This window comes from Oncorhynchus keta, chromosome 9, assembly GCF_023373465.1.
Source record: "Oncorhynchus keta strain PuntledgeMale-10-30-2019 chromosome 9, Oket_V2, whole genome shotgun sequence".
In the NCBI taxonomy this organism is placed as follows: domain Eukaryota; kingdom Metazoa; phylum Chordata; class Actinopteri; order Salmoniformes; family Salmonidae; genus Oncorhynchus; species Oncorhynchus keta.
Genome location: NC_068429.1, coordinates 19,110,690 through 19,182,778, shown reverse-complemented (window position 1 = coordinate 19,182,778; position 72,089 = coordinate 19,110,690). Strand labels below are relative to the sequence as shown.

The following is a 72,089-nucleotide window of genomic DNA, read 5'->3' as shown; positions in this document are numbered from 1 at the left end:
CATATCACAAAACCGAACAGAATACAATCATTCAGTTTCAGATTCCATACCATGTCAAAATCTACTTCTTGCATGATGAATTCATCATTGTTTCAGAGAGAAAGAGTGATGCAAGCAATTCAGACACATTTTTCATCACGTCATAAGTGGCTCTGGGAGAGAGTGGCATTTAAAATAGCCTAGATACACTTCACTTACCTTTCTCCCTTCTCCTGGCTGAGACTATACAAGTGTAGCGGATGGCTAAGTCCCTCTCTACCGCATTATCCTACTTTCAAAAGAGTGATAAGCACAATAATGAGTAATGAACCTCTCTCCTTGTGTCTCAGCAAACCTTACGTGTATCTAAAAAGTAAAGTAACTGTCCAGTGTTTCCAGATTTCCATGAAATGTGACCTATGATTAATTACAGTATGTGACTCGTTTCAGGAAACTAGGCACATGTCACAGGTCACTACTTCACAGGAGAGCCATTTAAGCATAAACTTCTTTGTTTATCAAAATGCATTTTTTTGCAGAAATGCCTTCTGGAACATGTGAACTTTCATGTGCCTTAATAACAAACTTGTATACCATCTGTAATATGAATACAATTGTTAAATTACAAGCCTAGTTGGTTTAGCCACAGAACAAGACAGCAACCTTCCCTCTAGCCATGATTGGCTGAGATAATGAGTGGGCTGGACATGCCGAGAAATTAGTTCGTATTGGTCTGCCATGTAGCATGCTTCTGTCTATTTGAGCTGGTCAGTATGTGTAGGTAATCCTGTCTAACTCATCTTTTATATATATATATATTGTGTCGTAGAACTGCATAAGTGTTGCTCTCCACTTTCTGTAGTTTTGAAATCAGTGGAATTAAAGTAAACTAAGGAGATGGAACAAGAAACACTAGCACAAGCTACACTCGCAATAACTGCTAACCACGTGTATGAGACCAATCAATTTTGATTTGATTTTATCTTCAAATTAGGGAAACCATGGCATCCGTGACAGAGAGAAGCGTCCATCCATGATGTATAATATAGTCTAGCTAGCTACATTTTCAGATACACATTTCTAATTTTGACAGAAAGTCAATTCCATTTCAAGTTAGTGCACTGTTAGCTAGCTATCTAATGTTAGCTGGCTGGCTCGCTACCAAAAGTTAAGTGTATGATCTTATTATTTGTATTTCAGAGCCATTTGCTTTGCTAGTTATAGCTTAATGTTAGCTAGATAACATTGAACCTGGTTGATAAGCTACCTGCAGATTCATGCAGGGTAGTAATGTCATGAGTTGGGATTATGGTTACATTTTTTGCTAGCTACATGTCATAAATCTTCTTAGGGATAGGGGGCAGTTTTCAGATGACTGAGGTGCCCAAAGTAAACAGGCCCTGAAGCTAGGATATGCATATGCATGGTGGTATTGGATAGAAAACACTCTAAAGTTTCTAAAAACTATTAAAGTAATGTCAATGAGTATAACAGAACTGATTTGGTAGGTAAAACCCTGAGGACAATTATTAGGACCCAGATTGCAGATTGCATATGGCTTCCACTAGATGTCAACAGTCTTTAGAAATTGTTCAATGTTTTATTTTTTGAAAAATTAAGAAGTAGTTGTATTCTTTCTAAGTGTCACTCAGGTGGACTCCAGTGTTTTGGTGTGAGTGAATGAGAGCGCGCTCCGTGTTGTTTTTCTCTGGTATTGGAAACAGTTTATTCCGTCTTAAATTTGATTGATTATTTACATTTTAGGGTACCTGAGGTTAGATTAGAAATGTTGTTTGAAATGTTTGGACCAAGTGGAACCGGTGTATTTCTGAATCAAACACGCCAAATAAACAGACATTTTTGGGATATAAAGAAGAACTTTATAGAACAAAATTACCATTCATTGTGTAACTGAGACCTTTGGGATTACAAAAAGATGAAGATCTTCAAAGGTAAGCTATTTATTTGATCGCTATTTTTGACTTTCTTGATGCATCTGTTTGGTTGGAAAATGCTTTTTATGCTTTTGTATGAGGGGCGCTGTCCTCAGATAATCGCATGGTATGCTTTCGCCGTAAAGCCTTTTTGAAATCTGACACAGCGGCTGGATTAACAAGAAGTTCATCTTTAAGCCGTATAAAACACTTGCATTTTTTATGAATGTTTATTATGACTATTTCTGTATTTTGAATTTGACAATCTGCAATTTCACCGATATTGTCGAGATGGATCGCTAGCGGAACGCCTGTGCCAGAAATATTAACAAAAGACTCCACTATGCATGTATTCATTTCAATAGGGCAAGTAAAATGGACAGTGAGCTGTTCTCTCATTTGTGTATGGAAGTAGCTAGCAAGCTATCCAACGTTAGCCAGTTAGCTTGCTGCTTGACTGCTGTTGTTGGGTCAGCTAGCTAACGTTACATGTATGATCTGTGTAGTAATATTATTTGTTTCTCAGAGCCATTTGCTTTGCTAGTTATAGCCTAATGTTAGCTAGCAAACATTGAACCTGGTTGGTTAGCTACAGTTGAAGTCAGAAGTTTACATACACTTAGGGTGGGGTCATTAAAACTCGTATTTCAACCACTCCACAAATTTCTTGTTAACAAACTATAATTTTGGTAAGTCGGTTAGTACATCTACTTTGTACATGACACACGTAATTTTCCTAATAATTGTTTACAGACATAATTTCAATAAAAATTCCCTATATATAATTTCAGTAAGTCCAAGTTTTGCATGCATTAAGTTGACTGTGCCTATAAATAGCTTGAAAAATTCCAGAAAATGATGTCATGGTTTAAGAAGCTTCTGATAGGCTAATTGACATCATTTGAGTCAATTGGAGGTGTACGTGTGGATGTATTTCAAGGCCTACCTTCAAACTCAATGCCTCTTTGCTTGACACGATGGGAAACATTTTAAAAATCAGCCAAGACCTCAGAAAAAAAATTGTAGACCTCCATAAATCTGGTTAATCCTTGGGAGCAATTTCCAAACGCCTGAAGGTACCACGTTCATCTGTACAAACAATAGTACACAAGTGTAAATACCATGGGACCACGCAGCCGTCATACCGCTCAGGAAGGAGACGCGTTCTGTCTCCTAGAGATTAACGTACTTTGGTGCGAAAAGTGCCAATCAATCCCAGAACAACAGCAAAGGACCTTGTGAAGATGCTGGAGGAAACAGGTACAAAAGTATCTATATCCACAGTAAAAGGAGTCCTATATTGACTTAACCTCAAGGCCGCTCAGCAAGTAAGAAGTCACTGCTACAAAACCGCCATAGAAAAAGCAGCCAGACTACGGTTTGCAACTGTACATGGGGACAAAGATCATATTTTTTTGAGAAATGTCCTCTGGTCTGATGAAACAAAAATAGAACTGTTTGGCCATAATGACCATCATTATGTTTGGAGGGAAAAGGGGGATGCTTGCAAGCCGAAGAACACCGGGGGTGCACGTGGCGGTGCTTTGCTGCAGGAGAGACTGGTGCACTTCACAAAATAGATGACATCATGAGGAATGGAAAATGATGTGGATATATTGAAGCAACATCTCAAGACATCAGTCAGGAAGTTGAAGCTTGGTTGCAAATGGGTCTTCCAAATAGACAATGACCCCAAGCATACTTCCAAAGTTCTGGCAAAATGGCTCAAGGACAACAAAGTCAAGGTATTGGAGTGGCCATCACAAAGCCCTGACCTCAACCCTATAGACAATGTGTGGACAGAACTGAAAAAGCATGTGTGAGCAAGAAGGCCTACAAACCTGACTCAGTTACACCAGCTCTGTCAGGAGGAATGGGCCAAACATCTCCCAACTTATTATGGGAAGCTTGTGGAAGGCTACCTAACATTTGACCCAAGTTAAACAATTTAAAGGCAATTGCTACCAAATACTAATTGAGTGTATGTAAACTGTGTGTGTGGGAATGTGATAAAATAAATAAAAGCTGAAATAAATATTTCTCTCTACTATTATTCTGGCATTTACCATTCTTTTAAAAAAGTGGTGATCCAAACTAACATAAGACAGATAATTTTTACTAGGATTAAATGTCAGGGATTGTGAAAAACTATTTGGCCCAGCTGTATGTAAACTTCCAACTTCAACTGTACCTGCAGATTCATGCAGGGTTGTAACGTATTGAGTTGGGATGATGGCTCATTGTTTACCTAGCTACCATTTTAATAGAATGTCACTGCGACAACTGTTGATAGCTCTGGCTATCTATTCCGATTTCAGAGTACTCTCATCTGCGTGTGCCAGAGCGTAGAATAGGTGACGAATTTACAGTTGCAGCACAGTTGCAATCACCAACGCTGTGGATAACATAAAACAGCCTAACTAGCTCTGCTATGGAGAGTAAAATGGTCAGTTAGCTGTTCTCTCATTTGTGTCTGGAAGTAGCGAGCAAGCTAACCAGCCAGTTAGCTTGGGTGCTTGACTGCTGTTGTTAGGACAGAATGCTAGGATCAACCTTTAGAGACGGGTGGGGCTAAAGCTTAAGAAGGTGTGAACGATGCTGAATGGGTGGAGACAAAGAAGAGCTGTCCAGTAGGTACCAAAACATTCAAAGGCCATTATCTCAAAAGTGAGGTTAGAAGTTTATCAACTTTCAAAGCAGAATTACTTTCCCATTGTTCCTCAAATGCAGTGTAAATTGGTTTAACTTAATCTCAAACAAATGTTCAACCCATCAACGAAATCCATCCTGCGAAAATACCTTGCTACCATTCTGTAGCTCTGTGACTCTACTTTAATCTATTGTAAAAAACACTATTTTAAATGTTGTTACACAGGAGAGAATGATCGGTCACTTGTGAGTGAAATAGTTTTCCTTCCAAAAAACGGTAATTAAACATGTTAAAAAGCTTCTTTTCTGCATTGGAATAGTGTGGGTGTATACTGGTCATAAAAAATATTCATGAGAGTAGACCGCTGATTGGCCAGCTCATTCTCCTCAGGAGTATGAGACCATATTCTACGAGGAAAAAGCAAGCATTTTTTAGCACAGTCTGTTTAAGATACAAGTTTGAGGTGTGTTTTCTCTCATTTAAGTGGTTTTTTTTCTCTAATTTATGCTTTGGCCACCAATAGGAGTCAACAACATTATTTGGGCATGACTTAACAAACCATTAACTTTTAAAAGGGAGATTTTCAGTGGACAGTTACTTTGAACAATACAAGAATATCCATATAATCAGTCTGTGGGCTATAGAATATGTTTCTGCTGGCTACACTGACTGATGTATTGCTTTTTTTTACACAACTCATGATTAGTATAGAAGAACTGTATCAACTTCTTGCCAGAATTGATCTTCGTACAGCTACTGCAGCCACTTGTACTTCTTGCCAGAATTGATCTTCGTACAGCTACTGCAGCCACTTGTACTTCTTGCCAGAATTGATCTTCGTACAGCTACTGCAGCCACTTGTACTTCTTGCCAGAATTGATCTTAGTACAGCTACTGCAGCCACTTGTACTTCTTGCCAGAATTGGTCTCCCCATTGGTTGTTGACATGTTCTGCCAAAAGGACCGACCGTCTTTATAGGAATAGGGTGACAACTTTCAGTCTTGCCAAGAGAGAGAAACACAAAATACCTCAACACAAATCCCTACAGTCTCCTGCTGGAAGATCTATTTCCTCCTTGTTTGTCACCTAGGACTTGGCAGTTGCCACTCTAAACCAAACTGAAAAATATGAAAAATAGCACAAGAAGCCCATGAGTATACAATATAAAACTTACAGCTGAAACAGTACAACTTTATCTGTTTACATCTGCTAACTAAGTATGAAATCAATGTTGGTGGTCAGGTCATTCAGAACACACAATATTGTTCAAATACAATTCTCCCATTTGGAGTTTTATTACAGAATCATATTTCATTTTAAATCCACACATTTTGAGATTTGAAACAATCCAGTAGTGTCCATCCTAGTCATATTGAAGAACTGACCAACCATTTTCTGCCATCTCCCACACCTGTAACACAACATATATTGATGTCATCAACATGCGCCACTCTCTGAGGGCGGTCTCCGTCTTAGCAGAAATACATCATCATGCTCCAAGACGTATGAAGGCATTTCACACATACAGTAATAATATTTTCAAATACAAAAACAATTAATGAAAAAAGAGGGTGGAGATAACCTCCGGTTAAGCATTAAGGATACACACAATAGCTTCAATATGAGGACCAAGAGAGCAACACCATAAAATCCCAAAGAACAAAAAGGCAAAATAATAGTAAAGAGACATGAAAGTTTAAGGCTGCATGAATTACTTGAGGACCAACATCATTAGGTATGTAAATTCCTTTCTTTGAGTAGCCTTCTTGACTTGAGATGAGACAAATCTTTATCAAGGTGAGAACTAATAAGCTGCATTGCAAAAACAGTGACAGCGGAGAGAAAGAAAGAGGATAAATTAATGAGCATTGGTCCTCCAGGTCAACCCTCATCTTTAGCTGTATTGTCCTCCAGATCCTCATCGCTGTCTACATCACTGTAGACTGTCTTCTTGACCTTCATCTTTCTGCTCCGCTCTTCTTTCTTCATCCTCTGTTTCACCTGCTTTGTCACCGTTTTCACTGAAAAGAGAGGATTGAGAAAGGAACAACATATCGCATATCCTTTTTATAATGACAACCATATAATAGTTTGTTCTGTCATTGATCTTTGAGAAAATAAATCCTTTCAAGCTATTCAAAAAATCTAAATAATTATAATGCTTGATAAGACTCACAATGATTTGGGTGTGTAAAAGTGAAAATGATCTTCTCATTGTTAACTGAACTGCATCATCTTGATCTTACTATTGGGGTTTTAAAAGAACGTGTCATTCAAACAGTTTATTTTGAGATCACAAAGGCCGGGTCTCTCACCTTCTGATGAACCAAAGTGATTGTCTCGACCTCCATCGTCACAGATGGCAGTGCTGTCCTTTTTCTCCTCATCGTCAATGACGATCCTCTGTCGTGCACTCTCAAAAACAGACTTGAGAACGATTGAGTCCTCAAATATCTAAAGCAAACACACACATATAACATAACATGAACCAAATTAGCCACCGAATTAGCCTCTCACAATCAAGAGCTGGGGGCATCATGGCATGTGGACTTCATGTAGAAACGGTAGGCAGTGGTGTGAAGTCCAGCAGGCCTAGATCACATCCATGAGGCAAACCTGAGATCCCTCCAAGTTGAAGGTCTGGGCATTGTGACACAGCAGTATGATGTCCTTCTCCAGATCTCCCACACTCCGGTACTTGTGATTGCGCACACGCTCCTACAAAAAAACACACATGGACAGAAAACATGTACTCTCACATAAATACAATGCACATTATACTGAACAAAAATATAAATGCAACATGCAACAATTTCAAAGATGTTACTGTTCATATAAGGAAATCAGTCAATTGAAATAAATGCATTAGGCCATAATCTACGGATTTCATATGACTGGGAATACAGATATGCATATGTTAGTTACAGATACCTTTTATTTTTAAAGGTAGGGGCGTGGATAAGAAAACCAGTCAGTATCTGGTGTGACCACCATTTGCATCATGCAGCGCAACACATCTCCTTCACATGGAGTTGATCTGGCTGTTGATTGTGGCTTGTGGAATGGTGTCCCTCTCTTCTTCAGTGGTTGTGCGATGCTGCTGGATATTGTCGTACACGTCGATCCAGAGCGTCCCAAACATGCTCAGTGAGTGACATGTCTGGTGAGTATGCAGGCCATTTTCAGCTTCCAGGAATTGTGTACAGATACTTGCAACATGGGGGCCGTACATTATCATGCTGAAACATGAGATGATTGGTGGCGGATGAATGGCACGACAACGGGCCTCAGAATCTCGTCATGGTATCTCTTGCATTCAATTTGTCATTGATAACATGCAATTGTGTTCATTATCTGGAGCTTATTCCTGCACATACCATAACCCCACCGCCACCATGGGGCACTCTGTTTACAACGTTGACATCAGCAAACCACTCGCCCACACAACTCTATACACTGGTCTGCAGTAGTGAGGCCGGTTGGACGTACTACAAAATTCTCTAAAACGAGGTTGGAGGCAGCTTATGGTAGAGAAATTAACATGCAATTCTCTGGCAACAGCTCTGGTGGACATTCCTGCAGTTAGCATGCCAATTGCACGCTCTCTCAAAACTTGAGACATCTGTGGCATTGTGTACATTTTATAGTGGCCTTTTATTTTCCCAAGCACAAGGTGCACCTTTGTAGTGATCGTGCTGTTTAATCAGCTTCTTGATATGCCACTCCTGTCTGATTATCTTGGAAAATGAGAACTGTTCACTAATAAGGAAATAAACACATTTGTGCACCAAATTTGAGAGAAATAATCTTTTTGTGAGTATGGAACATTTTTGGGATATTTTATATCAGCTCATGAAACATGGGACCAACACTTTACATGTTGCATTTATATTTTTGTTCAGTATAGTACCTGAAGTCAACATCAACAGAAAGGTTTGCTCGGATGATGCTGGGAAATGCTGTATATTAATTTGTTAATGACAACCACAGGGTTGTGGAAGGACAGACAGACAGATGAAAGGTTAGCGCTTTCATCTATGACTGCGTTAACAGGCCTTGGTCCAGTTGGTATGTGGGAAGATTTGGGGGAAGAGCAGATCAGTTGGTGGGTTAGTGGTGAGCCACCAGTAGGCTGAAAGGCTGAGAGTTGGTGCTGAGCTGAATTGGTATGTGGGAAGATTTGGGTGGGTTGGTGCTGTGCCTATAGATGCAGTGTAGATGGTCTGCAGAGCCTACCCTGATCCTCCTGAAGTCCACAGGCTTGCGGATCAACTCGTAGTACTCTGGCACCTCCTTCCTAGAAGGCAGCTGGACAAAGCCTTTGCTGATCTGACGGCCCAACCTGGAATTAGTATGCACAGGCACTGTTACCAACCAACAATAGTATTTGTTTTATTTCAAATGCTTTGAGCGTTTGATTGAGACTCCCTGGAGTGGCAGATTGGCCAGATGTAGTTCCATTGTTCCAGGCAAGTCTAATCAAGTGCAACTAAAGAATTTGAAAGAAAACATGCTATTTTAGAAGTCAGGGCTGGTCCTCTCTGTCTCATCATTTCTGCAACACAATGCTCACACTGAAATAGAGGCACAAAATATAAGTAATTAATGTCTAACCATTCCCTACATGGTCTGACATCAAACACCATTGCCCTTCATATCTACACATCGCTAATAAGTAGTTAATTAATATTGTGTGGATATAATTGCATTACCCATTAATACATAATTACCACAGCTCCTCCAATTCTCCCTGGTAATCTCACCCGTCTTTGTAGTTGATAACCATGTCCACCAGTGTGTTAAGCTGCTTGGTGAGCTCGGGAGGGTTGGGGGGCAGTTTCTTTGCCGGAGGTCGACCTCGGCGTTTCTTGACCTTTTCACCTCCAGCCTCCTGGCCGGAGTCTCGGGACTCAGAGTCTTTGTCGCCATGGTGATCACCTTTCCGTTTCTTTAGGCTGATGTCCTCCTCCATGTCCTCCAAGGCCCCGTTCTCCTCCACACGGGGGGAGGTCAAGGAGGAGGAAGAAAAGAAGAGGAGGGGATTTGTTTGTTTATTTGGATCTCAATTAGCTGTTACTTAAGGAACATCTACACTTCCTGGGAACCACAGAAAACAAAGGATGGATATAGGAATGCACAAGCTGCCGGAAGTGGGAAAGGGGATACCTAGAAAGTTGGACAACTGAATGCATTTAACTGAAATGTTATTCCACATTTAACCCAAGCCGACTGAATCAAACCGGTGCAGTGTGTAGCCTTGATTGATGTCATCAGTGCCCAGGGGGTTGCTGTTGTTGGGGGTTAATTGCCTTACTCGAGGACAGAACAGCAGATTTCTCCACATTGCCGGCACAGGGATTTGAACCATCAACCTTCCGGTTCCTGGCCCAACGCTCTTAAGCGCTAGGCTACCTGCCACCCACCTCTAGGCTACCTGCTGCCCGGAATATACAGTACATTAACAAATATTTGAGTGGAGAGAGAATTTGCACACATTAATCAGGGTTGTGTACAAGTTATCTTCTTATTCAAGAGGAGAAGATTGGCCCAATAAAATGTAAATGCAATAGGACCACATTTGGATTTGGAAATAAGTTTGGGGATGGGATAAGAAACAACTGTGCTCTTGACAGTGATTTGATCCCTGTAACTCCTGTCAGCTACTCTCCTGACAGTTTAGTGGTTCTTAAATAGCTGTTCAATTGATCTCCTCTCTGAAGAAAGTCTAGCAGTTTGATGACTTAACGATTTAGACAATCAAAGTTTGACCTTGAAAAACAATTCAACAGCCTCTTCCAAAAACTATTTCAAAGAATGAACTAAATGTGCATAGATTATTGATTTCACTATTAAATTATTCATTAACCAAGAGTTGATGTCTGCACCCTACAGAAATGACATTAGCATAATTGAAAAATCCCCATACAACTCAATCTGTTTACACTAGAGATATGTTGTTTTGCATGTGGTCTTCCTCTTCCGCATTTGCTGTGTTTATTATACCAGGAGACATCCCAAAAATCGGTCTTCTCACGGAAATGTCTGCAGCCTCTGAACGGTTTGGCCTACAAAACTAATATGACCCCTCTGGAAAGATAGGACCCTTACAAGTCATTACCGAAATATGCTCATTTCTGTCTGTAGCGTCTGAACAGTTTGGTCTATACACTAATATGACCCCACCATGGAAAGGTGGGACTCAAACGAACACATACATGTTTTGCTCTAGGACACCCACAAGCCTCACAAGACTTGGTTTAAGGCAGTCTGGCACCAGTTTAAAAAAATGAATGTACGCATATATAGAAGTACTTTAGTGCCTAAAAAAAGGTTAAATACAGGTCAGTGAGAAGATGTTAACTGTGGAATGTGTAAACCCATGTTCGCAGTTAGCCAATGTTATGTAAATGCTGTTATGTAAATGCTGTTATGTAAATGCTGCCTTGGTCCCAAGTCAAAGCAGGTCCACTGAGGCCATGGCCCAGGAACCAGGAACCAGGAACCAGGAACCAGGCCGTGGAGTTGGAAACACTAAAGTCTGAGGCAAAACAATGGGGTAAATCCTCAGTGGAGATTCACCATGGTGGTGTCTATCTTATTTTAATCTCTCATAGCTGCAAATGTCTGCAGTAAGCAACAGCTGTATTTTACACAAAGGCAATTAAAGTAGAGGTATGCATGCAGCATTACTTGTCCAGGCTGGCAGGGGGAGAGAGAGAGAGAGAGGGAGATAGAGAGAGAGAGAGAGAGAGAGAGAGAGAGAGAGAGAGAGAGAGAGAGAGAGAGAGAGAGAGAGAGAGAGGAGAGAGAGAGGGGAGGGGAGAGAGGGAGAGGGAGAGAGGAGAGGGAGGGAGAGAGGGAGGGAGGGAGGGAGGGAGGGAGGGAGGGAGGGAGGGAGGGAGGGAGGGAGGGAGGGAGGGAGGGAGGGAGGGAGGGAGGGGGGAGGGAGGGAGGGAGGGAGGGAGGGAGGGAGGGAGGGAGGGAGGGAGGGAGGGAGAGAGAGAGAGAGGGGGGGAGAGAGAGAGGGGGGGAGAGAGAGAGAGAGAGAGAGAGAGAGAGAGAGAGAGAGAGAGAGAGAGAGAGAGAGAGAGAGAGAGAGAGAGAGAGAGAGAGAGAGGGAGATGGGGAGAGAGAGAGAGAGAGAGAGAGAGAGAGAGAGAGAGAGAGAGAGAGAGAGAGAGAGAGAGAGAAGAAAGAAAGGGGGCGAGAAAGAGAGAGAGGGTGTGAATATGTGTTCACATTCAGCAGAGACTGAGGAATGCACTCCAATCTGAACGGAATATTGATGTATGAACCATACAGAAATGCAGCCAAAATAGTGCACACCCACGTCATATTATATTGTATTAGAATGTGAAAATCTACAAGGAAACAAAGATGAAAGTGCATGCAACTGTATATTTAAATAAATATGTAATTTGTGCTTATGAATGCATATACGATCAGTCAATCTCTCCCTCTCACCATAAACACAGACAAACACACCCTGGGGGACCATATCAAAAGTGGCCTAATAACCATCATCAATGACGAAGGATCTGTATGACATTACCAACGGTGGAATATGCATGTGCACTTCCACACACGTACACTAATAAACACTTGCACACACACACACACACACACACACACACACACACACACACACACACACACACACACACACACACACACACACACACACACACACACACTCAGTGAAAACGAGAAAATCATGAACAAAAGAGAATGATCAAGCTCAAAAAGAACAGTAAAAAGGACAACAAAAGACATCATGCGGACAATCGGTCAGGTTATCATTTAAGGTTATCATTATAAAGCCTTCTCTACAGGGCTACAGTGGAATGCAATGGGATACAGAGTAATCCTAAAAGACGGATTAAACAGCTAAACACCCTGTGTGTGTGTGTGTGTGTGTGTGTGTGTGTGTGTGTGTGTGTGTGTGTGTGTGTGTGTGTGTGTGTGTGTGTGTGTGTGTGTGTGTGTGTGTGTGTGTGTGTGTGTGTGTGTGTGTGTGTGTGTGTGTGTGTGTGTGTGTGTGTGTGTGTGTGTGTGTTGCTCTATGCTTGTACCATCATCACCAAACAAGCCTGCCTCTTCCTTCCCCTCCTCGACTGGCAGACGATACCCCCTCATCTGTTACAGCTCACACCTACACACTCACTTCCTCTCCCGCTCACACAGACACTGCAGACACTTACACAGACAGACAGACACTCACACACATGCTCTCTCTCTCTCCTGTCTCCCTCTCTCCCTCTGTGCCGGTCTGTGCAATGCAGCCTGGCTGAATCCTATCCTCAGAATAAATAGAGGAAGCAAGGGCGAATGAAGGAAGACAATGAAAGAAGGAAGGACAAATATTTACCTGGCTGCAGTCTGCAGTCTGACTCTGTGGATCAGAATGGGTTGTAGCTGGATGGGCTGCGGCTGCAGCTGGAGGGGAGAGAATTAGCAAACCAGCATAGCGGCGAGCTGCTAGCCTCTTCATCAGCTGATCACTCGAAAAGCAGAAACCCAGAAGGGGGGCAAGCATGCAGGAGTAAAAGAAAAGCGCTCGGTTTTCATACACAAATCAACGGGTAGCTGAGCGGGGGAAAATAACATGTGATAATAGTAGTAGTCATCTGTCTCTGACTCTGTGTGGCAGGCAGGCTGCAGTAGGCAGCTCTCCCTCTCCTCTCCCCTCTGCTGCAGTCTCATTCCTCTCAGTAAGGCCCCAAGCTCGTCTGCCTCTGCATGTTTTAATATCGACTGTTGCCAGACGCTTTTTTCCCCCCGATCCTGTTAAAGTTATCGGGTCCATTTTTTTTTCATGAACGATTTTTGCATTACGTTTCAGCATGTGGGGATTAGACTCTGTGTGGAGGCTGAGTGTGTGGTCGGGGGAGGGGTGGTCTATAATGTGCATGTTACACACACATGGCTCAGTCTGAACACAAATTATTCAAGCTCAGTGCTGCCACGATGATGTCATCATGCTGGTGGTAATTCAAGGTTTTAGGTCATGTCGTGTGTGTGTGTGTGTAGACACAATTAATTCCAGACATTCTGAAGCTCTGATTCAGGGACTCCACTAGGAAACCTGATGCCAACAAGAGATGGGCAGTATTCATGTTACATGTATTTGAATATGTATTTCAACTACTTCTGAGTATTTTGTCATTTGTATTGCACTGGGCTGAACTACACTCCAATGTATTTTCTAACAAGATACATTTGAGAGCTGTAATTTGTATTTTCAAAAATACAAATTACTTTTCTAAAATATATATATATATATTATTTTAGAATATATATATATTTTGTGTGTTTCACAATTTTGTGGCGCCTTTTCACCCTTTATTGGTATCAAAAGTCTATGGTGTGACAGTATGGTGTGATAAGAGTGTAACGGATGTGAAACGACTAGCTTAGTGACGTCACTTGCTCTGAGACCTTGAAGTAGTGGTTCCCCTTGCTCTGCAAGGGCCCCGGCTTTTGTGGAGCAATGGGTAACGATGCTTCGTGGGTGACTGTTGTTGATGTGTGCAGAGGGTCCCTGGTTCGCGCCCGGGTATGGGCGAGGGGACGGTCTAAAGTTATACTGTTACAAGAGCATCTGCTCAATAAAATAATATAAATGTAAACTCAGCAAAAAAAGAAACCCTTGTTCAGGACCCTGTCTTTCAAAGATAATTTGTAAAAATCCAAAAAACTCACAGTTTTTTCACAGATCTTCATTGTAAAGGGTTTAAACACTGTTTCACATGCTTGTTCAATAAACCATAAACAATTAATGAACATGCACCTGTGGAACGGTCATTAAGACATGAACAGCTTACAGACGGCAGGCAATTAAGGTCACAGTTATGAAAACTTAGGACACTAAAGAGGCCTTTCAACTGAAACTGAAAAAACCCAATAGAAAGATGCCCAGGGTCTCTGCTCATCTGTGTGGATGTGCCTTAGGCATGCTGCAAGGAGGCATGAAGACTGCAGATGTGGCCAGGGCAATAAATTGCAATGTCCGTACTGTGAGACGCCTAAGACCGCGCTACAGGGAGACAGGACAGACAGCTGATCGTCCTCGCAGTGGCAGACCACTTGAAAAAACACCTGCACAGGATCGGTACATCCGAACATTACACCTGTGGGACAGGTACAGGATGGCAACAACAACTTCCCGTGGTTACACCAGAAACGCACAATCGCTCCATCTGTTATGCTCGTTGATGGAAGTATCGGACCAAGATGCAGCGTGGTAGGCGTACATCTGAATTTTATTCAATGATAACTGAAAAAACAACAAATACAAACTAAACGTAACGTTTAGTAGGGCTAAACCGCACAGTACCAAAACAAGATCCCACAAACAACAGGTGGGAAAAGGCTGCCTAAATATGATACTCAGTCAGAGTCAATGATAGACAGTTGCCTCTGGTTGGGAACCATACCAGGCCAACATAGACTGGACTGGGAACCCCCGCTGTAGGCTCCGGACTGGGAACCGTTGCTGGAGGCTCCAGACCTTGGATCGTCTCTAGAGGCTCCGGGCCATGGATCATCACTGGAGGCTCTGGGCCATGGATCATCACTGGAGGCTCCGGGCCATGGATCATCACTGGAGGCTCCGGGCCATGGATCATCACTAGAGGCTCCGGGCCATGGATCATCACTGGAGGCTCCGGGCCATGGATCATCACTGGAGGCTTGGTGCGTGGAGCTGGCACAGGGCGTACCGGGCTGGGGAGAAGCACTGGAGGGCCGGGTGCGTGGAGCCGGCACAGGATATATTGAACCGTGGAGGCGCACTGGAGATCTGAATCGTAGAGCTGGCACAACGCGTCCTGGACAAATGACCACCTTCGCACAGCAAGTGTGGGGAGCTGGCACAGGACGCACTGGGCTGTGAAGGCGCACTTGGGACACAGTGCGTAGAGTCGGCACAGGATATACTGGACTGTGGAGGCGCACTGGAGGCCTGGAGCGTAGAGCTGGCACAACGCGTCCTGGGCAAATGACCATCTTCGCACGGCAAGTGCGGGGAGCTGGCACAGGGCTGTGAAGGCATATTGGGGACACAGTACGTAGAGCCGGCGCAGGATATACTGGACCCAGGAGGCGTACTGGAGACCAGTAAGCGCTGAGCTGGCACAACCCGTCCTGGACAGATACCCACTTTAGCACGACAAATGCGGGGAGCTGGCACAGAACACACCTGGCTGTGGAGGCGCACTGGAGACACAGTGCGTAGAACCGCAAAACATGGCACCTGAACGGTGACCAACTCCACACGGTGAGTACAGGGAGTTGGTTCTGGTTCCCACCTTGGCTCCGCCAACCACCCCGTGTGCCTCCCCCAAAAATGTTTTGAGGCTGCCTCTCGGGCTTCGGTCGTGGCAGCGAACCCTGGTGTCGTCGTTGTTGTTGCTTCTTTGCCTCCGCCTTCTTCCATGACAGGCTTCTGTCTCCTGTCATGATTTCGTCCCACGTCCAGGATGTCCTCCACTCCTGGCTTTCCTCCCAGGCCCAGGATCCCTGCTCCTCCTCGGCACGCTGCTTGGTCCGTGGGTGGTGGGATCTTCTGTTATGCTCGTTGATGGAAGGATCGGATCAAGGTGCAGCGTGGTAGGCATACATCTTAATTTTATTCAATGAACACAGAAAAAAAGAATTACAAACTAAACGTAAAGTTTAGTAGGGCTAAACAGCACAGTACCAAACCAAGATCTCACAAACAACAGGTGGGAAAAGGCTGCCTAAATATGATCCCCAATCAGAGACAACGAGAGACAGCTGCCTGATTGGGAACCATACCAGGCCAACATAGAAATACAAAAAACTAGAGTACCCACCCTAGTCACACCCTGACATAACCAAAATAGAGAAATAAAAAGGCTCTCTAGGTCAGGGCGTGACACCATCAGTGCTCAGACTATCCACAATAGGCTGAGAGAGGCTGGACTGAGGGCCTCACCAGACATCACCGACAATAACGTCACCTATGGGCACAAACCCACCATCGCTGGATCACTGTTTTACTTGCTATATTGTATTTACTTTGCCACCATGGCCTTTTTTGCCTTTACCTCCCTTCTCACCTCATTTGCTCACATTGTATATAGACTTGTTTATACTGTATTATTGACTGTATGTTTGTTTTACTCCATGTGTAACTCTGTGTCGTTGTATCTGTCGAACTGCTTTGCTTTATCTTGGCCAGGTCGCAATTGTAAATGAGAACTTGATCTCAACTTGCCTACTTGGTTAAATAAAGGTGAAATAAAAATAAATAAAAAGACAGGACTGGCAAAAAGTGATCTTCACTGACGAGTCGCGGTTTTGTTTCACCTGGGGTGATGGTTGGATTCACGCTTTTTTGTCGAAGGAATGAGCGTTACACCGAGGCCTGTACTCTGGAGCGGGATCAATTTAGAGGAGGAGGGTCCGTCATGGTCTGGGGCGGTGTGTCACAGCATCATCGGAATGAGCTTGTTGTAATTGCTGGCAATCTCAATGCTGTGCATTACTGTGAAGACATCCTCCTCCCTCATGTGGTACCCTTCCTGCAGGCTCATCCTGACATGACCCTCCAGCATGACAATGCCACCAGCCATACTGCTTGTTCTGTGCATGATTTCCTGCAAGACAGGATTGTCAGTGTTCTGCCATGGCCAGCGAAGAGCCCGGATCTCAATCCCATTGAGCACGTCTGGGACCTGTTGGATTGGAGGGTGAGGGCTAGGGCCATTCCCCCCAGAAATGTCCAGGAACTTGCAGGTGCCTTGGTGGAAGAGTGGAGTAACATCTCACAACAGGAACTGGCAAATCTGGTGCAGTCCATGAGGAGGAGATGCACTGCAGTACTTAATGCAGCTGGTGGCCCCACCAGATACTGACTGTTACTTTTTATTTTGACACCCGTTTGTTCAGGGACTCATTATTCAATTTCTGTTAGTCACTTGTCTGTGGAACTTGTTCAGTTTATGTCTCTGTTGTTGAATCTTATGTTCATACAAATATTTACACATGTTAAGTTTGCTGAAAATAAACACAGCTGAGCTGAGTTTATAAGTAAAAATGGACAGTTGCAAAGCATTCTGAGTATTATTGTAATGAGCTCTACCCCGTAACACGGCCAATTATAATACCCAGTGTGCTTTGTGGTTCATTTTGGTATGTTCACTTTCACATTTCGGTCATTTAGCAGACACTCTTATCCAGAATGACTTTATAGTCAGTGCCTTCAACTGACGTAGCTAAACAACAACATATCACAGTTATAGCAAGTAAGACGTTTTTGTAACCATTGGCGAGAATGTTGTTTTTGTTCAGGCAGACTACTTGCAAATTCATTTCTGTATTTTAAAATGCAAGTACATGCATTGTGAAATGTATTTAATAAAAATAAAATTATTTTGTAGTTTATTTTTTAAACATTCATCTTTATGGTATTATTATATTGTAGGTTGTAATTTCAACAACAAAAAAACAAAAACAAAAAAACTGGGGTTGGTGAACCATTTACATAAAACTGAAATGACCTTGTGATCAGAGGCTGTCCGAACAGAGGCTATGAAGCATTCTGAAAGACCTTGACTAGGGAGCTGTTGATATGAATTCAGCAAAGTATGTCATACATGTTCTAATGGAAAGATTCATATTTGAATTGGACTTGTTTGATTACATTTGTACTTACATTTTTCTGCATGATCTTCATCCTACTCATTGTCCTCGAGTCCCAGGAATTTCCTGCTATTCTAGCCATGTTCAGGCATACTGTCTGTGTCTGTCCTGCATAGAACATGACATCATTCAGCCAATACGCCACTTCAGGCTAATGGTCTTATTATTGCTCCATCTTGAAATTACATTTTTTTGTGGTAATAATCCCTCATGGTCCTGCCCTCACCATGGCAACAGGGGCGATTAAATAGGAAAAAGAAAAACCTCTTGGTTGGACCTTTGATGTTAGCGAGACGATCGATATCAAATCAATGTTGTGAAGAGTTGATTTTATTTGCAAATATTGATTTGGATGTATGAGTAACAGTGTCTAGACATGTTCATTCCATTGAGACAGAAATATCATTTTATTTTCATCTCCCCCAAGAACGCTACTTGCTCAAAACATAATTTCTGCTGCTGCTTGTTACCATAGCAACAGCACATTTTGATGGTGGACCTCAAAGGCAGTTATGCTTCTGTATTCCATCACTGACTTGGGGAATCACACAAAAAATATAATCATCAAATCTAATTATATTTGTCACATGCGCCAAATACAAAGGGTATAGAATTTAATGCTTGCTTACAAACCATTCCCAATGATGCAGTTTTTTTTTATCTAGTAAAAATAGCAACATGAGAGGAATAAAATACATAAGAATGGAGTTATATCCCAGTTGGCATACGATGTGATAAAGACGTATTTTACTGGTTGATATCTGGTCAGAACTTTTTACAACGAGATTGTGGATTAAAGGATTAAAGATGGTGCCGGAGGGGATGGCTGCCATCAAATCAAATCAAATCAAATGTATTTATAAAGCCCTTCGTACATCAGCTGATATCTCAAAGTGCTGTACAGAAACCCAGCCTAAAACCCCAAACAGCAAGCAATGCAGGTGTAGAAGCACGGTGGCTGCCATCTTATCGGCTCTTAACCAACTGTGCTATTTTGTTTGTTTTTTAGCATTGTTTGTAACGTGTTTTATACATAATGTTGCTGCTACTGTCTCTAATGACCGAAAACAGCTTCTGGACATCAGAACTGCGATTGCTCACCTCAGATTAGACAAAAAGTTTTTCTTCAATGATTTGGACGGGAGGGATATACTACAGACACCCGACCAGAACCAGATCCCCGTCATTCGATGGAGAAGGAAACAGAGATTTTGCAGAAAAATAACAGGGTGCCTTGTTAGGATCAGGTGACGAGTGGCTAATCTGCCTTTGCCTTCCGTCCTGCTAGCTAACGTTCAATCGCTGTAAAATAAATGGTTCGAACTGAAATCACCTATATCCTACCTACGGGACATTAAAAACTGTAACATCTTAAATTTCACCGAGTCGTGGCTGAATGATGACATTAAGAACATACAGCTGGCAGGGTAATGCACTCTATCGGCAGGATAGAACAGCAGCCTCTGGTAAGACACAGGGCGGGGGCCTATGCATATATGTAAACAACAGCTGGTGCATGATATCTAAGTCTTGAGGTTTTGCTCACCTGAGTATCTCATGATAAGCTGTAGACCACACTATCTACCTAGAGAGTTTTCATCTGTATTTTTTGTAACTGTCTACATACCACCAAGGACCAATGCTGGCACTAAAACCACACTCAATGAGCTGTATACTGCCATAAGCAAACAGGAAAACACTCATCCAGAGGTGGCACTCCTAGTGGCTGGGACTTTAACGCAAGGAAAGTTTAATCAGTTTTCCTCATTTCAATCAGCATGTTAATGTGCAACCAGAGGGAAAACAATTCTAGACCACCTTTACTCCACACACAGAGTCATGTACAAAACTCTTCCTCGCCCTCCATTTGGCAAATCTGACCATAATTCTATCCTTCTGATTCCTGCTTACAAGCAAATATTAAAGCAGGAAGCACCAGTGACTCGGTCTATAAAAGATGGTCAGATGAAGCTAATGCTAAACTATAGGACTGTTGTTTTGCTAGTACAGACTGGAATATGTTTTTCCGATGGCATTGAGGAGAACACCACATCAGTCACTGGCTTTATCAATAAGTGCATTGAGGGCGTCGTCCCCACAGTGACTGTACATAACTACCCCAACCAGAAGCCATGGATTACAGGCAACATTCACACTGAGCTAAAGAGTAGAACTGCCGCTTTCAAGGTGCGGGACTCTAACCCGGAAGCTATAAAAAATCCTGCTATGCCCTCCGACGAACCATCAAACAGGCAAAGCGTCAATACAGAACTAAGATCGAATCGTACTACACCGGTTCCGATGTGGCAGGGCTTACAAACTATTACAGACTATAAAGGGAAGCAACAGCCGAGAGCTGCCCATTGACACGAGCCTACCAGACAAGCTAAATAACTTCTATGCTCGCTTTGAGGCAAATAACACTAAAACATGCATGAGAGCATCAGCTGTTCCGGACGAATGCGTGATCACGCCCTCCGCAGCCGATGTCAAATCAAATCAAATCAAATGTATTTATATAGCCCTTCGTACATCAGCTGATATCTCAAAGTGCTGTACAGAGACCCAGCCTAAAACCCCAAACAGCAAGCAATGCAAGTGTAGAAGCACGGTGGCTAGGAAAAACTCCCTAGAAAGGCCAAAACCTAGGAAGAAACCTAGAGAGGAACCAGGCTATGTGGGGTGGCCAGTCCTCTTCTGGCTGTGCCGGGTGGAGATTATAACAGAACATGGCCAAGATGTTCAAATGTTCATAAATGACCAGCATGGTCAAATAATAATAATCACAGGCAGAACAGTTGAAACTGGAGGTGGACTGGGGACAGCAAGGAGTCATCATATCAGGTAGTCCTGAGGCATGGTCCTTGGGCTCAGGTCCTCCGAGAGAGAGAAAGAAAGAGAGAAGGAGAGAATTAGAGAGAGCATACTTAAGTTCACACAGGACACCGGATAGGACAGGAGAAGTACTCCAGATATAACAAATTGACCCTAGCCCCCCGACACATAAACTACTGCAGCATAAATACTGGAGGCTGAGACAGGAGGGGTCAGGAGACACTGTGGCCCCATCCGATGACACCCCCGGACAGGGCCAAACAGGAAGGATGTGAGTAACACCTTTAAACAGGTCAACATTCACAAGGCCGCAGAGCCAGAGGGATTACCAGGACGTGTACTCCGAGCATGCGCTGACCAACTGGCAAGTGTCTTCACTGACATTTTCAACCTCTTCCTGTCTGAGTCTGTAATACCAACATGTTTCAAGCAGACCACCATAGTCCCTGTGCCCAAGAAAGTGAAGGTAACCTGCCGAAATGACTACCGACCCGTAGCACTCACATCTGTAGCCATGAAATGCTTTGAAAGGCTGGTCATGGATCACATCAATATCATTAACCCAGAAACCCTAGACCCACTCCAATTTGCATACCGCACCAACAGATCCACATCTGTGGATCACAGATGATGCAGTCTCCACACTCCACACTGCCCTTTCACAGCTGGACAAAAGGCACACCTATGTGAGAATGATATTCATTGATTACAGTTCAGCGTTCAACACCATAGTGCCCTCAAAGCTCATCACTAAGCTAAGGACCCTGGGACTAAACACCTCCCTCTGCAGCTGTATCCTGGACTTCCTGACGGACCGCCCCCAGGTAGTAAGGGTAGGTAACAACACATCCGCCACGCTGATCCTCAACACGGGGGGCCCTCATGACTGCACGGCCAGGCACGACTCCAACACCATGATTAAGTTTGCTGATGGCACAATAGTGGTAGGCCTGATCACCGACAACGATGAAACAGCCTATAGGGAGGAGATCAGAGACCAGACCGTGTGGTGCAAGGACAACAACCTCTCCCTTAACGTGATCAAGACAAAGGAGATGATTGTGGAGTACAGGAAAAGGAGGGCCGAGCACGCCCCCATTCTCATCGACGGGGCTGTAGTGGAGCAGGTTGAGCGCTTCAAGTTCCTTGTCGTCCACATCACCAACAAACTAACATGGTCCAAACAGTCATGAAGAGGGCATGACAAAACCTATTCCACCTCAAGAGACTGAAAAGATTTGGCATGGGTCTTTAGATCCTCAAAAGGTTTTACAACTGCACCATCGAGAGCATCCTGGCGGGATGCATCACTGCCTGGTGTGGCAACTGCTCGGCCTCCGACCGCAAGGCTCTACAGAGGGTAGTGCGTTCGGCCCAGTACATCACTGGGTCCAAGCTTCCTGCCATTCAGGACCTCTATACCAGGTGGTGTCAGAGGAAGGACCTAAAAATGGTCAAAGACTCCAGCCACCCTAGTCATAGACTGTTCTCTCTGCTACCGCACGGCAACCGGTACCGAGGCGCCAAGTCTAGGTCCAAGAGGTTTCTAAACAGCGTCTACCCCCAAGCCATAAGACTCCTGAACATCTAATCAAATGGCTACACAGACTATTTGCAAAGCCCAACCCCTTCTACGCTGCTGCTACTCTCTGTTATTATCTATGCATTTTTTCATTGCAAGATGGCATAGCAGTCGGACGTGTGTTTTCTCTTGTCTCGTCTTGTCCTGTAAATATCGATTTCTTCCTCGTTTTTTAGTATATATTTAGTATATATTTTAATCTCACTTTCCATCTACAGACTGAATATACTCTCTCCTGCAACCCGCCTCACCCAATGTGGTACGGATCTGCTATTTTCATACTTTAGAACCAGAACCCCCATCAGAAGCTAGCCAGCAAACTAGCTACTAGCTAGTATTCAGTTAACCACTGCTAGCGGTCTTCACCGTTAACTCGGACACCAGCAAGCCTCAGCTCAGTCAATACCTGCCAGTCTGCACAGCGCGATATCAACCCAGAGCATATCGGACTGCTTTTTCTCTTCCACATCTCTGGATTCCTAACGAAACCTCTGAACCTTTACACCGGATCATCGGAGCTAGCTAGCTGCAATCCGAGTGGCTACTCCTGGCTAATGTCTCTGTCCAGAAGAGAGCACCAGTTAGCCTTGAGCTAGCCTTGAGCTAGGCCCATCTCCCGGCTAGCTGAAGAGGTCCACCAGCCAAGTCTTGGGCTACAATACCTCTTTTGCCAATTGGCCTGAACCCTTTACTGCAGACACGGAGCCCCGCCACTCCATCACGACTGGTCTGTCGACGTAATCGTCCGAGGTGGTTTCAACAGGCTCTTCTGTTGCGATGTCCCCAGAGGCCCATCTGCTAGCACCAGCCCGCTAGCTGTCTGAATCGCCGTGTCTCCAGCTCGCCTAGCGTAGTAGTGACTACTGAATCGGCTCCCTGACTCATCTATTGCTACTCATTGGACCCTATGATCACTCGGCTACACATGCCTCTTCCTAAGGTCAATATACCTTGTCTATTGCTGTTTTGGTTAGTGATCATTGTCTTATCTCACTGTAGAGCCCCCAGCCCTGCCCAATATGCCTTAGATAGCCCTTTTGTTCCACCCCCCACACATGCGCTGACCTCACCTGGCTTAAACTGGTGCCTCTAGAGACAAAACCTCTCTCATCATCACTCAATGCCTAGGTTTACCTCCACTGTACTCACATCCTACCATACACTTGTCTGTTCATTATGCCTTAAATCTATTCTTCCACGCCCAGAAATCTGATCCTTTTACTATCTGTTCCGAATGCACTAGACAACCAGTTCTTATAACCTTTAGCCGTACCCTTATCCTACTCATCCTCTGTTCCTCTGGTGATGTATAGGTTAACCCCTGCAGCCCCAGCCCCAGCACCACTCCCATTCCCCAGTCACTCTCATTTGTTGACTTCTGTAACCGTAAAAGCCTTGGTTTCATGCATGTTAACATTAGAAGCCTCCTCCCTAAGTGTGTTTTATTCACTGCATTAGCACACTCCGCCAACCCGGATGTCTTAGCCGTGTATGAATCCTATTTTAGGAAGGCCACCAAAAATCCAGAAATGTTCATCCCCAACTGCAACATTTTCCGACAAGATAGAACTGCCAAAGGGGTTGGAGTTGCAATCTACTGCAGAGATAGCCTGCAGAGTTCTGTCATACTATCCAGGTTTGTGCCAAAACAATTTGAGCTTCTACTTTTAATAATCCACCTTTCCAGAAACAAGTCTCTCACCGTTGCAGCTTGTTATAGACCCCCCTCAGCCCCTAGCTGTGCCCTGGACACCAAATGTGAATTGATTGCCCCCCATCTATCTTCAGAGTTCGTACTGTTAGGTTGACCTAAACTGGGTTATGCTTAATTAACACACCGCCGTCCTACAATCTAAGCTAGATGCCCTCAATCTCACACAAATGATCAAGGAATCTATCAGGTACAACCCTAAATCAGTAACATTGGGCTGACCAACTTGCCCTCTAAATACACATCTACTGTATTCAACAAGGATTTCAGCGATCACTGCCTCATTGCCTGCGTCTGTAATGGGTCCGTGGTCAAACAACCACCCCTCATCACTGTCAAACGCCCCCTAAAACACTTCAGCAAGCAGGCCAATCTAATAAACCTGGCCCGGGTATGCTGGAAGGATATTGACCTTATACCGTCTGTAGAGGATGCCTGGTTGCTGTTTAAAAGTGCTTTCCTCACCATCTTAAATAAGCATGCCCCATTCAAAAAATGTAGAACTAAGAACAGATATAGCCCTTGGTTCATCCCAGACTTGACTACCCTTGACCAGCACAAAAACATCCTGTGGCAGACTGCACTAGCATGGAATAGCCCCCGCGATATGCAACTTCTCAGGGAAATCAGGAACCAATATACACAGTCAGTTAGGAATGCTAAAAATAGCTTTTTCAAACAGAAATTTACATCCTGTAGGCACTAATTCCAAAATGTTTTGGGACACTAAAGTCCATGGAGAATAAGAGCACCTCCTCCCAGCTGCCCACTGAGGCTAGGAAATACTGTCACCACCAGTAAATAAATCTATGATAATCAATCATTTCAATAAGCATTTTTTTTACGGCTGGCCATGCCTTTCACCTGGCTACCTCTACCCAAGCCAACACCTCTGCACCCCCTGCAGCAACTTGCCCAAGCCCAAGCCCCCCACCCCCACCCCTGCATCTCCTTCACCCAAATCCAGACAGCTGATGTTCTGAAAGAGCTGCAAAATCTGGATCCCTACAAATCAGCTGGGCTCGACAATCTGGACCCTCTCTTTCTAAAATTATCCACTGAAATTGTTGCAACCCCTATTACTAGGCTGTTCAACCTCTCTTTCGTATCGTCTGAGATCCCCAAAGATGGGAAAGCTGCCGCAGTCATCCCCCTCTTCAAAGGGGGAGACACTCTAGACCCAAACTGTTATAGACCTCTATCCATCCTGCCCTGCCTAATCTAAAATCTTCGATAGCCAAGTTAACAGATCACCGACCATTTCGAATCACACCGTACCTTCTCCACTATGCAATCTGGTTTCCGAGCTGGTTATGGGTGCACCTCAGCCACGCTCAAGGTCCTAAACGATATCATAACCGCCATCGATAAAAGACAATACTGTGCAGCCATATTCATCAACCTGGCATTCTTTTTAACATTTTTTTTTTACCCCCAATTTCGTGGTATCCAATTGTTGTAGTAGCTACTATCTTGTCTCATCGCTACAACTCCTGTACGGGCTCGGGAGAGACGAAGGTTGAAAGTCATGCGTCCTCCGATACACAACCCAACCAGCCGTACTGCTTCTTAACACAGCGCACATCCAACCTGGAAGCCAGCCTCACCAATGTGTCGGAGGGTACACCGTGCACCTGGCAACCTTGGTTAGCGCGCACTGCGCCCGGCCCGCCACAGGAGCGGGCCGGGTGCGCGATGAGACAAGGACATCCCTACCGACCAAGCCCTCCCTAACCCGGACGACGCTAGGCCAATTGTGCGTCGCCCCACGGACCTCCCGGTCGCGGCCGGTTACGACAGAGCCTGGGCGCAAACTAAGGGACTCTAACCACTTAACCACTGCGACACCCGGGAGGCCAATCACCGCATTCTTATCGGCAGACTAAATAGCAGGTACCCCCTGTATATAGCCTCCACATTGGCTCTGTACCGTAACACCCTGTATATAGCCTCCAAATTGACTCTGTACCAGTAGCCCCTGTATATAGCCTCCACATTGACTCTGTACCGTAACACCCTGTATATAGCCTCCACATTTACTCTGTACCGTAACACCCTTTATATAGCCTCCACATTGACTCTGTACCGTAACACCCTTTATATAGCCTCCACATTGGCTCTGTACCGTAACACCCTTTATATAGCCTCCACATTGACTCTGTACCGTAACACCCTTTATATAGCCTCCACATTGGCTCTGTAGCGTAACACCCTTTATATAGCCTCCACATTGACTCTGTACCGGTACTCTGTACCGGTACCAGTACCCCCTGTATATAGCCTCCACATTGACTCTGTACCGTAACACCCTGTATATAGCCTCCACATTTACTCTGTACCGTAACACCCTTTATATAGCCTCCACATTGACTCTGTACCGTAACACCCTTTATATAGCCTCCACATTGACTCTGTACCGTAACACCCTTTATATAGCCTCCACATTGGCTCTGTAGCGTAACACCCTTTATATAGCCTCCACATTGACTCTGCACCGTAACACCCTTTATATAGCCTCCACATTGACTCTGTACCGTAACACCGTTTATATAGCCTCCACATTGACTCTGTACCGTAACACCCTGTATATAGCCTCCACATTGACTCTGTACCGTAACACCCTGTATATAGCCTCCACATTGACTCTGTACCGTAACACCCTGTATATAGCCTCCACATTGACTCTGTACCGTAACACCCTTTATATAGCCTCCACATTGGCTCTGTAGCCTAACACCCTTTATATAGCCTCCACATTGACTCTGTACCGTAACACCCTGTATATAGCCTCCACATTGACTCTGTACCGGTACCCCGTATATAGCCTCCACATTGACTCTGTACCAGTACCCCCTGTATATAGCCTCCACATTGACTCTGTACCGTAACACCCTGTATATAGCCTCCACATTGACTCTGTACCGTAACACCCTTTATATAGCCTCCACATTGGCTCTGTAGCCTAACACCCTTTATATAGCCTCCACATTGACTCTGTACCGTAACACCCTGTATATAGCCTCCACATTGACTCTGTACCGGTACCCCGTATATAGCCTCCACATTGACTCTGTACCGTAACACCCTGTATATAGCCTCCACATTGACTCTGTACCGTAACACCCTGTATATAGCCTCCACATTGACTCTGTACCGGTACCCCCTGTATATAGCCTCCACATTGGGTCTGTACCGTAACACCCTGTATATAGCCTCCACATTGACTCTGTACCGGTACCCCCTGTATATAGCCTCCACATTGGCTCTGTACCGTAACACCCTTTATATAGCCTCCACATTGACTCTGTACCGTAACACCCTTTATATAGCCTCCACATTGGCTCTGTACCGTAACACCCTTTATATAGCCTCCACATTGACTCTGTACCGTAACACCCTTTATATAGCCTCCACATTGACTCTGTACCGGTACCCCCTGTATATAGCCTCCACATTTACTCTGTACCAGTACCCCCTGTATATAGCCTCCACATTGACTCTGTACCGTAACACCCTTTATATAGCCTCCACATTGACTCTGTACCGTAACACCCTTTATATAGCCTCCACATTGACTCTGTACCGTAACACCCTTTATATAGCCTCCACATTGACTCTGTACCGTAACACCGTTTATATAGCCTCCACATTGACTCTGTACCGGTACCCCCTGTATATAGCCTCCACATTGGCTCTGTACCGTAACACCCTGTATATAGCCTCCACATAGACTCTGTACCGTAACACCCTGTATATAGCCTCCACATTGACTCTGTACCGGTACCCCGTATATAGCCTCCACATTGACTCTGTACCGTAACACCCTGTATATAGCCTCCACATTGACTCTGTACCGTAACACCCTGTATATAGCCTCCACATTGACTCTGTACCGGTACCCCCTGTATATAGCCTCCACATTGGCTCTGTACCGTAACACCCTGTATATAGCCTCCACATTGACTCTGTACCGGTACCCCCTGTATATAGCCTCCACATTGGCTCTGTACCGTAACACCCTGTATATAGCCTCCACATTGACTCTGTACCGTAACACCCTGTATATAGCCTCCACATTGGCTCTGTACCGTAACACCCTGTATATAGCCTCCACATTGACTCTGTACCGTAACACCCTGTATATAGCCTCCACATTGACTCTGTACCGGTACCCCCTGTATATAGCCTCCACATTGGCTCTGTACCGTAACACCCTGTATATAGCCCCGCTATTGTTTTTTTTTATGCTGCTCTTTAATTATTTGTTATTCTTATCCCTTGCTTTTTTTTAAATAAACTGCATTGTTGGTTAAGGGCTTGTTAGTAAGAATTTCACTGTAAGGTCTACACCTGTCTACACATGTATTATGTGCATGTGACAATTAGATTTGTACAATTTGATTTGAATAAAATACGTATTTTTCATGAAGTCTTTTGGGTTGATATCTAGTTTTTGGTTTAAATCTGATTGAACTACTGACCAGTTATCGAAATGCTACTCAATAAATAAACACCAATCTATATAAACATATGCATAGTGTTTGTGGGCATCACTACAGTTTTTAAAATTGGAGTAATATTCTTTTTTCATCAGGTTTTGCCTGGTTCAGCTTAGCACTCTTGGCAAACAACAGCTGGCAGAGTGAACCAAAGCGGCTTTGGGTCTCGTGGCATACTGTACCCAGTCAACACGCTGGGCTTGGGCCTATTCCGTTTGAGACTCGGGGGACTCAGCATGGACTCGGATTCAGAGTAGCTTAATGCCGGCGGAGCTCTTTCCAAGTCCGGCAGATCATATTACTATGGGCTATGGCTAATGGTACTCGGGCTGAGTCAACTTCAGCTCATCTGTCCCGATTAAAATTTTCAGGAGTAGGGTCATTTGAGGTTTTTATTCGGCAGGTGATGTAATACCAAATAAATTTTATATATTTCACTTCCTAGTCATCAAATTTGCTAGATCATTAAAAGCAAAAAAAAATGTGTGACAGTCTCTGCAGTCCTATAGCTATCAAAGATGGTCCCTAATTTAGAGAATCTCTGATGCTATAAATGCTTTCACTTTTACTACATCTTGCTGGGTGTGTCGGCTGCACATTTTGTATATTGCACTGAATGTTGTTTCAATGTTCGATTATGACCAACTCAATTATGACTAACTAAATAACACGTAGGCCTGTCTTTCATTTCAAAATCCTACTATAATCCACCAGGATTTACAAAACCCTATTTTTATCGCATTTTTTCCATCAATAATATGTCCAAAATTATAGCACCTGAATTTGACCCTGAAAATATTACTATTATATTTTCCCTTAAAGATTTTAAGCAATTAACATAAAGTGTGCAGTAATCTAATTTTAATTTCAGTATCTAAATAAGGAGGTAGGCATATCAGTTCCAGATAAAATTAGGATTTGAATATGTGCTTCACACTCAGCAATAGATCTCTGTGCACAGGCAGTCTGCTTGCTCGAGCGCATCAGTCAACACTCCATACTGCAGTTGGGACAGAGAGGTCAACACTCCATACTGCAGTTGGGACAGAGCGGTCAACACTCCATACTGCAGTTGGGACAGAGCGGTCAACACTCCATACTGCAGTTGGAACAGAGAGGTCAACACTCCATACTGCAGTTGGAACAGAGAGTTCAACACTCCATACTGCAGTTGGGACAGAGTGGTCAACACTCCATACTGCAGTTGGGACAGAGCGGTCAACACTCCATACTGCAGTTGGGACAGAGAGGTCAACACTCCATACTGCAGTTGGAACAGAGAGTTCAACACTCCATACTGCAGTTGGGACAGAGCGGTCAACACTCCATACTGCAGTTGGGACAGAGCGGTCAACACTCCATACTGCAGTTGGGACAGAGAGTTCAACACTCCATACTGCAGTTGGGACAGAGCGGTCAACACTCCATACTGCAGTTGGGACAGAGCGGTCAACACTCCATACTGCAGTTGGGACAGAGCGGTCAACACTCCATACTGCAGTTGGAACAGAGAGTTCAACACTCCATACTGCAGTTGGGACAGAGCGGTCAACACTCCATACTGCAGTTGGAACAGAGAGTTCAACACTCCATACTGCAGTTGGGACAGAGCGGTCAACACTCCATACTGCAGTTGGGACAGAGCGGTCAACACTCCATACTGCAGTTGGGACAGAGAGGTCAACACTCCATACTGCAGTTGGAACAGAGAGTTCAACACTCCATACTGCAGTTGGGACAGAGCGGTCAACACTCCATACTGCAGTTGGGACAGAGCGGTCAACACTCCATACTGCAGTTGGGACAGAGAGGTCAACACTCCATACTGCAGTTGGGACAGAGAGGTCAACACTCCATACTGCAGTTGGGACAGAGCGGTCAACACTCCATACTGCAGTTGGGACAGAGCGGTCAACACTCCATACTGCAGTTGGGACAGAGCGGTCAACACTCCATACTGCAGTTGGGACAGAGCACTGGGTATGCTACCCAAAAACAGAGCTGAAAAATGTTCCACATTTTAAGAATTAGGCTAGCTCACAATGTCTCTCTTACACACACACACGGACAAACAATATTAATGTTTCCTATATGTGTATTTATTGTGAGCTAGCCTAATTCTTAAAATGTGGAACCCCCTATTTTAACATTTGAAAGTACAACACATTTTGTCTGTCCCTGCTCCCCCTCAACACAAATTCTAACGTTACAACTCTCAACTGCCTTACTCAATTCTTGATTCTCTTCTTTTGCAGGAATCTTCTAACTTGGATGGAAGGAAGGAGGATGGAACAAAAGGGAAAGAGTACAGAAGTTATCCAGCCTGCTGACTAAGAAATGTAAATAGACAGAAAGATAGAGAGCCTATGTTTTGCTATCTCTCTCTGTATGTCTGCATAGTCAATGACAAGTTTTTCATATTCTAGAGAAAACAGACCATTTCCAATGCATTTAGTTTTGTGGATTGGCACGTATTTCAGACATACACAGAGTGAACAAAACATTAAGAACACCTGCTCTTTCCATGACAAAGACAGACCAGGTGAGAGCGATGATCCCTTATTGATGTCACTTGTTAAATCCACACTCCATGCCCAGATGAATTCAGGCTGTTCAGATGTTTGGTATACTCAGTGTATATGATATTGGATTACTCTGAATATCACACATGGACATTTCCTATGGCCGGATATGGACTCATTCCATATCCTAAGACGTCCTATTTTCTCTCTTCATGTTGACAAATACTGACTGTTTACAACATCGCATATCTGTGTTTTCTCAGTATTCAATATGTTAAGCTATATTAATTCCAGATAGGCCTATGTTTGTCTTGGCTGAGGTCCATATCAGGATCTTGATATGCTTTTTGATATGGTGAAAATAAGGACGATATCAGATGCATTTGAGTTTTCCGCACATGCTCAATAACTATGAAATACATATTTATTTTATGTTTTAAAAAATCCCTCAGGATATCATACATGATATGGTCGGATATTGACTCATTAGATATTCTGAGATAGGCCTATGTGGACATCTTATTTTCTCTATGATGACAAATACAGTTGGCCTATATAGTGTATTTTCTCAGCACATACAATTCATATGCTCTTGCCTGAGGTCCATATCAGGATCTTGATTTGCTTTTTGATATGCTAAATAAGGACAGTTTCTGATGCTTATTTGAGGACATGCTCAATAATTTGACAAATATTAAATCCATGTCATTCTTTCATACACTAGCTATAATTTTTGTATTCACTCTGCATAAAGGTGCACACAAACTAAAATCACTGTAACTGGTAGCCTAGCAACAATAATCAAGTATTTTCTGCGGTTGAGTTCCAACAGTAATTTCTTAATTTGGGGCGCCACAATGAGTGTGTAAATGGTGTGTGATCAAACTGACAACTGGAGTAACAAAGTGTGAAGCTGTTCAAAAACTACCTCAAGGAAGTTTATAGTAAGTAGCTAATTTGAGATACTTTATTTAGCTTAGTTACTACATTTACATTTACATTTACATTTAAGTCATTTAGCAGACGCTCTTATCCAGAGCGACTTACAAGAATCAAGAACGTTAGCTAATCAAAAAATATGAAATAACATATGGAATCATGTAGTAACCAAAAAAGTGTTTAACAAATATATTTGATATTCTTCAAAATAGCCACCCTTTGCCTTGACAGCATATTTTCAAGCATGGTGGTAGCTGCATCATTTCATGTGTATGCTTGTCATCGGCAAGGACTATGGAGTTTTTAGGATTAAAATAAAATGTAATACAGCTAAGCACAGTTAAAATCCTACAGGAAAACCTGGTTCATTCTACTTGCCAACAGACACTGGGAGACAAATTCACCTTTCATCAGGACAATAAACCTAAATCACAAGACCAAATCTACACTGAAGTTGCTAACCAAGACGACATTGAATGTCGATGACGGCATGCGTTTCCTTGCAGGTAACCATGTTTGACAGAGGAAGAACAATGATTCCAAGCACCACCCTCCTTGAGGCTTCCAGTCTGATATTCAAACTCAATCAGCATGACAGAGTGATTTCCAGTCTTGTCCTTGTCAACACTCACACCTGTGTTAACGAGAGAGTCACTGACATGTCAGCTGGTCCTTTTGTGGCGGGGCTGAAATGCAGTGGAAATGTTTTGTTGGAGATTCAGTTAATTTGCATGGCAAAGAGGGACTTTGCAATTAATCGGATCACTCCTCATAACATTATTGAGTATATGCAAATTGCCATCATACAAATTGAGGCAGCATACTTTGTGAAAATGTATATTTGTGCCATTCTCAAAACTTTTGGCCACGACTGTATAGGGAGGAGGTTAGAGACCTGGCAGTGTGGTGCCAGGACAACAACCTCTCCCTCAACATGAGCAAAATAAAAGAAGAAGCCCGTGGACTACAGGAAAAGGAGGGTCAAACACTCCCCAATTCACCAACAATCATCCTAACCGGTTGCATCACTGCCTGGTGTGGAAACTTATGGCATCAGACCATAAGGCATCACTGGGGCCAAGCTTCCTGACATCCAGGACCTATATACTATGCAGAGTCAGAGGAAGACCCAAAATAATTGTCTAAGAGTCCATAGACCGTTCTCTTTGCTACCGCAAGCCAAGTGGTACCGGAGTGCCAAGTCTAGGTCCCAAGGGCTCCTTAACTGCTTCTTCCCCCAAGCCATAAGACTGCTGAACAATTCATCAAATGGCCCCCTCCTTTGTTTTTACACTGCTGCTACTCACTGTTTATTATCAAAGCATAGTCACTTTACCCCTACCTACATGTACAAATTACCTCAACTAACCTGTACCCCCGCACATTTACTCAGTACCACTACCCCTGTATATAGCCTCGTTATTGTTTATTTATTGTGTTACTTTTCTTTTTTTACTGTAGTTAATTTCATAATTATTTTCTTAACCAACAATACAGGTTTACAAAAAAATTAAGTTAAGGGCTTGTAAGTAAGCGTTTCAAGGTAAGGTCTGACAAATACAATTTGATCAAGGTGTGGAAAGCTCTTTGAGACTTACCCAAAAAGACTCCAAGCTGTATTCGCTGCCAATGGTGTTTCTAACATGTATCGACTCGCTAATCAAGAAATTAGTGTTTTATTTTTCAGTCATTTTTAATGCTCACATTTTTCTTTGACAGAGTATTCTGTGTAGATGGATGACAATTTAAAATTAAATACATTTTAATCCCACTTTATAACACAAAATGTGGCAAAAGGTGTGAATACTCACTGAAGGCACTATGTACATGAAGACAGGGTAAAGTGACTAGGCATCAGAATATAATAACAGTGGTACAATAAAGAACAGTAGCAACAGCATATGATTAGTGTACAAGTGTGTGTTTGTGCATATGAATGTGAAGATGGAATTGAGGGACATGCTCAAGCACGCTCGCTCAAACACACACACAAATGTAGTGGACTTCTTTTGACCAGAAAGCTATGGGCTATATAGTTTCCTACTCTAAAGGGAATAGGGTGCCATTTGGGACACAGCCTAGGATGGAGATGAATGAGGGGAAGTATCTGCTTCATCTCATTTAATCCCTCAGTTTTAATGAGGGGAAACTGATAATCACCTTCACTCGCTTCCAAATACTCAGACACATTTCTCAGCATTTGGAGAACAGTAAGAACAGAACATAAGTTCTAATGGGGGTAGGATGTCAATTCTGCAGGTGGGAGGGAGGGAGATGGGGTTTGCGCTAAAGTTAGACTTGCATCCTCTTACCTCAAGTAAAATTTCTACAATCAGAGTTGCCCTCGCTCTCTGTTAGCTTCTGAAGGAAATGAAACGAACCAGACAATGACCATTTAGAGGTGAGGTCCCCAGATGAATGGTTTGTTGCAGACAATACTGCTGTAACTATTGGAAAACTTCTGTGAGGCCCTACTGAGTGAGTCAGAGAAATACTGTGATGACATTCACAAATGAATCCTGTTGCTAGCACTACTTCCTCGGACCACGGTGAACAGAAGAGCAAACAGAAGATAATAAAATATGCAGCCTCTCTAGGACAAATTAAACAGAATTTGAGAAGGCTTTTATATTGCAAAAAGTCAACCTTTCCGGCATGTAGAATTCACCTGATACTCCCCAGCATCAGAGGTATGTGTTGGTTTTTAACAATGTAGAAATATTTTCCTGTTGCGTTATATCATGATAACCATTCAGCACAGCACCACCAGGAGGAAACAATACAGAGTTCTGTTTCTCACACAGTGATGTTCTGAAGCTGTTCAACCAGAAAGTCCCAGCAGGTGGCACCAGGTACAAATATCAACTGTCTTTCCTGTTGTTTATTTAGAAAGGGTCAAAATCACATGGAAGATATTGAGGTACTTCAGTTTATTGTATTATTTAAAAGCATAAGACACAGAGCATTATACTAACAATGAAACATTTAACACTAATATACTAATTGTAAATGCATAACTGTACTTCCAATGTGCTTAAATATATGATATATACAATGACAATCACATAGAAAATATATGCAAATATATTGATGTTTGAGGGCATAGAAAGAAATTATCTGCATGTATATGCAATGTATTCAATCTAGAGACTAAAATGTCAGAAATTAAACTACACAGAAAGGCCACGGGTCGTGGGGATATAATTACTGTAGGAGAGTGATTTGCCTAGCAACCTCTAAGTTTCAGGCTGTCAACCTGGACAACAGGCCGTCAATATAGGCTACATCATTCGTTCGTTTCATTAGGCTAACATTTACAATTGTGGTCTCAGATCGCTTGTTGAGTGCTTGGATACGAGGGCATCATCTTTAAAACAAACAAACTTTGAAGCATTCATAAACCCTATATAAAGGGCCACATAGAACCTTCACAAATTATTCCATACACTAAGCATACGTCTATGTGTAGCAGCAAGGGTGGAGGTTTGAGGGGCTTGCGGGTAGTTTCATTCAAAGACGGCTCTTCCAGCGGAACTGGGGGGTGTATTTCTACCGAGACGAGGGGTTCCCTATGGAAAGAGGGTGGATGCACACACACCATATGCACACGATTAGTTGGTATGGAACAGATGTACATAATTTTATAGAATAGGTATATAAAAAGAACTGAGGGACCCGATCTATAGATATTGCGTGTTACCAACCCCGGCCTGGCATTTGGAGAAGTTGACATGGGCATAGAGCAGCACTGCTATGTCTTTATGTCCAGCCTCAAGAGCTATGGACAGGGCCGTGCTCTCATCCTGCATACACACAGACAAACAGGGCACAAACAGTGAATCAGACAAACAAAGACACTAACACAGTGATAGTCTGCTACAGTGAGTGAAAAACACACACACAGTAACTCACGCTGTCACTCAGGGTGGCGTTACAGCCTGGCTTGGCCAGCAGCAGCCTGACTATCTCAGCGTGGCCGTGTTCGCTGGCACACATTAGAGCTGTAGAGCCCTCATCATCCTGAAGGTTGACCTCTGCCCCCTTGGACAGCAGGGCCCGCACCATGTCCATCCTGCCGTGGCTCACTGCCAGCATCAGGGCTGTCTGACCAGCCTGGGGTCAAGGGTTAGAGGTCAGCAGTAAGAGGTCAGAGACAAAAAGATGGACTCAAAGAGATGGCCACTCGGGAGCTTGAAGTCGACACACTCAGCCAGTGACCAGACAAGCTCGGACTTAACTTGTCAAAGCTTAACCCCCCCAGACCTCTGGCCCTCCACATACCTGGCTGGCCTTGGCATTAACATCTCCTTTAATGAAGAGCTCCTCCACCACCTCCATGTCCTCTGGGGCTTCCACAGCAGCCAGGGCAGCCAGCATGATGGGGGTATATCCTGCCTTGTTCTGCTTGTTCACGTTACACACATCTTGAATGGAAGCCAAAGTGGAAATGTGACAAAACAATGGCACAGAATTAAAAATAACACTACGGGTTGCTCAGTAAAAACTCTGTGACCAGATTGTGGGGATCATACTCTGAAAGAAGTATAGAACAAGAAGGCCCGCACACTGTTAAAGCTCCCAATTCACTGCTTTGTCAGGTCAACCAAACAGAGTGCTCACATTGCAGAATATACACATTTCACCTCACATGACCACCACAAACTTTTATATACTCTGAAAGAACACATTTTAGATTAATGTACTCAACAGAACATCATATGTGTAACTCTGTGTCGTTGTATCTGTCGAACTGCTTTGCTTTATCTTGGCCAGGTCGAAATTGTAAATGAGAACTTGTTCAACTTGCCTACCTGGTTAAATAAAGGTGAAATAAAACAAATATGAGTGAGAGGTTTAAATGGAAGTCAGGTTCAGGTCTGAGTCAGAATCAGTACCTGCCAGCAGCATCCTCTTTACGACGGTGAAGTTGGAGTGGGACACGCTGTAGTGGAGTGCTGTGTTACCGTTACCGTCTGCCAAGTTGGCTACGTGTCTCTGCACGGCTGGAGAAACTGACCGGAACGCCGTTAAATAGTCCCCCACCACAGCCGGAGCAGCTGACTTCTGACTGGACACACGGAACCACTCGTACTGCAGCATGTTCAGGCAGGACCGCTGAGGGTGGGACACAGGATAATACATTCTAAGCAGGACGTCAACCAACACATGTATGGGCACACAAACATTTAGGACATACACACACTCCTAATAGAGACCTACATTGGGTGAATTTGTTCTAGCTCGCTTGGACAGGCAGAGATTTCACTTCAGAACCAATGGCATGGTCTAAATGTCCAAACCCTGCACACCAGGGTGAGCTAAAACAAATGCAGCCAAACACAAAGACACACTGTCAAACCTTCGTGTTTTTAATTCGGAAAAAGCACAAACAGGCGTTGTTGTCTGTCAGGACGAACACGCAGTACTGTAATTTAGCAACCCTCCATCATGCAGTGTGCAGATAATTTTGAACAGTGAATTACCAAAGACATATTGTAATTATAGGGACATTACTGAATGAAAATAAACATAATCAGCCAATACTTCAGTTCCTTTGACCTCACCAAACCCTCTTCCTCAGGGGGAAGACTGACTGCCGATGGCAGTGACAGATCATCCACAACTTCCTTCTCACCACAAAAATAACTATTACAGGGGACTAGTGCCCAGGGCATTTTGAGTAGTCTTCAGAACATTAGGTATGGTTAGGACTAGGAACAGTGGTGAAGGGTATCACATGGTTGGTCTAGCACAGGGCAGTTCAATGTCAGTCCTGGAGGGCCGAAACATTTCTGGATATCATCCTGTTCTTGTAATATGGGAATAATTCAGACCTCAGTCTCTCCATCCCTGCTCTTCTTTCTCCCCTGGGATGTATTCATTATACCAACTCTGTTGCAAAACGTTTCTTAAACGGAAGCAACCAGAACAAAATGGGGGGAGGGACCTACAGTACCTGAATTTGTCAAGTACAAATTTTAGTTGCAAAACGTTCCATTTTAAAACTGTTTGGACTAATCACTACATCCCTGCTCTTCTTTCGCCTTCTGTTTTCTATCACTCAACCAGTCACTATGACAAGATAAAAAGCAGATGATGTGGAAGACATATGGTGGCGTCAGAGTTAGTTAGGTTTCAAGAGGCGTAAAGGACGTTAAACCAAGACCGAGCTAGATGTTGTTGTCTGGGTGGAACACAGACAGAGAGGGTGTCTATGTAACTCATACACAACCAGGCCTTGAAGTCCCTGCCCAGAAACACTACCAGGCGGCAGAAAATTACAGGAGTCGGCACATTCCTCAGTTATACATGTCACAAATGAAATATTTTTTCCTCTAGTTTAGATTCCAAGACATCGAGTTGACCTCGTGCCAACATTTTATATGGTTTCATAAATTCTTGTATGATGAATCAAAGGGACACAGGCAATTAGAGAGCTCCTAAAGTCACAATTGTAGTCATTAACCAGTAATGTTCATGACCATTCCCATACATTCTTGTTAACAGACAAACAAAAACACATTCATATCATACATACGCACTTCCACTCAGTCTACTTGTGCCACTGGCCTCTGTTTAGCATTACTCACCAGTTCTCTGCTGGATAAAATCTGGTCGTCACTCAGATGGGTCTTCAGTGCATGGCAAGCAGACAACATCTTCTCACTCAACTGAAAACTGCGATAGGACCTAGTTATTTGATACACTAATTGCACAATAACTATATACCCTGAACAAGCTGGAGAATAATTCCCAGAGTGCGATGCAAACTTATTGATGGCTGATGCTCCCTGAGGGGAGATGGGATTAAGTGAAGTACATTCCCTAAAACCACTACCATATTCACCTCTCCTGTATCTCCGTCCTCCCATGGCCACTACATTCTCTGTTGGCCACCCCTTTGTTCCCGCCCGTTCGGCTCCGATCCTGGAGGCCACAGACCTCCCTCCACCTCCCGTTCCCGTTCTTCTCTTCTTCTTCAGAGCTGGATGGTTCACTAGTTGACATGGACTCACACCTGCAGCCAATACCCTCAGTTATTTCAAACTTTCCTCTACTAGGCCAATGCTTACAAACTAAATATGTTTAACCCATAATATGTAGACTTGAACCTACACACACACACACACACACACACACACACACACACACACACACACACACACACACACAACCAGTCAAAAGTTTGGACACACCTGCTTCTGCAAGGGTTTTTCTTTATTTTCTACATTGTGGAATAATAGTGAAGACATCAACACTATGAAATAACACATTGAATCATGTAATAACCAGAAAGTTTTAAATCAAAATATATTCAAGATGTTTGATTCTTCAAATAAGCCACCCTTTACATTCTCTCAACCAGCTTCATGAGGTAGTCACCTGGAATGCATTTGAATTAACAGGTGTGCCTTGTTAAAAGTTCATTTGTGGAATTTCTTTCCTTCTTAATGTGTTTGAACCAATCAGTTGTGTTGTGACAAGGTAGGGTTGGTATACAAAAGATTTGGCAAAAGACCAAGTCCATATTATGGCAAGAACAGATCAAATAAGCAAAGATAAATGACAGTCCATCATTATTTCAAGACATGAAAGTCAGTCAATACGTAATATTTAAAGTTTCATAAGGTGCAGTTGCTAAAACCATCAAGTGCTATAATGAAACTGGCTCTCATGAGGATCGCCAAAGGAAAGGAAGACCTAGAGTTCTCTGCTGCAGAGGATAAGTTCATTAGAGTTAACTGCACCTCCAAAATTGCAGCCCAAAATAATGCTTCACAGAGTTTAAGTAACAAACACATCTCAACATCAACTGTTCAGAGGAGACTGCGTGAATCAAGCCTTCGTGGTTAAATTGCTGCAAAGAAACCACTACTAAAGCACACCAATGAGAAGAGACTTGCTTGGGCCAAGAAACACAAGCAATGGACATTAGACTGGTGGAAATCTGTCCTTTGGTCTGATAAGTCCAAATTTGAAATATTTGGTTCCAACCGCCGTGTCTTTGTGAGACTCAGAGTAGGTGAACGGATGACCTCTGCATGTGTGGTTTCCACCGTGAAGCATGGAGGTGGTGGTGTTATGGTGCTTTGCTGGTGACACTGTTGTTTATTTACTTAGAATTCAAGGCACACTTAACCAGCATGACTACCACAGCATTCATAACACACCTCCAGGCTGTGTAAGGGCTATTTGACCAAGAAGGAGAGTGATGAAGTGCTGCATCAGATGACCTGGCCTCCACAATCACCTGACCTCAACCCAATTGAGATGGTTTGGGTTAGACCGCAGAGTGAAGGAAAAGCCAAGTGCTCAGCATATATGGGAACTCATTCAAGACTGTTGGAAATTCCAGGTGAAGTTGATTGAGATAATCCCAAGTGTGTGCAAAGCTGTCAAGGCAAAGGGTGGCTACTTTGAAGAACCTAAAATATATTCATTTTATTTTAAAAAAATCTTTACTACATGATTCCATATGTGTTATTTCATAGTTTGATGTCTTTACTATTATTCTACAATGTAGAATAGTCTAAATACATTTTTAAAATCCTTGAATAAGTAGGTGTGTCCAAACTTTTGACTGGTACTGCTTTATCAGACCCTCACCCTGTGGTCATGCCCACAAACTTCAGGCTCTTCCTGGTTCCAGTGTAGCCTCGGTCACCATCTTGTTTCTTCATGATGGACCTCAGCATGTTGGCGGTCGTGGGCTGACCTGGAGGGTTAATGTTTCCCAATTAATTCTAATTTGATTGTTGTGAACCACTTGTTGTGAAGTTCTGAGAATTTGTTTTACTTATTGAATGTCTACTTCACCTAGTACTTTCTACAGAGAGTACAAACTCTTTCACATATACAAACACTCATACATAGACATACAACTTCAGCTCTAGCCTGTCAGCCACAGACCGCTGTGTAGTGAGAGATGTGTGCTTTCCAAAACTCAGCATCCACCCAAATATTTCAATAGTAGGTCTTCCAGAGCCAATGCCAAACCAGAGAAAGAGCTATTTCCTCCTCCATGGTTCTACTGGTTCAAAGGAGGCCAGGCTTCTTCTAGGGAGCGGTCTGCCAGCAGAATGCTCCTTTAGTTTCTATTTTTCTCCCGCTCTCAACCCATCAACATTATGGAACTATTTAAAGGCACCACTGGGATACAACTGCATTCAGCCCCTTACATGCACACACAAACTGACACAACAAAAAAAAAATAACCACACCGTGCAATGCAGAGGACGTTTGGTGTTCTATGCGTAGTATCTTTTGCTTGACCTCTGACTCCTTAGTGACATGCTGGCTGACCCCTGACCTTTCTGTGTTTCTCTTAGGTGAGGTGTTAGTGAACTGGCCGGGCCCTGCGATGGACTGAAACTGTACACAATCTGTACAAGGGAGACAGAGAGAAGGGAAGGAGGAAGAAATCACCCACTGGATTATTTGTGTATAAAGAAAAATGTCCATGATACCAAACAATTATCCTTAGTAAATACCCACCGCAGATGCAAACTGTGAGTTTAAAGACTAGACAGACTATATCCATACCTGTGGATTGTGAGGGTATTGGCCTGTCCTGCGTGCCTCCCTGTATCATGGCAGAGTTGACGGGTGACATGATGAGGGTGGTGTTGTCTGACGCCGGCTGGATGAACACCTCTCCCAGTTCACTGTAGCTCTCAGTCAGCAGGCCCTGCTGCTCCCTCAGCAGACACTGCATCTTCTCTATGTAGTGGTCCAGACCAGGCTCTAACTGGGATTGGCCCTGGGCCTGGTGAGAATGGGATGTCTGTGTCAGTGATGGTGGTCCTGCAAGATCCCGTATGCGCCCCTCACCCACCCCGATCCCAATACTCCTGGTCTTGGTGGGGTCGGGGAGACACGAAGGACCACAGGCGATGTTCCGGGTTTTCAGTCCAACCAGGAAGTTGTCGTTCACGTTAGTCATCCCGACCCCAGCGTCTCTGGTCGTTGCCTTGGTGACGGCCGCATTGGTTTGGGTTGGTTGTTCTGAGTTTCCTCCCCATGGCACGGTCGTTCCAATGCCAACGGAGCGGGTCTTAGCAACGGTCTGGATTAGCTCTGGGACCCTGCTGTTGCCAACAGCGATGTTCCGGGTGATGGTGTGCACAGTGTTGGTGTGTTTCTCCTGGGTGTTGAGCACGGTGTTGGTGCTGGAGGTGGTGTTGAACAAGCGGCAGGTGTTTGTGAAACGGGAGACCGAGCTGAGTGTTGGTGATGTGTTGGTGCGCTGGGAGACCGTCTGAGGTGACACCATGACACCTGAATCCACCCCTCTGACTGGAGGGTCGGTTGCCATGCCGACCTCCTTTACAGCACTCATCACGTCGTCGACCGTACAGTCCCCGCTCCCCACCGACACCAACTGACACTCCCCCATCCCCCTTCTTCTCCCTGCAGCCAAACTCTCCATGGTCAGATCTGTGTTGACACCTGCCTCACACACCCTCACCCCTGTCCCCACACCTTGGGTGACCATCACCACCTGTCTCCCAACACATTGGTCCTGGGTCTCCACTCTCTCTCTGACCACCCACCAAGTCATCGGTACCTCTGGTCCTGAGCTCACACTCTTCAGCTCCGGCCTACAGGACACTCCAACACTACAGCCCCACCCCTCCACCTCCATCCTACCTCCAGCGGAGGCGTCCTGGACCTCTGTGTGGTTGCCCACCCCCAGGCTCCTGGTCTGGGACTTGGGCCTGGCCTCCGGGGCCTCCGTGGCTGTGGAGGTGCTGTGGGTGGATGGCCTGGCGGTGGAGCCTTTATCAGCCTTGTTCCTGGCCCCGGCAGCCTGTAGCTCCAGCTTCAGCCTGCCCATCTCCGTCTGCAGGGTGGACTCCTTTACCTCTGCCTCCAACTGACACACCCTCTCCTTCAGGGCTTCTATGATTCTCTGCTGGGCATCGAGCTCCGACCCCTTATCCACAGTGACAACGAGGTGGGCCTCAGTTACACCCGTTGCTATGCATCGTGTGTCTGTGGGCTTGGTCTTCATGGCGATGTCCCCGTGTTGTTTTGAGGACCTGACATCTAAGATGGTATCCAAGTCTTCATCAATGCCGATGTCTCCTGATTTGTGAGCTCTGCAGTTGCTGCGTAATGTGTTCTGGTTGAGGCCATGCCGTGCTTGCAAGCGACCACCCTTGATGGTCCTCTCCAAAGCCTCCATCTCAGCAGTCAGCTGCTGGAACTCCTTCAGGCCAGAGGAGGTACTGTTGGGCTGGAGAACAAGGCAGAGCTCATCTTCAGGTTTCCCTAGAAGTTCAGAGCCCTTCCCAACCCGGAACCGACCGGCGCTGCCCGTGCTGTGGGCTCTCTTCCGGAACACGTCACTCAGCTCTTCTTGGTCCTGGTTCTTCATCCGAGAGACCAGCTGTCTCTTCTCCTCCTGGAGGACAGAGATCTTCACCTGTAGAACAGGGATGCTCCTCACCTGCGTAAAGATACATTCAAACCAGCTAATTAAAACTGACTAGCTAGCTAACTAACAGTGTGCAAGCAAATCTACAAAATCATTATACTGATATTTTTTCAACATAAATTAATACTGGGATTGAAACACACAATACATTTTTATACTTTATTTTACCACATTAAGTCAGTTTCTAGAATGAAAGATTCCCTGACCAAGATGGCTAACATTTTACACCTGATGCCAATGTCCATTCTAGTGTTCTATTTAATTCAATGCTGACCTGTTCCTCCAGCTCCTTCAGCCTCTGGATGGCCATCACCATCTGGTCCCTGACATGCTGCAGGTGCAGGGGGCTGAGGCCCGTGACTGGGGTATCCCTGCCAGAGCTCTGGGGGCTGGGTCTCAGGGACCCTCCGCTGCCCAGGGAAGAGCCGTGGTGGAGGGATAGGGGCAGGGAAAGCTCACCTTCAGCATGAGGCTTGTTGACATTTCCGCTGTTGTTCTGGTTGTAGGAACCCCAGCCGGTGAAGGCGGACAGGGAGCCACTGGAGCCCACTCCCCCAAAGCTGGCTAGGCGCCGGCGGGGATGGGGCTCAGGGTGGGGCTGGGCTGGGGTGGTGCTGGAGGTTTTCTCCAGCTCTAAGCGCCTACGGGTCTCCACCAGGGTCTTCTCCACTAGAGGGTTGAACCTGGGGGTGTTCAGGGAGCGGACGGCCGGGGCAGGCTTCCCCTCTTGGGGTTTCAGAGGGACGGAGGACCCCTCCTGACTAGACGGGGTGGTGTTGCTGGTGGTAGAGGCACTGTGGGGTGGAGGAAGAGGGGGTCTCCCTCGGTTACCGGTCGACATGGCAGACTGACTCACCCGCGTGTCACCACTACTCGCCGAGGACAGGGATTCCGATGAGGTCCATGATTGGCTGGGTGTGGTGCCACTTTGCACTTCTGCCCTGCTGTTGGTCGCCCTGGGGGGCTTCTTCCTCAGCCTATTAATGGTGGAGCCGTTTTGAATGTCGTCCACGTACTTGAGGAAGTCCAGGTCCAGCTGGTATCCGTAAGGCGTCTCCAGATAGTAGGGGGTGGTCTCCTCAGTAGCACTGACTGACCTTCCCCTGTTACCTGGTAGAAGAGAGTTAAAGAAAATGACTATTGTTCAATTGTACATGACCTACCATCAGGACCAGAGGAGAAGAAAGCAGGAAGTTATGTTATGGCTCTTGAATTCATGAAGAAATATTAAACAAAACATTGGGTTGGTTGGTATGAGGAAATGAAAGACAGCAGGCAGGAATGTGGAAATTATCAGATTCCTGAGAGCTTTCCCTGGTATCAAACATAGGGTAGAAATCATGATTCAGTTAGATGTAGAAGACAAAGTTGTCAAACTGTATCATGTAGAACTACTGTTAGTTTGCAATAAAGATTTTGAATGCAATAGGCCTAGATGTACCAGTATTTGATTTGTCGTCCAATGACCTAGAACTAAAAGCATTCAATTTGAATCAATTTATTAATTAATTGTCTGAATCAAGATTCTTTAGAGATATTTCTTTAGAATATAGATTAAGACATATTTGGCTAACTCTAACCAAGAACATTTGCACGTATGTTTCTCAAATTTGTAAGGCAAATAAAGGAAGATACAAGTTCAAGTAACGACAAAGTTTTTTTTCAAATTTAACATTACTGAGTGGCATCAGCCTTACCTAAATGTTACACATCATTTTCAATCCAGTAGGCCTACATGGTATTGTTGTCCTTGGTTCTCTCCTCCCTGTATTAAGATTGTTGCCTCTCCTAACTTTTCTGACAATACCCTATCCTCTCCAGTCTCTCCAATGAGGCAAAATGAGATCGGCCAAGAGTAGACTATACCAACACAGAATGGAACGTCATTGGCTGACAGAACCCTCCAATCAGTAAGCCTCTCTACTTAGACTGGACCAACTGAACTCTATAATTACTGTGCAAGTAATTATATTGCCCAACCATTTTCTTGGCATTCATTCTATAAACTCGCTCCTTTTACAAATATTTTAGCTGCTCACTTACATAAGGATATTGACTATCTATGCATATCAGAATTCGGGTTATCAGTAGTTTACTGTCCTTCACAGCGTTACGACTCCTTCACAACCTCAGTGAATGACTAGGACACCACTTAGGTAAGGACAGAAACAACAATTGTACAATACCTTGGCCATTTCTGTAAATGTGTGTGTCTTGAGCCATTGGTACAGTTGATCCTTATGGCAAAGAAATGGTTCCATCCATGTGTGAAGTCCAGCTCAAGGCCTAATGTGCATCTTAGACAGAAATATCAGACAGAAATATCTTATAACATCTTGGAAGAATATAAAGCATGTCTTCTCCTTTTCTCACACACACACAGTCAATAACAGATAAACAGTGCTTACACATATGGAACTAAATACCAAATGAGACATACTGTATGAGGGATAATTCTGCAGAGACAAAGCTCAACACCGATCCTTAGAATCAAACAGTTCTTACTGCACTAGTATGCTTTTGTCACCCGCATTATAATACTGTATCCCTTTTCCTGTAAAGAAGAAGCACCCAGTCTGATTAAGACAGACCATTGTCTTCTTTAGAGTGTAATGTAATTTCATTGAAGGAACATTTCTACTAGGAAGGGGTTCTCTTATAAAAAGGCTATTCCTCACAGCAAGTCTCTATGCAGTGCACTACTTTTGACCAGAGTAGTACACTACATATAAGGAATAGGGTGCTATTTGGGACACACGACAAGAGTTCTGTCCTATGAACCTGCTCTTTCTCACACCTTTCTAATCCAGCCAATTCCTACTGTCAACTTCTGACACTGTCCAGGTACATATGTAGTGCTGCAGACAACAGTAGTGTCAACTCAATACATAATGGTGTTCAAATTCTATTTCTATGGGTGGACTGAACACACTGGCTTAGGACTGTGAGGAATGCATGCAGCCTAGCACTTAATCAGCACATGCCAATCTGAAGCAGGTAAGGAGGGACATGTTTGGCATTGGGACTTGTGAACTACACTTCACAACTCTAAAATTAAAAGTATGTCAAATTCTGTCAGGCTGCTCGAAGTCCTTATGATCCCATTCAAATCACTGCATCGTTTATGTATGGGGTGAAGCTGGCAGGGAGGGTTGATTTTGGTTGGAAACGCTCCGCTCTGCCCCATAAAAAGCTCTCTATTTGAGGACTCTGGTTAGGACTGTTAGGTCGTGGTGAGAAGCCACCATTGGCTCCAGCTCAGAGCCAAGGCAGAACAGATGCAGCAGCCTGCCTCGACCCAACCTAACCCTGCACTGCCATCTGTAGGGCTTGGAGAAGAACATGTTTGGTAAGAGCTGAGCAGAATTGGCAACATTTGATTTGGCCAATCATGAAAATGAGAAAAAAAATACATTCAAGCCCAAATCAGACTATTTTGTCACACAGAGTAGACAGATATGGAAATGAGTCCATGATGCAGGGCCAAACTGAGAATATCCAGGACAGGGGCGGTCAGAGACTTGCTATGCTGAGCCAAGCCAACCCTTAATGACCCAGTCCAAGACACCTGCATCAGGGCCAGGTGGCCTGAAGAACACTCATCAACAGCTTATATTATATTTAGAGGTTCACAGGTCCTGCCATTGTTGGGTGAAGAGGCAGAATTTGGATATATGGCTGTTTGTACTGGGTCCATTTCTTAAAGACAATGCAATTTAGTTCAGATTTTCCTCGGCAGACAACTGGGAGTTTGGGACATTTAACACTAAGTAGCCACAGAAAAACTCATAAGCATGCCAGAGGTCAAGTATGGATTTGTCTGCTTGTGTGATAAGGAAGCTGGCTGTGTAACTTCAGGAGAGAAGAAAGAACAAACTTGGTGTTCCATACTTCATTATAAACTGAGTAGTTTGGGTCCTGGATGCTGATTGGCTATTACAGCATTTCAGCCGTGTGTCAAATCAAAATCTAATTTGTCACGTGCCGAATACAACAGGTGCAGACCTCACCATGAAATGGTTACTTACAAGCCCTTATCCAACAATGCAGTTCAAAAAATAGAGTTAAGAAAATATTTACAAAACAAACTAAAGTAAAAAAATAAAATAATAATAAGGCTAAATACAGAGGGTACCGGTACTGAGTCAATGTGCTGGGGTAAAGGTTAGTGGAGGTCATTTGTACATGTAGGTAGGGGTCAAATGACTATGCATAGATAATAAACAGCGAGTAGCGGATTAAAGGTTTCGATACCGCTTGCCGTGCGGTAGCAGAGAGAACAGTCTATGACTTGGGTGACTGGAGTCTTTGACAATGTTTTGGGTCTTCCTCTGACATCGCCTAGTATATTAGGTACTGGATGAAAGGAAGCTTGGCCCCAGTGGTGTACTGGGCCGTACGCACTAGCCTCTGTAGCGCATTACGTTCAGATGCTGAGCAGTTGCCATACCAGGTGGTGTTGCAACCGGTCAGGATGCTCTCGATGGTGAAGCTATATAACGTTGAGGATCTGGGGAACAATTTCAAATCTTTTCAATCTCCTGAGGGGGAAAAGGTGTTGTCCTGCCTTATTCATGACACTGTCTTGGTGTGTTTGGACAATGATAGTTCGTTGGTGATGTGGACATCAAGGAACTGGAAATCTCGACCTGCTCCACTACAGCCCCGTCGATGTTAATAGGGGCCTGTTCGGCCCTCCTTTTCTTGTCGTCCAAAATTATCTCCTTTGTCTTGCTTATGTTGAGGGAGAGGTTGTTGTCCTGGCACCATAGTGCCAGGTCTCTGGCCTCCTCCCTATAGGCTCTCTCATTGTCGGTGATCAGGCCTACCACTGTTGTGATGTCCGCAAACTTAATGATGGTGTTGGAGTTTTGCTTGGCCACGCAGTCGTGGGTGAACAGGGAGTACAGGAGGGGACTAAGCACGCACCCCTGAGGGGTCCCAGTGCTGAGGATCAGCGCGGCAGATGTTGCCTAGCCTTACCACCTGGGGGCGGCACATCAGTAAGTCCCGAATCCAGTTGCAGAGGGATGTGTTTAGTCCCAGGGTCCTCAGCTTAGTAATGAGCTTTGTGGGATGGTGTTGAAAGCTGAGCATTTTATTAGTCGTATGTACGGGATACACTGTCCAACGAAATGCTCACTTGCAGGTTCCTTCAACAATGGAAAAATAAGAAATAATAAAAGATAAGAATACGAATTTAAGTAAATGGTTCAGTAGAATACAATATATCTCACACACACAGTACCAGTCAAACGTTTGGACACCTACTGATTCAAGGGTTTTTATTTATTTTTACCATTTTCTACATTGTAGAATAATAGTGAAGACATCAAAACTATGAAATAACAAATGGAATCATGTAGTAATGGAATCATGTAGTAATGAATAAATTATTCTTGAAAGAAGCCACCCATTGCCTTGATGACAGCTTTGCACAAACTTGGCAATATCTCAACCAGCTTCACCTGGAATGCTTTTCCAACAGTCTCGAAGGAGTTCCCACATATGCTGAGCACTTGTTGGCTGATTTTCCTTTACTCTGCGGTCCAACTCATCCCAAACCATCTCAATTGGGTTGAGTTCGGGTGATTGTGGAGGCCAAGTCATCTGATGCAGCACTTCACCACTCTCCTTCTTGGTCAAATAGCCCTTACACAGCCTGTTGGTGTGCTGGGTCATTGTCCTGTTGAAAAACAAATGATAGTGAGACTAAGCGCAAACCAGATGGGATGGCAGAATGCTGTGGTAGGCGTGCCGTTTAAGTGTGCCTGGAATTCTAAATAAATCACTGACATTGTCAGCAGCAAAGCACCATCACACCATCTCCATGCTTCACGGTGGGAACCACACATGCAGAGATAATCCATTAGAACCAAAAATAATCTCACATTTGGACTCATCAGACCAAAGGACAGATTTCCCACCGGTCTAGTGTCCATTGCTCGTGTTTCTTGGTCCAAGCAAGTCTCTTCTTATTCTTGGTTTCTTTGCAGCAATTTGACCATGAAGGCCTGATTCACGCAGTCTCCTCTGAACAGTTGATGTTGAACTCTGAAAAGCATTTATTTGGCCTGCAATCTCAGGTGCAGTTAACTCTAATGAACTTATCCTCTGCAGCAGAGGTAACTCTGGGTCTTCCTTTCCTGTGGTGGTCCTCATGAGCCAGTTTCATTATAGTGCACAATGGTTTTTGCGACTGCTCTTGAAGAAACTTTCAAAGTTCTTGAAATGTTTTGTATTGACTGACCTTCATGTCTTAAAGTAATGATGGACTGTCATTTCTCTTTGGTCTTTTACCAAATAGGGCTATCTTCTGTATACCACCCCTATCTGGTCACAACACAACTGATTGGCTCAAAAGCATTAAGAAGGAAAGAAATTCCACAAATGAACTTTTAAACAAGCCCCACCTGCTAATTGAAATGCATTCCAGGTGACTACCTCATGAAGCTGGTTGAGAGAATACCAAGAGTGTGCAAAGCTGTCATCAACGCAAAAGGTGGCTACTTAGTGTTAAACATATACTTTGGTTTGTTTAACCCTCTTTCGGTTACTACATGATTCCATGTGTCATTTCAGGTAGAATGGCGCTTAGGGGATGGCTTACGTTTTACGTGCTCCAACTGTGCTATTTTGTTATTTTATTTCACATTGTTTGTAACTTATTTTATACAGAATGTTGCTGTTACCGTCTCTTCTGACCGAAAATAACTTCTGGACATCAGAACAGCGATTACTCACCTCGAACTGGAAGAAGATTTGTACTTTAACGAGTCCAACGCAAAGGATATACTGCTTTCTTGGGAACGGGCCCAAATCCCCATCATTTGCATTGTTGGGTTCTGAGAATATTAAATATACTTGTTCATGTCGCTGAAGGAGAGCGGGTAATGTATAACGTTTACATTATGTCAGGATATGTTATTGTTAGCCATCAGGGATCCTATGGGAGGGATCTTCTGGGTGGAGAAGAGACACAGTCTGGTACCAGGCACCATGACAGCCGTGAGTTGGGGAGGAGTGAGCACTTTGGGGTAGAGGTCTGGTTAGATGAAGTGAGGAAGAACAGATATCACTAAGGTTCTGTCTAGCAACAGAAATGCATTGGCTGTTCAGATGTGTAGGAGGAACAGTTAAATATCCGTGCTTGTGTGAAAATGTCTTTGGTCTAAAGCAGCTGTATTGATCCTCTTGGAAGAATAAACTTGGTTAAGCTTTCATAGTGTCCGTTGATTTTTTTTTACTCTGAGAATTAGAACATAACAGCGTTAAGAAAAGATGGAGAAAATGGGGCAGAGATCTGGCTGCCTTGTGAGAATTTGTAGGTGAGTGAGTAAACCCCCACTGCCATCCGTTCTATTGGCCAACGTGCAATCATTGGAAAATAAAATGAATGACATAGGATCAAGATTATACTACCAACGGGACATTAAAAACTGTAATATCTTATGTCTCACCGAGTCGTAGCAGAAAGACGACATGGATAATATAGAGCTGGCAGGATTTTCCATGCACCGGCAGGACAGAAGAGCTACGTCTGGTAAGATGAGGGGCGGGGGTGTGTATCTATTTGTCAATAACAGCACATTGTTTAATATTAATGATGTCTTGAAGTATTGCTTCCCTGTGGTAGAGTACCTTATGATAAGCTGTAGACCACACTACCAAGAGAGTTCTCAGCGATATTATTTGCAGCCGTCTATTTACCACCACAAACCGATGCTGGCACTAAAACCACACTCAACCAGCTGTATAAGGCCATAAGCAAACAAAAAAATGCTCATCCAGAAGCAGAGCTTCTGGGACATTAAATCAATTTTTCCCTAATTTCTACCTGCATGTCACATGTGCAACCAGAGGGGGAAAACACTCTAGACCACCTTTACGCCACACACAGAGATGCATACAAAGCTCTCTGCCGCTATCCATTTGGGAAATCTGACCATAATTATATCCACCTGATTCCTGCTTACAAGAAAAAACTAAAGCAGGAAGTACCAGTGACTCGCTCAATACAGAAGTGGTCAGAAGATGTGGATGCTACTCTACAGGAATGTTTTGATAGCACAGACTGGAATATATTCCTGGATTCATCAAATCGCATTGAGGAATATACCACCTCAATCATCAGCTTCATCAATAAGTGCATCAACAACGTCGTCCCCACAGTGACCGTACATACATATCCCATCCAAAAGCCATGGATTATAGGCAACATCCACATCGAGCTAAAGGCTAGAGCTGGCGCATTCAAGGAGTGAGACACGGATCCGGACGTTATAAGAAATCCTGCTATGCCCTCAGACAAACCATCAAACAAGCAGGACTTGAAAACTATTACGGACTACAAAAGGAAACCAGCGGCGAGCTGCCCAGTGCCACGAGCCTACCAGACGAGCAAAATGCCTTTTATGCTCGCTTCGAGGCAAGAAACACTGAAGCATGCATGAGAGCACCAGCTGTTCTGGACGACTGTGATCACACTTTCGTAGCCGATGTGAGCAAGTTCTTTAGGACGTGTACTCAAAGCATGCATGGACCAACTGGCAAGTGTCTTCACTGACATTTTCAACCTCTCCCTGACCGAGTCTACAATACCTACATATTTCAAGCAGACCACCAAAGTCCCTGTGCCCAAGAAAGCGAAGGTATGATTACCTCCCCGTATAACTCACGTCAGTAGCCAGGGCCATTAACTGGAAGGTTTCTGGATCAAATCCCCGAGCTGACAAGGTAAAAATCTGTCGTTCGGTCCCTGTTCCCCGGGCGCCGAAGGTAGCCCCCCGCACCGCTATAATTCAGAGGGGTTGGGTTAAATGCAGAAGACACATTTCAGTTGGACAACTGACTAGGTATCTCCCTTTCCCATGAAGTGCTTTGAAAGGCTGGTCATGACTCACATCAAGAGCATCCTCCCATATACGCATAGACCCACTCCAATTCGCATACCACCCCAACAGATGACGCAATATCAAATTGCACACCATACTGCCCTTTCCCATCGGGGAAAGAGGAACACCTATGTGAGAATGCTGTTCATTGACTACAGCTCAGCATTCAACACCATAGTGCCCACAAATCTCATCACTAAGCTAAACACCCTGGGACTAAACACATCCCTCCGCAACTGGATCCTGGACTTCATGACGGCCCGCCCGCAGGTGGTAATGGTAGGAAACAACTGCCACGCTGGTCCTCAACACTGGGGCCCCTCAGGGGTGTGTGCTTAGTCCCCTGGTTTACTCCCTCTTCAACACCATCATTAAGTTTGCTGACGACAACAGTGGTAGGCCTAATCATCAACAACGATGAGACGGCCTATGGAGAGGAGGTCAGAGACCTGGCAGTGTGGTACCAGGAAAACAACCTCTCCATCAATGTGAGCAAGACAAAAGAGCTGATCGTGGACTACAGCAAAATGCGGGCCGAACATCAACGGTGCTGCAGCAGGTCGAGAGTTCCAGTTCCTTGGTGTCCACATCACCATGGACCATCATCGTCCAAACACGCCAAGACAGTCATGAAGAGGGCAACAACACCTTTTCGCCCTCCGGAGACAAAAGATTTGGCATGGGTACACAGATCTTCAAAAGGTTTTAATATTCGTCACCAGACCCACTGGCTCCAGGTCATCTACAAGTCCATGCTCGGTAAAGCTCCGCCTTATCTCAGTTCACTGGTCACGATGGCAACACCCATCCGTAGCACGCGCTCCAGCAGGTGTATTTCACTGATCATCCCTAAAGCCAACACCTCATTTGGCCGCCTTTCGTTACAGTTCTCTGCTGCCTGTGACTGGAACAAATTGCAAAAATCGCTGAAGTTGGAGACTTTTATCTCCCTCACCAACTTCAAACATCTGCTATCTGAGCAGCTAACCGATCGCTGCAGCTGTACATAGTCTATCGGTAAATAGCCCACCCATTTTTACCTACCTCATCCACATACTGTTTTTATTTATTTACTTTTCTGCTCTTTTGCACACCAATATCTCTACCTGTACATTTTACATTTAAGTCATTTAGCAGACGCTCTTATCCAGAGCGACTTACAAATTGGTGCATTCACCTTATGACATCCAGTAGAACAGTCACTTTACAATAGTGCATCTAAATCTTAAAGGGGGGTGAGAAGGATTACTTATCCTATCCTAGGTATTCCTTAAAGAGGTGGGGTTTAAATGACCATCTGATCATTTATCACTCCAGTGTTAATATGCAAAATTGTAATTATTCGCCTACCTCCTCATGCCTTTTGCACACAATGTATATAGACTCCCCTTTTTTTCTACTGTGTTATTGACTTGTTAATTGTTTACTCCATGTGTAACTCTGTGTTGTTGTCTGTTCACACTGCTATGCTTTATCTTGGCCAGGTCGCAGTTGCAAATGAGAACTTGTTCTCAACTAGCCTACCTGGTTAAATAAAGGTGAAATAATAAATAAAGGTTCTACAGCTGCACCATCGAGAGCATCCTGGCAGGTTGCATCACCGCCTGGTATGGTAACTGCTCGGCATCTGACCGTAAGGCCCTACAGAGGGTAGTGCGTACGGCCCAGTACATCACAGGGTCCATGCTTCCTGCCATCCAGGACCTATATACACGAGGCAGTGTTAGAGGAAGGCTCAAAAAATTGTCAAACACTCCAGTCACCCATGTCATAGACTGTTCTATCCGCTACGACAAGCGATATCGGAGTGCAAAGTCTAGGACCTAAAGGCTCCTTAACTGCTTCTACCCCCAACCAATAAGACTGCTGAACAATTAATCAAATGGCCACCGGAAAATGTACATCGACGATCCCCCCATTTAAAAAAATAAATACATGTACACTTCTGCTACACACCGTTTATTATCGATTTACTTCACCCATACCTGCATGTACAAATTACCTCAACTAACCTGTACTTCCCTGTATATAGTCTCGTTATTGAGGTAGTTTATTTGGTAAATATTTTAAACTTTCTTGAACTGCACTGTTAAGGTCTTGTAAGTAAGCATTTCACAGTAATGTCTACACATGTTGTATTCGGCGCATGTGACAAAGTTAGATTTTTTTCATAGTTATCACGTCTTCACTATTCTAGAATGTAGAAAATAGTAAAAAATTAAGAAAAACCCTTGAATGGGTAGGTGTGTCCAAACTTCTGACTGGTACTGTATGTGTGTCTGCGTGCGGTAAGGTCCCGAGAGTCAGAGGAGGTGGTCAGTCCAGTTCGTCTTCAGCAGTCTAATGGCTTGTAGATAGAAACGGTCTCTGAACCGGTTGGTATCAGACCTCATGTTCCGATGGCGTCTGCCTGATGTTAAGGGAGTGAACAGCTTGTGGCTGGTGTGTGTGGGTTCCTTGATGTTGCAGTGGGCCTTCCTCAGGCACCGTTTCCAGTAGATGTCCTGGAGGGGTGAGAGCACTGTCCCTGTGATGTGCTGGGCCATCTTCACCACCCGCTGGGGGGGCATGAGGTCGTGGAAGGAGCAATTCTCGCACCAGGCCATGATGCAACCAGTTAGGATGCTCATGATAGTGCAGCAGTATTATTTGGAGAGAATTTATTCAGTTGCCTTAGGAAGAAGACGCTGTTGCGCCCTCTTGACAATAGTGGTGGTGTTGTTGGTCCATGTCAAGTCCTCAGTGATGTGGACGCAGATTAACTCAAAACTGCTGACTCTCTCTCTACTGCAGTCCTGTTGATGTTTGCTCCTCTGCAACAATCAACTCTTTTGTTTTTCTGACGTTGAGGGCAAAGTTGTTGTCCTTGCATCTCAATGCCAGTTCACTTACCTCCTCCCTATAGGCTGACTCGTTGTTGTTGGTTATCAGGCCTACAACCTTGGTGTCATCAGCTAACTTGATGATCGAGTTGGTTTTATGCAAAGCCACGCAGTCGTGTGAACAGGAAGCACAGCAGAGGACACATACCTGGGGGGTGTTAAGGGTCAGTGTGGATGAGGTGTTGTTGCTAATCCTCACAGCCTGTGGTCTGCCCGTCAGAAAGTCCAGGATCCAGTTGTTGCAGAGGGTGGTGTCCAGACCCAGGCTCTGAGCTTGGTGGGAACAATACTGTTGAATACTGAACTGTGGGTCGATGAACAGCATTCTCACATAGATGTTTCTCTTGTCCATATGCGTTACAGCTATGTGAATAGCAGTGGGAATTGTCCATGGATCTGTTGGAGCGGAAGTCAAATTGGAGTTGTCCAGTGTGCCTGCCATGCAAGCCTTGATGTGGGCCATGACCAGCCTCTCGAAGCACTTCATGGGCATGTCACCTTATTTTTCTTGGGCACTGTGACGATGGTCTCCTTGAAGCAGGTGAGAACTACAGCCTGGGACAGGTTGAAGATCTCAAAGAAGATGTCTGCAAGCTGGTCAGAACACTGTGGACACGGCCAGGGATACCATCTGGACCGGCGGCTTTGTGAGTATTCACTTTTGGAGAGTTTCTCACGTCAGCCTTGGAGAGCGAAAGAATCTGGTCGTGCGGAGCAGTAAGAGTCTTCCTGGATGGCTCGTTATTGTCTGCCTCAAAGCCTGCATAGAATGTGCTGGGAGGGAGGCTTGGGAGGGCACCACACAGCTGGAACATGAATTCAAGTTTGAGTCTTGACAATATATCACTGGTATGATGTATAGATACTTGTTTATTGTTCTATTAATGTTGGCAACCAGTTTATAATAGCCAATATACCACTGCTAAGGGCTGTATCCAGGCACTCCACTTCTTGTCGTGCAGAAGAACAGCCCTTAGCCATGGTACATTTAAGCAATAAGGTCTGAGGTGGTGTGGTACATTTGCCAATATAGCACAGCTAAGGGGTGTTCTTTGGTACGAGGTGAAACGAAGTTGAAAATAAGTTATAGGGAATGGGATGAAAAGAAGGACGAACAAACTGAAGGAGAGAGGGACAAATGACAGAGGAAAGAGGGGGAGGAAATGGAAGAGAACAAGGACAAGGCTTCATGCTGATATTGTCCTGAGAAAAGACCTCCAGCACCTATTTTATCTTTATCTCCCTCAGCGAGGATGTTCCCATTCAGCACACTGGTTGACACGGAAGCCCTGTTGCCAAGGTGATCCTTCCCTGGCCCAGTCTCTGCTGTGAGGGCAGAAACCTGAGAGGGCCTTTCTCTGAGAGGGCCTTTATAACAGACACTGAGCTGAGGAGGCTGAACAACCAACACCACACCAAGCCTTTAGAACTCTACACAGCACTCTAGGACAGTAGATCCTGAATGTTTCTGAGCTGTGACACATCTCCAAGTCCTTTTCATTTCCTTTTGACTGAAACCATGTTGAAACTTCCTCACTACAGTCTAATATTTCACTGTGATCCAAAATGAAGAAGCTCCTGACACAGATGGGAGACACTAAGGGAGACCTGATTGTCAGAAAGCGTGTAACTATAAACCATGCATATGGTGACTGGATGTCAAAGTCCCAGCCCTGGAAGTAATCCCACTTAAACCTTGCTGAATGCAAAGAGGAATGTTTTCATATTGTTAAAAAAAAAAAAAAACATTTCTCAAGACTAAATATCCAATAAAAGTCCTACAAAATACTTCTACCCTATGGTTTCTCAGAAATCTCTAACCAGACCAGTGCATGAATGCTTTGATGTGTGAGATTATCTCTACTTGGTACAAATTACAACCAGGAACAATTTAGCCAGATCTATGGATTACCTGGATTTGGGGGACTGGTACAGAATATTCCTATTTCTTAACTCCTCCATCCATCCATCGATCAAGCCTTTTTAGACCATAATAGCCCATCACATCAATCATTTTCCGCCGCTCAGTCCAAACACTAAATTAATATGCATGTTTTGCAGTGATGTAGATTGAGGCATGGTTCATTGGTCCAATAAAAAACTAAAATAGGAGAAAAGCATATTTTGGGAAGAACACATTTGTAAAGTTTCAGGCCAAAGTAAAAACAAAAATGATTGGTTTGATATTGAGATTACTTCGACAGAAGGTCCTAGGATGATATAAACGTAGCAAAAAAAGAAACGTCCCTTTTTCAGGACACTATCTTTCAAGGATAATTCATAAAAATCCAAATAACTTCACTGTAAAGGGTTTAAACACAGTTTCCCATGCTTGTTCGATGAACCATAAAAAATTAATGAACATGCACCTGTGGAACGGTCTCGAAGACACTAACAGCTTTCAACGGTAGGCAATTAAGGTCATAGTTATGAAAACTTAGGACACTAGAGGCCTTTCTACTGACTATGAAAAACACCAAAAGAAAGATGCCCAGGGTCCCTGCTCATCTGCATGAACATGCCTTGGGCATGCTGCAAGGAGGCATGAGGACTGCTAATGTGGCTAGGGCAATAAATTGCAATGTCTGTACTGTGAGACGCCTAAGACAGCGCTACAGGGAGACAGGACGGACAGCTGATCGTCCTCGCTGTGGAAGACCACGTGGAACAACACCTGCACAGGATCGGTACATCCAAACATCACACCTGCGGGACAGGTACTGGATGGCACCAACAACTGCCCGAGTTACACCAAGAACGCACAATCCCTCCATCAGTGCTCAGGCTGTACACAATAGGCTGAGAGAAGTCTTTTTTTGCTGAGTTTACCTAGAATCAGATAACAATAGAGAGCAAAGTACAGACGTTTCACTCCCTTCCCCATGTTTTCAAAAAGTGACTTTAGTTGGTTTCAATGGGTGAAATTATGCACTCCAGGCTAAGGGGCCGTCTTAAAAGTGCATCAGCTAAACATTTTTACTTCTAACTATTCAAATTATCTAGAGATGTTAAACTAATTATGTCTTCTCCCACAACAATTACATGTTAAAATGTGAACGTTTCATTTTAAAGGATTTTATGTAAAAATATAACAACAAAAAAACACAGGCCTATGATATTTATGACTCACCACTTGGATTCGGTCTTATGTAGCAAAAAAAAAAATGTTTTACATTAGATAAAAGTAGAGACTCAGCGCTACAAAATGGTATATCATACACTGCATGTGAGGAAGAATGGGAAAGTAATTGTGCTTTGAAAGTTGATCAACTGGTAAATTCACTTTTGAGAAAATCATCTTTGAAAATGTTGCTATCTAGAGAGGAGCTCTTCTTTGGCTATATCCATTCAGCATTGTTCACACCCTCTTAAGCTTTTGCCCTACCCATCTTGTTTTGCTCTCAAAGCGCACACTTGACGCTCTGGCTGATGATTTGGTTACCCCTGGATAACACGAAAACAGCCTAACCAGCTCTGCTGGCAACAATTTAATTTTGCTTTTTTGCAGACTTTTACTGACACTGGCCATATTCAACGGGTGTTGTACACACGTCACTTTAGCTAACAAGCCAGCCAGCTAACTTTAGCTAGTTAAACAACAATGAACAGTGCCAACAAGGCCACAGTGCTGGCAGCTAACCAACCATGTTTAATGTTAGCTAGCTAACATTAGGCTCTAACTAGAACAGCAAACGGCTCTGGGAAACAAATAATAATGTCAGATAGGGAGCCAGCCAGCTAACACTTCAGCTTGAAATGAAACAACTTTCTAATTAATATATATATATATATATACACACACCATCATGCATGGACACGTCTCCCTGTCAGGAATGCCATGCCACAGTTTCCCTTAGTTTGAATATGTAATCCGGAGACAGGTGTATTCCCCATCTCTTTAGCTATCGGCTTGTCACCAAAAGCACTCACAAACTTCTACAGATGCACAATCGAGAGCATCCTGGCGGGCTGTATCACCGCCTGGTACGGCAACTGCTCCGCCCTCAACCGTAAGGCTCTCCAGAGGGTAGTGAGGACTGCACAACGCATCACCGGGGGCAAACTACCTGCCCTCCAGGACACCTACACCACCCGTTGTTACAGGAAGGCCATAAAGATCATCAAGGACATCAACCACCCGAACCACTGCCTGTTCACCCCGCTATCATCCAGAAGGCGAGGTCAGTACAGGTGCATCAAAGCTGGGACCGAGAGACTGAAAAACAGCTTCTATCTCAAGGCCATCAGACTGTTAAACAGCCACCACTAACATTGAGTGGCTGCTGCCAACACACTGTCATTGACACTGACCCAACTCCAGCCATTTTAATAATGGGAATTGATGGGAAATTATGTAAATATATCACTAGCCACTTTAAACAATGCTACCTTATATAATGTTACTTACCCTACATTATTCATCTCATATGCATATGTATATACTGTACTCTACATCATCGACTGCATCCCGTCAGCTCCCAGCTGCGCCCTGGACACCATTTGTGAATTGATCGCCCCCCATCTAGCTTCAGAGTTTGTTCTGTTAGGTGACCTAAACTGGGATATGCTTAACACCCCGGCAGTCCTACAATCTAAGCTAGATGCCCTCAATCTCACTCAAATCATCAAGGAACCCACCAGGTACAACCCTAACTCTGTAAACAAGGGCACCCTCATAGACGTCATCCTGACCAACTGGCCCTCCAAATATACCTCCGCTGTCTTCAACCAGGATCTCAGCGATCACTGCCTCATCGCCTGTATCCGCCACGGAGCCGCAGTCAAACGACCACCCCCTCATCACTGTCAAACGCTCCCTAAAACACTTCTGTGAGCAGGCCTTTCTAATCGACCTGGCCCGTGTATCCTGGAAGGACATTGACCTCATCCCGTCAGTTGAGGATGCCTGGTCATTCTTTAAAAGTAACTTCCTCACCATTTTGGATAAGCATGCTCCGTTCAAAAATGCAGAACCAAGAACAGATACAGCCCTTGGTTCACTAGACCTGACTGCCCTCTGACCAGCACAAAAACATCCTGTGGCGGACTGCAATAGCATTTTAGCCCCACATGATATGCAACTGTTCAGGGAAGTCAGGAACCAATACACGCAGTCAGTCAGGAAAGCTAAGGCCAGCTTCTTCAGGCAGAAGTTTGCATCCTGTAGCTCCAACTCCAAAAAGTTCTGGGACACTGTGAAGTCCATGGAGAACAAGAGCACCTCCTCCCAGCTGCCCACTGCACTGAGGCTAAAACACGGTCTCCACCGATAAATCCATGATTATCGAAAACTTCAATAAGCACTTCTCAACGGCTGGCCATGCCTTCCGCCTGGCTACTCCAACCTCGGCCAACAGCTCCGCCCCTAGTTCCTCACCCAAGCCTCTCCAGGTTCTCCTTTACCCAGATCCAGATAGCAGATGTTCTGAAAGAGCTGCAAAACCTGGACCCGTACAAATCAGCTGGGCTTACAATCTGGACCCGCTATTTCTGAAACTATCTGCCACCATTGTCGCAACCCCTATTACCAGCCTGTTCAACCTCTCTTTCATATCATTGAGATCCCCAAGGATTGAAAGTGCCTGACAAATCCCCCTTTAAAGGGGGAGACACCCTGGACCCAAACTGCTATAGACCTATATCCATCCTGCCCTGAATCTAAGGTCTTCAATAATGCCAAGTCAAAAACAGGTCACTGACCATCTCGAATCCCACCGTACCTTCTCCGCTGTGCAATCTGGTTTCCGAGCCGGTCATTGTGCACCTCAGCCACACTCAAGGTTTAAATGATATCATAACCGCCATCGATAAAAGACAGTACTGTGCAGCCGTTTCATCGACCTCGCCAAGGCTTTCGACTCTGTCAATCACCAAATTCTTATGCGGCAGACTCAACAGCCTGTCGGTTTTGGATGACTGCCTTGCCTGGTTCACCAATGCTTTGCAGACAGAGTTCAGTGTGTCAAATCAGAGGGCATGCTGTCCGGTCCTCTGGCAGTCTCTATGGGGGTGCCACAGGGTTCATTCTCGGGATGAAATTTTCTCTGTATATATCAATGATGTTGCTCTTGCTGCGGGCTCAAATCCACCTCTACGAGACTGGTTCTATATGGCCCGTCATTGGACACTGTGCTATCCAACCTCCAAACGAGCTTCAATGCCATACAGCACTCCTTCCGTGGCCTCCAACTGCTCTTAAACGCGAGTAAAACCAAATGCATGCTTTTCAACCGACGCTGCCTGCACCCGCATGCCCGACTCATCACCACCCTGGATGGTTCCAACCTTGAATATGTGGACATCTATAACTATTCTACTTGTACCTAGGTGTCTGGCTAGACTGCAAACTCTCCTTCCAGACTCATCAAACATCTCCAATCAAAAATCAAATCCAGAGTGGCTTTTGATTCAACAAAGCCTCCTTCACTCACGCTGCCAAGCTTACCCTAGTAAAACTGACTATCCTAATCCTCGACTTGGAGATGTCATCTACAAAATGGCTTCCAACACTCTACTCAGCAAACTGGCTGCAGTCTACCACAGTGCCATCCGTTTTGTCACTAAAGCACCTTTCATACCACCCACCACTGCGACTTTATGCTCTAGTCATTTGGCCCTCACTACATATTCTTTGCCAGACCCACTGTCCAGGTCATCTACAAGTCCATGCTAGGTTTGCTCCGCCTTATCTCAGTTCACTGGTCACGATGGCAACACCCATCCGCCAGCAAGACGCTCCAGCAGGTGTATCTCACTGATCATCCCTAAAGCCAACACCTCATTTGGCCGCCTTTGTTAGTACTCTGCTGCCTGTGACTGGAACGAATTGCAAAAATCGCTGAAGTTGGAGACTTTTATCTCCCTCTCCAACTTCAAACATCAGCTAAAGCTAAAAATGCTGCAGCTGACATAGTCTATAGGTAAATAGCTCAACCTACCTCATTCCCATACTGTTTTTATACTGTTTTTATTTATTTACTTTTCTGCTCTTTTGCACACCAATATCTCTACCTGTACATGCCCATCTGATCATTTATCACTCCAGTGTTAATCTGTTGTATTATTCGCCTACCTCCTCATGCCTTTTGCACACATTGTATATAGACTGCCCATTTTTTTCTACTGTGTTATTGACTTGCTAATTGTTTACTCCATGTGTAACTCTGTGTTGTCTGTTCACACTGCTATGCTTTATCTTGGCCAGGTCGCAGTTGCAAATGAGAACTTGTTCTCAACTAGCCTACCTGGTTAAATAAAGGTGAAATAAAAAAATAAATAAAAAATCCTTATGTAACACATGTATCACTAGCCACTTTAACTATGCCACTTTGTTTACTTTGTCTACACACTCATCTCATATGTATATACTGTACTCGATACCATCTACTGTATGCTGCTCTGTACCATCACTCATTCATATATCCTTATGTACATGTTCCTTATCCCCTTACACTGTGTATAAGACAGTAGTTTTGGAATTGTTAGTTAGATTACTTGTTGGTTATCACTGCATTGTCGGAACTAGAAGCACAAGCATTTCGCTACACTCGCATTTAACATCTGCTAACCATGTGTATGTGACAAATAAAATTTGATTTGATTTGATTTTTATCATACATACTCATCTCAGCCAATCATGGCTAGTGGGAAGGTTGCTAACTTTTTCTGTGACTTAACCAACAAGGCTCGCAATTGAACAATTGTATTCATATTTACAGAAGTTCGTTAAGGCACATGAACGTTCACATGTCCGAGAAGGCATTTCTGACAAAAACCGCATTTGATAAATAAATATTTTTTACATTCAAAATGGCTCTCCTGTGAAGTCGTGACTTGCGACATATGCCTAGTTTCCTGAATTGGGTCACATTTCTAACTCATACACAACCTACTGTAGCCGACTTGCATGACCTAGGTAGCTCAAATCACTTGTAGCAAAGTGACTGATGTCCATAATCCATGATACCCCCATTAGAATTCACATTTTAAAGTAATATGATTGTAAGTAATTATAATGGCTTCCGATCCACAGACAAATGTGTGTTCCCTGACCTTTATTATGAAAGCATTTTTTTTCTTCGATTTTCTAGAAACATTTCCCCTATTCATAGGTTGCACCTCCATCACTTGGTCGCGTCATGCCATTGTTATGAACGTTCTCAAGCCGCCCTCTATCGGCAGCCCGGTTGTGGTGCCCTAAAGTGGTGATAAGCCCAGTCGTATCCAAACTGAAAACAAGTATTCTTCCCTGTTTAGTCTAAATATATAGGAGGTCAGTGGAGGTGACCTAGCATCAAGTTGTACATGTCATTTGGACTGGAAGCTATTGAACATTTGATCTGTATGTCATTTTATTAACCACAGCTGTAATAGGATAATTATTTGTAGAAAATCAAAGGTGGGGAATTATGAAAGAAATAAAAGGTGTACCTTTAATTTGAGATGTCAAGGAACACACTGCACTAGACCTACCCATCATAAGAAATATGCCTATAAATATCAGGTAACTGGTGAACTGGAATTCTAATGAATGTTCTGTAGCATGGATGAGTGATGTCAGTGACTTCATATTATGTGGTTTTATCCATCTCACATGGATAGGCAGCTTTTGAAAAGTATCCTTGTAAATGGGTCAAATATAGCACAGTAGTTAGAGGTTACTAATAAAAATGTTAGTCCATTCAGTGACTGGAAGCAGTGTGTGTAATATTCGTGTAGGGCTACCCCAGGATGAGAATGCAAAATCTTTTTCTTTTTTTTGCTTTCGTGCAAACGCCGGTATTGCACCTTTACGACGGTCCCTAAAACACCTGAGCGCTCGAACACAGTATATTGCCTCCTTCGGCTCTGTTATTAAGGTAATAGTCCTACTATAGGTAAATACAAAGGGTGTACTTTGCCCTCTAGAGTCATCTTATACTAGATATATCACTCATCATCCTAGGACCTCCCGCCGGAGAGCTATTGACGACCGAACTCAGAATATCGAAAGTAAAAACAAAATGTACAGCAAATGTACGTTACCATGAGTGTAGTGGTCGGTTGGGTGCAATAAAACGTTCACAACATGTTGGCATAGGTCTATATCGAAATCATTTTCCTACAATACGTTTATGTGGCTGACAAATGTTTATATATACAGACAAGAGGTAAAAGTTACTATGAATATTTAAGAACAAAAGTCACAATAATGCATGAACGTTTAAATAATTAGCTAATTAATTCGACTCACCTGGATCAGAGAGTTGTGCAAACGTTTAGCATGCCATTGTTGAATAAGTGTTTAAAGTAAAAAATTAAATTGTAAAAAATCGTGCATACAACTCGTTTTACAACTTCTCGTGAACATTGACGCTACATAATTTACTTTTCATCCAATTTCACTTCCTTTGGCCTTCATTTTGGTGCGCCACTCGTTTATTCTGTCGGATCCAATGTTTCACTATCCACCGGCCCTTTCACTGCCCATGCGCAGAAAGTTGTCAACAAAGCACATCCGAGAGCTGAGCGACGCTCGTGCTTCTGTTGATGGTGAGAATGGGTTGATTCCATATGGATGAAATATTGATGAAGCTTTTTCAAACGCTGACTCAAAACCGCTGGTGACTGGTTCTGAAATGCAAAGTAGCCTACATCCTTTTGGTGTCTATTTACAGATGCGTGACACAATGTGGAACTGTGAGTGAGTTAGGACAACATAGTCTATCATCATTTAAACACAGGGTTTATCTTGTTTTCTAGATGTCACAACTATTCTACTTGACAACTTTAAACTTTTGTTTGAGTAGGTGGGTGATGCTATACAGAGTATCAAAACCTCACAGGTAAAGAATGTATTGATTCACATTGATTCATTAATCTGGCTTGCAAATTAGTCAAGAGGCTGAGTCAAATCATTTGGAGAGGGACTAGATTTAAACATTCCAAATAATGTTGGCTGTTCTGCTCTGTCATTTTCATACCATGTGACACTGTTTTATGTGAATTCATTTCCTTATAGCATTTTCTTTGTGCCTGTACTGTAAGTATGCTCAAGTATCAGTGTTTGTTTCCACTGTATTCATGTAGCAGAGGTGCTGCGAGAAGTATTTTTCCTCCGCCAACAAGACGATTAAGGAACAGCAAAATCAGACAACCCCAAATGAAAATAGTTTAGGTCAGCTTGTGTTATATGCGAGAGAAGAAGAAAAAAACATTAAAAAGTGCTGTTCGAATAGAAATAGTGCTACATAACATTTTGCTCAAAACTTCTAACTTTTTTTTGTTTTTCCACAACACTCTAGAATTCTTTGTTGTTGTTGCAACCATATGGATAGCAAAGAACCCTCTCCAAGAAAAGGGTTATTTGTTTGAGTAGAACTAATGCTATATACCAGGAATGGGGTCAATTCGATTTACATTCCAATCAATTCAGGAAGTAGGCCTACATTGAAATAAATATTATAATTTTCTTCAAAGCTTTTCATTTAGGTAGATTTGGAATAGGTATTTGTTTACTTCCTGAATTTAAACGGAATTGACCCCAACCCTGCTAAGGAAAACACAGGTGGTTGGTGGTACCTTAATTGGGGAGGACAAGCTCGTGGTAATGACTGTAGAGGAAGCGGTAGAATGGTATCAAATACATCAAACACATGGTTTCCATGTGTTTGATGCCATTCCATTCACTACGTTCCAACCATTATTATGAGCCATCCTCCCCTCAGCAACCTCCATTGCTATAGAACCATTAATCACTTCAAAGAACCTCTCAAGAACCATTTTTTAAAAAGTGTATCCCAATCTCCAAGTCCAACAGCCAAAGTTGCTTCAATACCTTCACAATTTCTATATTTACACTCTTAAAGGATAATGTGGAGCACTTTATTGAAATAATATCAGCCTACCCTCATTAATAAAGTGGACAAATGTAGGCCAATAGCGAAACACAAAGGCAATAAATATCACTACCACACAAAAGTTAAAGGCAAAGGTAACTAAATGGCGGCAATTGTAGATTTCAGCACCATGTACAGAGGCAACCTGGATACCGAGATCTGACCTTCCATACCACATGGCAGTGGACAGTGCCGCTGCAGTCACAGGTGAAGCTGGGACTGGGGAAGACGCCTAGGAAGCAAAAATACAGAAGGGTTTTTATTGGATATATCCACAGATTATCCATTATACTGACCAGATACTCTAGTGGCCACTAACAATTAAAATAAATGTCTTCAAAAATGGAAGGCAATCGGGAGGAGGCAACCACCATATTCAAGCAACCACCATGACATCCTCTCCATAGATACTGTATATAATTACGAGATGGTCTTGTCTCTGCCCTAACAATGGGAGACGTTGTCCCAAAGGCGTGAAGGCAGGCGATCCGCTTATTGGTCTGCTTATCTCTGTATTCCCGTGTGGACAGATTTTGACAGGAGTGGACCCTCTTCTTCTCTGTCTTCTCGCTCACTGTCATTACCAATTAATACTTTTTACCCAGACTTATACACATCTTGGACATTTACTTTTGCTTTGTGAACATAAGGAATGGCATTCACAAAGTGGTATTTGCATTCACAAAGGGGAGAAAGCTTGCTAGCTAGCTACGTAGCTAGATTCAAAATCTGCTGAAAAGGTGAAATAGCTAATATGTCTTGCTAGATATGAAGTGATATGTTGTGTTTGCTATTTAGTTGTAAATATGTATGCAAGTGTTATAGCTACTACTGTATGTAATACTTGTTTTGATTCATTTGTTTTTAAGCCACATTAGCATCTAGCTAGCTACTGGTAGTGTAGCTGGCTGACTGCGCCATGCTTTGGTTTGTTTCATTTGAATATAAATAAAATGTTTCTTAAAAATGTATAGCTAACTATATGTACCCTTGACGTTGTTATATTGTGTTATATTTCTGATATCTGTGATCTGATAGCCAGCCAGGTATCCGAATTATTCAGATGAAATGTGTCCATATATTGGTCTTTTAGTGCCACCTAGTATCAGTTGTAACTGAATGCTACATCAGCCTATGGCTGAGCTCAGTTGAGAAGTGTGTCATCTTGTCGGATGATAGCTCTGAAGTATGCCGCCATCAGAGGCTATCGCTTGTGTATCTTGGCTACATTAGTATTTACATTTGGTGAAAATTGTTCGTCAATTTCGGTTAATAACCTATGTCACTGGTTGTTGGAGTTATCTCTGTTGTATGTTGAACTTGGGCTTCATCAAGGTTTATTTGTGAGTAAATCTGGCTTTGATAATAGCCAGTGCTTACCCAGCCACCAACCTCATTGTACCTGATTGTCTCAGAGGGATTCTGTGCAGGTTTGTGGAGAGGATGTATCCCGTCACCACAGCAGACATCCAGTTCCTCCCTCGCCCTGGCCGACCAGCTCAAGATCTTGGTCAAGATAGTAGGAGGCCACTAACGGTTGGGATACATGCTCTGTGGGGAGTATGAGGCCACTGACCGGTTGGGATACATGCTCTGTAGGGAGTATGAGGTCACTGACCGGTTGGGATACATGCTCTGTAGGGAGTATGAGGTCACTGACCGGTTGGGATACATGCTCTGTAGGGAGTATGAGGCCTCTGACTGGTTGGGATACATGCTCTGTAGGGAGTATGAGGCCTCTGACCGGTTGGGATACATGCTCTGTAGGGAGTATGAGGTCACTGACCGGTTGGATACATGCTCTGTTGGGAGTATGAGGCCAATGACCGGTTGGGATACATTTTCTGTGGGGAGTATCAGCGGATGTTCTCTTTGGACCGTAGCTTGCCCCTCCAATTCTTCACTGAGAACTGGGAGAGGTATCTCCGTGTGGCAGACATGTTGCTGGGTCAGTTTAACCTTGAGCTAACCTGCCCCGCCAAACACCAACATCAAGCTCCATAACGTCACCCTGGACACTGAGGCTGATGAGTAACTCTGGCATAGAGCACTCTGACAGATGCCTTCATCTGTTATATCTTGGTACCTTGGTAAGATACCTACCTTGGTATCTTGGTAGTAGAGGCATTCAACTGGCCAGTGTTTAGAACCTAAGCTTTGCATCTGTTTACCTTCTGTGAGACTGTGTCCCTCTCCATAGTCTTTCCAGAGACTGTTGCTGTGGTTGCTGTCGTCGCCCACCTAACGTATCAGGAAGTCACCTCAGTGGTTACCCAGCAGGTCACCGCAGACTTTACCTCCCCAACATCCTTCCAGATGCAGAGGCTGGTGCTGTAATTGTGGTGCCCGTCGTCTCTGTTGACACAGAGGCTGCTGAGTAATACTGCCATGTCTTTTGTCAGGATATATTGGTGTCTTTCAACTGGCTTGTGTTTAGAACCTAAGTTTAGAATTTCTTTACATTCTGTGAGTCTGTCTCTCTCCTTGGTCTTTCCGGAAGATCCTCCAAGCCGAGCAAAGAGACGATTTTTAAGCAGACTTTGGAGGGCTGTTTGCTCCTGCGCCCGGCAGGAAGAGAATGAGTAGCTCAAATGCCTACTCATCACACTCACCTGCTCCACCCAGTATTCAATTTAACGTTTGGACAACAATTGAATTAAATTCATTCTTTGCATATGGTTGCCTTCAATCTTCTTTTTTTCTGCTCACTTTGCCAAAGTGCCATACAATACCGGAAATAGTCCAGAACATCCACGGCATAGGCTATTGAAATTTAAAGCCAGTTTTCCCGCGTTTGTGAAGACTGCATTCACGGTAAGCACTGCATATTTTGACTCCTGGTGTCCATGTGTCTGATACCATTCCAGCCATTACAATGAGTAGTCCTCCCATCACGAGCCTCATGTGGCCAGGTGCTACCATACAGTTTGAGATGAATACATGTAACAGTAACCACGTTTCATTTCCACAGTTTTATGCGAGTAAAGTCATACCGTATTTTTAAAAAACATGCTGTGATGGAAACGGGGTTTTGTTGCAATTTTATAAATGCCGACAGATAATTAGTTCGTTAGACATGGTTGTAGTGTTTGAGAGATAAGCAGAATGTTATTATGCACACCAGAGCTGTGTTTGAATACTCGTACTAACCATACTATTTGTGACGTGAATTGAGTACATAGTATGCTTATTGGTCATAGTATGGATATAAACTCAGCAAAAAAAAGAAATGTCCCTTTTTCAGGACCCTGTCTTTCAAAGATAATTTGTAAAAATCCAAATAACTTCACAAATCTTCATTGTAAAGGGTTTAAACACTGTTTTCCATGTTTGTTCAATGAACCATAAACAATTAATGAACATGCACCTGTGGAACGGTCTCTAAGACACTAACAGCTTACAGACAGTAGGCAATTAAGGTCACAGTTATGAAAACTTAGGACACTAAAGAGGCCTTTCTACTGACTCTGAATAACACCAAAAGAAAAATGCCCAGGGTGCCTGCTCATCTGCGTGAACGTGCCTTAGGCATGCTGCAAAGAGGCATGAGGACTGGAGATGTGGCCATTGCAATGTCCGTACTGTGAGACGCCTAAGACGGCACTACAGGGAGACAGGACGGACAGCTGATCGTTCTCGCAGTGGACGACCACGTGTAACAACACCTGCACAGGATCGGTACATCCAAACATCACACCTGCGGGACAGGTACAGGATGGCAACAACAACTACCTGAGTTACACCAGGAACGCACAATCCCTCCATCAGTGCTCAGACTGTCCACAATAGGCTGAGAGAAGCTGGACTGAGGGCTTGTAGGCCTGTTGTAAGGCAGGTCCTCACCTGGGGCGGCAGGGTAGTCTAGTGTTTAGAGCGTTGGACTAATAACCGGAGGGTTGCAAGTTCAAACCTCCGAGCTGACAAGGTACAAATCTGTCGTTCTGCCCCTGAACAGGCAGTTAACCCACTGTTCCTAGGCTGTCATTGAAAATAAGAATTTGTTCTTAACTGACTTGCCTAGTTAAATAAAGATTAAAAAATAAAATATCACCGGCAACAACGTTGCCTATTGCTACAAGCCCACCGTTGCTGGACCAGACAGGACTCTGACGAGTTGCGGTTTTGTCTCACCAGGGGTGATGGTCGGATTCACGTTTATCGTCGAAGGAATGAGCGTTACATCGAGGCCTGTACTCTGGAGCGGGATCTATTTGGAGGTGGAGGGTCTGCCATGGTCTGGGGCGGTGTGTTACAGCATCATCGGACTGAGCTTGTTGTCATTGCAGGCAATCTCAACGCTGTGCGTTACAGGGAAGACATCCTCCTCCCTCATGTGGTACCCTTCCTGCAGGCTCATCCTGACATGACACTCCAGCATGACAATGCCACCAGCCATACTGCTCGTTCTGTGCGTGATTTCCTGCAAGACAGGAATGTCAGTGTTCTGCCATGGCCAGTGAAGAGCCCAGATCTCAATAGCATTGAGCACGTGTGGGACCTGTTGGATCAGAGGGTGAGAGCTAGGGCCATTCCCCACAGAAATGTCCTGGAACTTGCAGGTGCCTTGGTGGAAGAGTGGGGTAACATCTCATAGCAAGAACTGGCAAATCTGGTGCGGTCCATGAGGACCAGATGCACTGCAGTACTTAATGCAGCTGGTGGCCACACTAGATACTGACTGTTACTTTTCATTTTTACCCGCCCTTTGTTCAGGGACACATATTCCATTTATGTTAGTCACATGTCTGTGGAACTTGTTCAGTTTATGTCTCAGTTGTTGAATCTTGTTATGTTCATACAAACATTTACACATGTTAAGTTTGCTGAAAATAAACGCAGTTGACATTGAGATAATGTTTTATTTTTTTACTTTAGCTAGTATGCCAAAAGTTCCTGGATGTCATACTAAATTCGCCAAAATACGAAATATACATGCAGTGGACACTATTTCCGTGCTTTCAGGGCCCATAATGCCTTTCTTCAGAAAATGGGCACGCCTTCACAACATTTTCAGATTTGAAGAAAATGGCGGAAAGTATGCAGCCAAAGTCTGACGAAAGCGGATATAAATTATTTGCTTGAACTAATTATGAAAAATTTAACATGAAGAAAATGTTGAGCAATGTAATAAAGGGTTAGGGTTTCAAGTAAGATACGTTACACGTTATGTTGGCTGACAATTTGTTAGCTACGCTATCCTTACGAATCGCATAGCATTACAGCAGTAGCTTTCTACCTAACGTTAGTTGGCTACTAATACATTGAATTTGCCAGGCAGTATTATTAACTATCTGCTATCTAACTAACTACCCAAAGTTTATTGACTTGATTATTCACATAATTCTTAGCTAAGTGGTATAGTTGTTGTGCATTTCAATGGACATTGTTCATTCTGGCTATCTACTCCCATTTCAGAGCGCTCTCGAGCAGAACAACTGATGAATTTACGAATGCTCAACACCTGTTGAATATGGCCTGTGTAAGTAAATGTAAAATGTAATTCAATTGTTGCAAGCAGCACATTTACAGTCACCAACGCTCTGGATAACATGAAAATAGCCTAACCAGCTCTGCTAGGGCGAGTTAAATGGTGAGGTATCTGTCATTTGTGTCTGGAAGTAGCTAGCCAATGTTAGCCAGTTAGTTCTTCAGTTGAAGCCTCGGATCAACCCTACT

The 72,089-nt window shown here is 43.9% G+C and overlaps 2 protein-coding genes across 6 annotated transcripts; both read right to left on the bottom strand.

Annotated features, from left to right (window-relative positions):
* Positions 1–5,835: 5,835 nt before the first annotated feature.
* LOC118387974 (probable global transcription activator SNF2L2) lies at positions 5,836–18,511 on the bottom strand. Of its 2 annotated transcripts, none has more exons than XM_035776839.2 (7): positions 18,246–18,511; positions 12,933–13,058; positions 9,328–9,554; positions 8,801–8,906; positions 7,181–7,282; positions 6,880–7,018; positions 5,836–6,585 (listed from the first exon to the last, which is right to left on the bottom strand). In XM_035776839.2, exons 1-7 carry the CDS (start codon positions 18,351–18,353, stop codon positions 6,446–6,448), a joined length of 948 nt encoding a protein of 315 aa, XP_035632732.2. In that variant the 5' UTR covers positions 18,354–18,511; the 3' UTR covers positions 5,836–6,445. The 2 variants fall into 2 exon arrangements, with proteins under 2 accessions (XP_035632732.2, XP_035632731.2); XM_035776838.2 differs by having other exon boundaries at positions 9,328–9,557; positions 18,246–18,504.
* A 16,722-nt stretch (positions 18,512–35,233) lies between these two features.
* LOC118387377 (KN motif and ankyrin repeat domain-containing protein 1-like) lies at positions 35,234–65,054 on the bottom strand. Of its 4 annotated transcripts, none has more exons than XM_035775672.2 (13): positions 64,769–65,053; positions 45,947–46,057; positions 44,035–44,870; positions 41,864–43,772; positions 41,542–41,703; positions 40,928–41,036; positions 39,168–39,338; positions 38,911–38,998; positions 37,216–37,435; positions 36,602–36,744; positions 36,233–36,433; positions 36,025–36,123; positions 35,234–35,889 (listed from the first exon to the last, which is right to left on the bottom strand). In XM_035775672.2, the coding sequence occupies exons 2-13, from the start codon at positions 45,981–45,983 to the stop codon at positions 35,827–35,829; spliced, it is 4,038 nt and encodes a 1,345-aa protein (XP_035631565.1). In that variant the 5' UTR covers positions 45,984–46,057; positions 64,769–65,053; the 3' UTR covers positions 35,234–35,826. The 4 variants fall into 4 exon arrangements, with proteins under 4 accessions (XP_035631565.1, XP_035631566.1, XP_052381392.1 ...); XM_035775673.2 differs by lacking the exon at positions 64,769–65,053 and adding an exon at positions 64,561–64,702; XM_052525432.1 differs by lacking the exon at positions 64,769–65,053 and adding an exon at positions 57,449–57,467.
* Between the last annotated feature and the right edge of the window lie 7,035 nt (positions 65,055–72,089).

Coding starts and splice junctions, on each gene's coding strand:
- LOC118387974 (XM_035776838.2), bottom strand. CDS start 18,353: ATGTTCTATGCAGGACAGACACAGACAGTATGCCTGAACATGGCTAGA. Junction 13,059..18,245: donor TGAAGATCATGCAGAAAAAT/GTAAGTACAAAT, acceptor TCGAGTGATCAG/CTGATGAAGAGGCTAGCAGC. Junction 6,586..6,879: donor TCACTTTGGTTCATCAGAAG/GTGAGAGACCCG, acceptor CTCTCTTTTCAG/TGAAAACGGTGACAAAGCAG.
- LOC118387377 (XM_035775672.2), bottom strand. CDS start 45,983: ATGGCTCAAGACACACACATTTACAGAAATGGCCAAG. Junction 37,436..38,910: donor TTTTATCCAGCAGAGAACTG/GTGAGTAATGCT, acceptor TCCCACCCTCAG/CGGTCCTGCCTGAACATGCT. Junction 36,434..36,601: donor TTAATGCCAAGGCCAGCCAG/GTATGTGGAGGG, acceptor CCTTGACCCCAG/GCTGGTCAGACAGCCCTGAT.